Genomic DNA, 70926 nt, shown 5'->3' on the forward strand with positions numbered 1-70926 from the left:
TTAGAGGCCCCACAACGTAAATCAATATATTTATAGTGAAAAACCTATAACAGGGTTCTATCTCTAATTTTAATATACTATCTATATTAAAATTATGCAAAGTCTGTCCCTTTCTCTGACTTTGGAGAACACATTTTGACGAACGTGTGTTGCTATAGCTCAGGGCCTCATATTAAACAGAAAAGGAAAAAATTATAAACTATTTTTTACTTCATATATACTCACACTCCAATAATTCAAATTTTTGGGATAAGTTCAGATACCCAAGCATTTGAATAATAGTTAAGAACCTTTCTTTGATTTTGATTTCTTATCCTTTTATTATGATAATCAATTTAAGTTACTTTAAGAACAATTTGCAGCATACCAAAAGAGTTAATAAGAATAATTTGTTGATAGAAATGGAGGATAATTTGTCGATGAATGTAAATGTAATCCCCACTTAATTTTGAAAAAACTCATTCTACCTTGCTTTTGTCTTGATGGGCTACAATATCAAATTAAAAAATAATTAATGTGAATTTACATGAGGTTTGGGAACAAGCATGTGTAGCTGAAGCCCACCATATCATATTAAAAACAAAGAAGGGGAGTACTCGTAGTTAATATGTACATATTAACGTTTTTAAAGCTAAGTTTATCTAAGATAAAATTATATATTGAAACGAATATTTCAGAATAAGTGTTTTGATACATAGTGACTTATAAGACGAATTTGACATATTAGTGGTCAAATATTATTTGAATTGAAATTTTATCCTTTTTTACTTTGTTCATGATATTAAGTATATTTTACAAATGAAAAAAGTCCTTATACTCTCAAGTCTAAGTAATTGAATATTTCCATTGAATTGGTTTCAAGTCATCAGATCTTTTTTAAGATTATTTCGAGTCCATAATTATAATATAGAATACATAGTGTTAAGGCTTATTTTTAGTTCAGTATACAATAGCTTTCGAGTGTAAGTTGAATCGCGAGTCTTGACTATCGAGTTCAAGTCAAGTTTCATGTCTTTAATAATAAAATCAAGTCGCAAGGCTTCCGAATATGAACTCAAGTCCAAGTCAAGTCGCAAGTGTAGATTCCAAGTGCCCACCTCGGCTCTTGTATATTTCAAGAAACATAGCATAATAAAAAAGTATTTTGAAGAGCCTTACTTTATATCTGGTGAAAAAATGGACAAGATTGTGAGGAAATTTGTTAAAAAAATTATCTCAAACCAAAATCAAGTCCTCAAAGTACGGTATTTGGTCCAAGTCCCCACCTCAGCAATATTGACATTCAACATTTTATAAATAATGTGTTACTAACTTATAACAAGAAATATTAGAGAACTAATCGTATTAAGTTTCATCCAGGGAATATCTTACTCACATATGTATATTTTTTGGATTATAAGATATCCTTAAAAATCGATAGTTCAACAATCAAAAACTAGTAGTTTCTAGCAATTAGAATATTAGGTGCTCATTTAAATGTATTTATAAACTATGAACACTATGCGTCCAAATTAATTACCATTTTGAAAGTCATAAGTAACATTATGTATAATTCTTCAAAAATGTTTAAAATTAATAATTCAATTAGTTCGGGATCAAAATTCAAAGTAAAACTTTAAAATGTCTAAAATAAAGTTGTGAAATAAAACATTTTTTTAAAATTAACTGTACATGGATATGTTTTTAGACTATTGTTAACCAAATAAAATGGACAAGGATAGACAACAAACCAAAAAGGAGGCTCTTATCGAAGAAACTAATCAAGCTAAAAGCAAAGTGAAAGGACTAATAAATCCAGCTTCCCAGAGTAACATTGAAGAGACATATACTTCTGAAAAAAGGGGTTGCTCAAATGTCGTCATTCCATTCGAACTCCCTATTGAAATTCCTCCTGGACTTCCAGTGGAGTATAATGTAGAAGGGCCAGAAAAAAATGATGATGGAAAATTTAGAACAATGGTTCATGTCCAAGTAAATCGTTCAAATCAACCTGAAAGTGGTACAACAAAGTATTCTGGTGTGGACACTTGGGCTGTTGGATACAATGATGTGTCTGATGTTTTTCAAGATATTACTACAGATTTGAAAATTCGAGATGCTAAGGCAAATAAACAACTAGAAGATCGTGGTGGACCATGCCAAAAAGCTTTTTCACAAAGTTCATTCAAAGAAAAAAGGGCTGTTTCAATGGCTCCAATTGATCCGTATAATATTTCTGAAGGCAATCTTATTTTCTCGGGTTCTGAAGAAACATTAGTTGGTCTTGCTTCAGCAAATAATGACTCAGACTGTGTTTTGAGTTGGGAGGGTAACCGTGGTAAAAAAAAAGATTCAAAAAAGGATACTTTTCATGCTTTGGAGTCGAATACAGTCGAGAAAGATGCTACAAACAAACTTCCAGTTAAAAAAACAAAAGAAAAAAGAAAACATCAGCGTACAATGAATGTGACTGGTTATTCCTTTGACATGGACAAAGCCCGAGGATTGATTTTGAAACATATTCCCGGAAAAGGAACGTGTGTTCTTACTGCTGAATGTCCTACAGGAATGAAAATCGTTGAGGCAAGAGAACGAGCCGGAATAGTGATTAAAATAAGTCCAGATAAACCCTTACGTTTAAGAGTCGTCAGAAAATAGTTATTCATATATGTAAAATTTATTTTTTCTTTGATACTAACATAAATTATATATAATGTGTCTACCTACTGTAATTAATAAGGCTAAAAATATATTTGCCTTTTTAATTGAGCTATGAAGAGTGTTTTCTTTTTTGCATCCAAATACCACGAATATATACATATTCAGGATATACAGCTCGTTATGATTCTGAATATACATAATAGGTTGATTTTTGCTGGAGTCTCGGGGTCTATAAATATTTATCCATTAATGAATTTATTATTTAACATGATATCCAAATAATAATGAGGAAATACACTAATATCTATATTGAAAACAAACTATAGTTATAATTTATAATAAACTAATTTTAAAATTTGTCACTAAATTATGGAAGAGCTGAATATTTCATCATTGTTAGGAGATTTATGAACACAAAAGTATTAACTAATTATTTATTCAGGAGTCAAATCGAACATAAGGTTTCCAAATTAATGAATCCATCAAAAACATCAGTTTAAATAATCTATTCAATAGTTTTGAAAATTTACTTTAGAAGACCCTTTAAGAAAATCTACTTTGATTTTAAATTGTATACATCCAGTCAATCCATCATTTTTGCCTGAATAACTTTAAGGATTTCAAATATTAGACCAAAATTTAAAAATTGTTTAAAAACCCACGTGTTGTGCTTAAAAAATTGCGAATATGACAAATAATTATACCCTTATAATTGTACATGGGTTTAACAAGGGAATTTTTTATTAAAAATTATGTCTTTTATCACCACAGGTTGCGTGATTTGAGCTAGTACTCCTCCAGATACTATCATTCATATCATATTTTTACTTTTTATTTCAAAACGTTCAGAGCCCTAAAAGAGTTACGTCACGAGATTTCAGCGTGACAGATATCAAATGTCCCAAAAAGAACTTAATACAATAAATGAATACTAAAAAATAACTTTATTGAGCTTAATTATTATGAAAAAATGAAATAATTACTATCATAATCATTTCTTTAACTTACTTAATTTCGCATACACATTCTTCGTCTTCCGAGCTATTTTATTTTCTTTGATAATCACAGTTTGCATTCGTAAATGTATGTGCATTCTTATACTAACATACTTAGACACAATAAAAAATAAATTTTATGACATTTTGCGACATTTATAGACAACTTAATTAATGGAACCGCTACTTCAGTTATTGAGTTTACATTTTTTTTTCATTGTTTTGAATTGATTTGAATTGATTTACATAAGATTTGAATAAAGTCTCTATTTTTGCAAATTGATCCAAACAGTTCTTGGCACAATAGATTAAATGAACAACATATAGTTCCTCAACGAATCTTAACTGAAGTGAATTCTCAATTGTTTTATTAGACAGAGAGGCGGATTTTGGAATGTGAAGACTTGCAACTTAAAAATTTTATATGGTTTGAATTAAATACCGAAGAGAGGGGCATTTTTAAAGACTTAAACTTTGATTCTGCGTCCCAAATTTTGACATCTTTCTCCTTCAACATCTTCTTTAATTCCTTTATTTCTGCTTCATAGACTCCAAGTTGGATTTGTATGTTATTTCCTTTAGCTGTTTTACCTCAGGAGAAATATCTGTAATACAACATACAATTATTATTTTCTAATGATAAAGTAACTAATGCAAAAAAAAATATAAGAAGTTTCATCTTCTAGTGTTGATGAAATTAGATTCATGTCCACTAAGTCTATTTCTCTATTTTCAGAAGTAGGAGGTTCCAAATAAGGAGTAAAGTATGTATAATCCTGAAATTGTGCAATCTTTTTTTACCTGAAATTCGAAATAAAAAAGTTGCTTGAGATTTCCTTCATTATTAAATTTTCTTAGCATCAGCATTGTTCTCCCGAATGAAAATGGCTTTGTTGGAGTTTTTGGTGAGCCTTGGAACTTTAGGTTTTAGATGTTTAAACAATATTGGAATGGCTTGAGAGTTGGAATTCCTTATTTCTTCAAAATGTTTAGAACACAATCGATAATTATATTATGGTTTCCAAAGATTTCATTTCATTTATAGGACTCATTGCCTTCCAAGGAATTTGTCCCTTGAAATGAAAAAAGTGTCATCCCCTCAGCTCAAGAACGATTCCTGTAATCCAAGGCGCACGACAAGATGACATCCTTGGAGTATTTTAACAAAATTTACCGCCTTTGTAGAGTTCTTCACCTAAAAAATATTATTAAATTTTGAATGTTTGGGGCCATAACTCAAACACATGAGGAAGTCAACTATGGTCAAAGCAGATAGCCCGGTGATATAACTCTACCCATAGGGCTCTGAACACGGCGCTACTTCGCTAACACAAAAATACCCTATGTATTTTGTTGTCACCTGTCGACTCCCTCTTCTCCATTGATACGTAATTGATTGGTAAAATGGCCAATATATATATTATATAAACGACGAGCGATCAACAAGATATTGTATTCCTACTCTTTTGGAAACAAAGTAATAACTAATAAGTTATTCTATACTGATGCTCCTTTTCCAAAGAGCAAGAATCCAATTTCTTGTTGATCTTTCGTCGTTTATATAGTATATATATTGGCCATTTTATTACTTCTATAATGAAATTTTGACTCTTTTTTCATAGAAATAATATAATAACTAATCATAACCAAGGTTAATAGAAATACAAGGTTATAACCAAGGGTAGCTATAGTCTGGGATAACCACCAATTTTTTACCTGTTCAAGCATAGTACAAAAAACAAAAAAGATTAATAAATTCAATAGAGCTGAAATATCATCAAAAAATTATGAATAACCAAATACGATATATTTGAGCAGTATTTTTTTATATATTCCCTTAAACTGAAACCTTTTAATACAACGTGAGGTATAATTCTGCATTATCAATTATATAACTAATGAATAACAAAAATTACTCTTAATCAAAGTGTGGAATATATTTTTAGGATTTAAAAGGGGTTATCAAAAATATTCAAATAAAGTTTATTTTTGGAAGACACAGAGGATAATTTAGCAGCTTTTCTTCGTTGATATGATGTTAATTATTTTATCCGTTTCAGACTTGAACGAATTTCATCATTTCTTGACCTTACAAAGTTCCTGATAGTGACATTGAGTACTTTGCATGAAATCTTGCACAATAAATCCTGGTACTAGTAACCAGATTCATATTTTTTATCTAAAAGTGAGAATGCACTTTCATTCCCATTAATTTTTTGGTTCATCACACAATTGAAAATATTAGTAGCAGAGGAAGCGTTAAACTTTTTTATTAAATCTCGGCTCATCGACTTCTTAGGAAGTTGTTTATGTAGCAAATTGACAAAGAGGCACATTCGAAGGGTTAATAAGTCCTCCTCTAATCAACTAAGTTAAAATGTTTTATCAGCATCTTCTTCAGTGGTAGCTTGAATATTATTGACATCGAAGGAACTGTCTTTGATTAAAAGATCCTTGGAGCTGGAACAAGAATTTTTTTTTAGAGACCGATTTTGCAATGAACACACCGATGCAGTAAAGAGTAGCATTGAGATCGGTATTTTCATTGGTAAACCCAATTTCGGTGTTACAGATATTAAATACCAAATCTAAGTCTCCTTCACATTCTAATTCAATGGTGTCTTCAAATATTCCGGACAACTCGGTTATTGGAACTTTAGAATATTTTCAAAGAGCTCTAAAGCGAAGTGTTTTTTTCTGCTTGAAGAAGTTGTCTAATTGAGATGAAATAGTTTTCCCCTGCCATCCAAAAGAACGGTACCTTTGCTTTTTCTTTTAAGTTATTAAATGCATCTTTAATAAGAAATTCTTCTTTTTCTAGTTCAATGTTTTTTAAAAGAGACAAAATGTTTAGAATTTGCTAAGTATCTGTAAGCATTACATATTTCTTAACTAAGTGCTTAAGACGATGAATATGTACAATGGAACCTTGGAGAAAAGCTTTGAAGCTCAGATTTTCTTTCTATAATGATTTCTTTTTCTATCACAGGGAGTCCATTTTCACCCTCACAAAATTGGAGAATATCTATATTTTTGGGTTTGATTTGAAGAATTTGAAATCCGCTGGGTTGAGAAATGTTCCCTTCTGAAATGAAGGAAAAGAAACCGTGACTTTCAACTAGACCGTTCTTGAATCAATAAGTGATTCTAAACAAAAAACAGAGATGGTACCCAGATTCATGAATTAACTTTCAATGAGGAGCTGACAGTTTCAAATGGAAGGATTTTTTCAGCTTTGAAAAAATCTTTAGACGCTGAATCTATCCTTTCTTATTCTTTCTCAAAGAGAGAAGCAGAAGTGGCCGTAGATGATCTTCTTGATGTTGAAGGAGTGGATAGATAAATGGGTAAGTTGGGCTATATGAAAGGAACTGCATCTTCTTATAAGTGAGACTTCGACGCTTTCCCATCAGGGGTTTCCTTTTTCTTTCTACTGAGATTCCTATCCCAAGACTAATAAGTGAAATCATCGGGTCGAAAATGAAGCGAACATACAACTATAACCTTTTTTAATCTTTTCGATAATCTGATGGCATGAATCCACTTTTGTCTTCGAATGGGATTCGCCGGGAGCCGGAGGGTTGAAACATGAGGCGGGATTTTCTTCCCCGGTTGACACGCAACACAACCAGGTACAACATAGGTGTTTGTCATGGTTAATAAATCACCTTAATAATTAACTAAAGTATCTTTCGAAGAATTCAAATGGATGCCGCTGGAATTAAAATAGTACTCACGTTATAGTCAACTTTTGAAGAGAAGAAGAAGGAATATTTCCTATACTCGTACTACACCGGAAGAGTAGAGGAAAAAAGGAAAAATTGGGACTATTCCAGTTATATCGCCTTCCTTAGTTGTAACATTACGCGTATGCGACTGATGTGAGACTTCCACCACGCTTTCTAATATTGACGTCATAGTGTATGAGTGGTTTTGTGTTTTTGTCAAAATCTGTCTTTCTTGCCCAGCAGTCAGTAAGATACATCAAATTGAAAATTCTAGCAATAGTAACGTCATAGCCTATGATTGGCTGCGTGTTTTGTCAAAATATGCCCAGCAGACGTTATAATACATCAGATTAAAAATTCTAGCAAGCCCGATTACATGATGGAATACCTTATATTTCTATTAACATTGATCATAATTAAGGTTGATAATTTTGGTAAAGATACAAAAGCGTGCGATGGGAAGGGAAGAAATACTTATGGTATCATTGTCCATTGACTAAAATAATAAACATCTTCCTCTATCAAGAACGTTATCAATTCCCGCCTTTATTATTCAATATTAATATAATATTAGATGCTGATAGTCGATAGAGAACTGAATAAATTGCCTAAAATAACGTCTCCTTCGGTCTGGATTTCTGAAAATGGAGACCCAGGAATTTGGAAATACTTACCGAACGAGAAACAGATGGCTTGTCGGATTTGTTGATATAAATGTGCCTTCAGTCCCCTGTCTAGAATTAAACGCCACTCAATTTCCTCATCTCATATCAAGAGCATGGATATTCATCTATAAAATCAAGTTAATGATAAATACACCAAGTCAGACTTACTCTGATCTCACAAAGATGCTTATTGCATGTAATTTACCCTCATAAAAAAAACAAATACAGGAGCTAATGTTACGGTGTTTTCGAAATCATACATAAAGACACTGAAAGTAAAAACAATGGAAAAGTTGGTACCAGCAAGAGATCCAAATGGGAATCTAATAGAAATGGAAGGCGGATCGTGGATTGAGTTTGAATGTGGAGAAAGAAAACTAAAGGGAAGAGTAATTTTTGGAAATGTAAAGAGACCCCTACTGGGATATAGCAAAATTATGGGTTTAAAGTTAATTAAAAAAAGCAATTGATAATTTGGAATTTCCGAGCATTCCGGGAGAATATAAAGTAGAACTAAGGAAAGAAGCAATCCCATGGGGCGAATCGGTAGCAAGGAAAGTTCCAATACCTGTGTATGATTTAGTAAAAGAGGAAATAAAAAAATTAGAAAATTATGGTATCATTGAAAAAGTTATTCACACAACGGATTGGTGTTCACCTATTGTAGTTGTAAAGAAGGTTGTGGGAATACGTTTATGTGTGGATTATCAAAAACTGAATAAATATATTCGGATTCCTAGGTATCCAATAGGTTCGTGTCACAGCATAATAGCTCGAATAAAAGGAGGTTATTTTTCAAAGTTGGATACAGTTATGGGATTCCATCATATTCGTTTAGAGGAAAAGAGTAGTCTCCTCAATACATTTATCACTCCCATAGGGAGCTATAAATTCAAACGTCTCCCGTTCGGAATTTCCAGTGGACCAGAGGCTTTCCAGGCGAAACTGTGCCAATTATTAGATTCTGTTGAAGGCGTGCATGTACATATCGATGAAATTTTGATCACTGGGATTGATAAGGAGTCCCACGATAACAGGCTAAAGAAAGTACAAGATATTCTAAAGAGATATATAGTCCAGCTGAATGAGGATAAGTGTATCTTAGGAGTTACTGAAGTAAGATTTTTGGGTTACGTGATATCAGCAGATGGAATCAAGGTTGATCCTGGAAGAATAAGAGCAACTCAAGAGGCAAGAGCACCGACAAAAGTGGGAGAGTTGAGATCATATTTGGGAATGGTAAATCAAATTCCAAAGTTTGTTCCTAATATAACGGAATTGACGACACCACTTCGCGCTTTCTTTAAAAAAAAAGTTCATTATGTATGGGACAAGCCGCATGAAGAATGCTTCAAGAAAATTCAAAGTGAACTTTCGAAAAAAGACTAGCTGGGAAGATACGACAGAAAGGAAGAGCATCGTTTGAATACAGATGCGTTTGCACATGGTTAAGGTGCAGTGCTGTACCAGAACAAAGGAGAAGGATGGATCCCCATTTCGTATGCAAGTCGGACTCTGACAGAAGCTGAGAAGAGGTATGCTCCTGTAGAAAAGGAAGCTCTGGCAGTGGTTTGGGCTTGCGAATCTTTTGCCGAATTTATTTGAGGGAAGAAATTTCAAATTGAGACGGATCATTAGCCATTAGAGTGTCTTTTGGGAAGTAGACCATTACCTGATTTGCCTCTAAGAATGTATACAGAGGCACTATTATGATATTAGGTACATCCCGGGAGAAACGCAACATATAGCGGATTTTTTTTAGTGAAAGAGGGAAGAATGCTTTAAAGGATAGTCATCCGTCGTCAGACAAAAGGATTGAAGCTGATATTACTTATATTACCTTAGGAATAATCGATGGCATACCAGCATCTAACAAGCGTTTAATTGAAATAGCATGGTTGACTATGGAAGATCCGGTGCTGCGGAAAGTTGTAGAATATGTAGAGAAAGGGTGGCTTGAAAATATTAGCTAAATTCCAGAGGAAATTAGACCGTTTTATCAATATCATGATAACATTTTTGGTTGGGGTAATTTCGTTGTTTACGGAGAGAGAATATTAATACCTTTGGAATTACGGTGGGATATACTACATCACTTGTATGAAGGTCATTTGGGCATAAGTAAAACAAAGTTACGGGTGAAGGAGTCCGTACTCTGGCTGGGGTTGAATCGACAAATAGAACAGACGATATATTCATGTGGAAAGTGCCCGAAGTTTGAAAGCAAGAGAAAGATACATTTGATACGTAGTGAGTGGCAATCAGGACCATGGGAACTTGTTGCTTGTGATTTATTTGTTTCAAAGAAAAGACTAATAGTACTGGACTATTACAGTAGATACATCGAAATGGAAGAGCTTAAGAGTCAAAGGTCCACATCAATAGTAGGAGTACTGAAGTCATTATTTGCTAGACATGGTATTCCTGAGACATTGGTTTCAAACAATGGGCCATGTTTTACGAGTCGGGAGTTTTCGGATTTTGCAAAGGAAGGGGGGAGGGCTTAATCAGATTTTCTCATGTCCAAAACAGCCACACCAGAATGGGTTAGCTGAAAGGGGCGTGCAAACCGTAAAGAACTTCTTGAAAAAAAATCAAGATCTAGAAGACGCATTACTGGCATACATTGCAAAATGGAAAATCACCTGCTCAGCTCCTCATTAATAGGGAGCTCAGAACAAAGGTGAAAAGGATGATAAGGAATCCGGATGATGAGGAACTGAGAAAAATTGAGGAACAGCAACGAAAGGCTAATGAAAATTATTATAATGAACATCATTGAGTGGTTCAAAAAATAAGCTTGGAGAGAGGGGACATCGTAAAGGTACCAGACCTAAACAGAGAGGGATACATCGAAAAGAGGAATGGGAGAAGGTTGAGCGTAAGAATAGGTAATTAACAATTGGGTGATAATTTTGGTAAGAATACAAAATGCGAGGAGAAAAGAAGAATTACTTATGGCATCATTGATTAAATAATATACATCTTCTTCTAATCTTCACGATTGAACGTTATCATTCCTGCCTTTATTATTAATATAATAATATTAGATGGGGATAGTCGATAGAGAACTGAATAAAATGCCTAAAATAAGTCTGGATTTCTGAAAATGGAGGCCTATCCTGTGAATTTGGAAAATACTTACCGGATGAGAAACAGATGGTTTGTCGGATTTGTCGATATAAATGTGCCTTTATGTTAGAATTACACGCCACTCATTATCCTCATCTCATAACTAGAGTATGGATATTCATCTATAAAATCAATTTAACGATGAATACATCAAGTCAACTTTAACTCTGATTTCACAAGGATGCTTAATGTAATATTTTTATCCATTGCTAATCATCTACGTTCAAAAAATTTATGGAGAAATACAAGGGTAAAATATCCCTTTGAGGAACCATCATTAAATAATGGAGGATGTTGTTACTGATGTCATTTATAGAAATACATATAAAATGTTTTGAGTCATCCACCCAAATGACGATCAAGTTATCAGTAAAAAGTATTTACGAATATCGAAATGGAACTCTGAATTTTGTACTATCTCACAGTAAGTATTCGTTTTTTTTAAATCTAACCATAAAATATGATTCTATTTTAGCTAAACATATCAAGAATTATGATACACAACTCAGTAAAGGGCAAAAACAACTGCTTAAATGGTCACAACAACGGGGGTAGTAGCTTTGGATGGTTTGCAACAAGTTTGTCTGAGACTACTTACTTCGTTTTAAGACTTGGGTATGATAATTAGGTTTTCCAATATTACATAGTCATTAAATATTACTTTTTATCACTTAAAGGCTTAGCTATGGTTGATGGGCTCCAAGAAATGGTGTTCAGAAAACTCATAAAAGGCAAAAACAACTGTTTAAATGGTCACAACAACGAGGGTAGTTACATTGGGTGTTGCATTATAATTAACAATTGTGTATATCCTTCATGATAATAGTATGTTGTTATATAAGCATACCTAAATAACGGGGGGAAATATTTTTTGATGCTCTTAATAAGGAGTAATATCGCCGGACATTACTACATAATTAGCTTTTGCTCTAAATCTTTAAGATGAATTTATTTCTAACATTTTTTTATTAATATATTTATTGTCTAATTTTATGATTTTGACATTTACTTTATTATGAATAATTAGTTAGATCTCATCGGTAGAGATATATCTATCCTGTGCACAATTGTATATAGCAACTTCCACATGAAGAAGAGGGGTGATTATCTTTTTGATTAAACTCTACGTCTCGCTTGTGTATTGCAACCTAAAGTTATGACATATTTAACTGAATTCCGATGTTAGAACAAGAAAAAATTATCTGGATCAATCTATTATTTCAATATTCTTTATTTATAATTTATTATTATTAATAGTTATATGATTTTAATTGTTTAATTTTGTATATTTAACTTAAATGTTTAATGGTTTATTTTTTAGTATGTAGATTATAATTAAAGCCTTCTTTTTAAACTTTGAGCTTCAAATATATTTCAAATACTCTACTTTGTCGTTTCATTAGCTATTATTCTGAGAATAAGGTTCATAATGAATTACAATTTCATGGAGTGTGACGTTTTCAAATCTACTGTAACGGATAAAAACGTCGAAGTCAATTATACGTAGTATATCTTCATTAAACATTTTGCTAATAAATACATTCGTTATACCCTCAAAAATCATAATAAAGCAGGCAGATGATAATCACATCAGTATTTTAAACAATGATACCATATGTCTTTTTTCCCCCTCCTCCTCGCACGTTTTTCTCTACAATATTATCAACTATAAGAATAGGAAAGCAAGCCTACGTCAAAACTCTGGCACAAGTACGAAAGGTGGAGTTTTGAAGGAAGAAAGGATGAATTGTTTATATTTGTATTACAAAAAAAATGAAATTATGAAATTAACAGCCAAAATCATTCTGTTAGAAAAAGAAAGAATTTATCAGAAAAAAGTAAGTCTGCTAAATGAATTAATAAGATTCGATCATTAAATTCATAAATTTTGATAGAATTCCAATTTATAAATTAATAAATATGCCAAGTGAAGTTGTAAAAAATCTATTTTATTCCTCTAATTTTTTCTACAAGTTTTATATAAATCATACAATTTCATTGATTGATTTGTTGATTATTGAAATATTCAGAAGTTGATGATTGGATCACATCCATATTTAATTAATCTCTTGGGTTCTAAAATTGAAACAGTTTTTATAAGATTAATTTAGTGTAATACTAAAAGTAGTACTATACTACATTCCTTGATATCGTCATGGAGGCACCTCATAATCTGGAGGCAGCTCAAACATGATCCAATGGCCTTTGAAAGTTAAACATTATTGCGTTGACGTTAATCCGTCTCTGTTAAGTATTATAAATAATAAGCATTTATAAATTATGATAATAATTGAAAAACAACCTACGGAAGAGAATTGATGGCTTGCCGATTTTGTATGTTTCCTCGCTGTCAATAAAAAGAACGCTTTATAATTTTAATGGTAGGTTTATTTTAACAGTGAGGGACATTTGATTATATGAACAAAACAAAAGTGTTTTGAGGGGAAAAAATCCCCTTCGTCAAGCATTGGGGTGGAAACATTATTTTTTTGGGTGTGTTTCTCTGCGAAGGGGAGATGACAACTTTATCACATCGACTGGAGGATGAACCATCCTCGGGAAAATCATGGGAGACAACCTGTTTACCTCAGGGCAGGGAACTGAAAATGGATCTTCTAGCACGGCAATGTGAATAACCCAAAACTTACGACCATGGCAACAAAGCAGTGACTAAAAAAGAAGAAACACATTAAGGTTGCATTAGTTGCCATTCTCAGTCTCCAGACATCAATCTCATCGAAAATCTTTATAAGCGGGCAAACTTGCAAAATCGACAAGAGATCAAATATTTATTTTTCTAAACAGTAGATTTATATATTATTTATTAATATTCATTGGGAATACGACCTATTCTATTCAACCATAGAATGCTTAGAATGGAGTCTTTCTTACCAGTTATAACCCAAAATGATTATCGTTGAAAGTAATATTCTATTTATTTTAGATTTTTTGCCAAAATTTTATTAACTAACAATAAATTAAGAATTATTCTCACTCAAATAAAATAGTCATTACACTTACTAAAAAAGTGTAACACAACTTCTTGAATATTAGGGCGTGTAAAATATAATGCAGACTCCAATACTAAAGTACTCCCTAGTTAGGTCAAGGACTATTTCTTCTAGGAATCCTTGGTTAGGTATGTTAAAAACATAGACGGCGCTTCAAATACTTTTATTGTCATAAATGTTTATTCTAAAAATGATAATTTATTACAATAATTATATGAATTTAGAGATGTCAATAGGTTAATAAAGTCTTTTGAAACAAATTATTTAATGAAGTATATTAACATTTTATTCCAATTTTTAAATTTAAATATAATTTTATTTAGCCTTTCAAAATACTAATGATGGATTTAGGAGTTTATTTTGATTATACTTCAATTCTAGAATCAATTATTAGTTATTCTTAAATTAAATAAGGTTCGCGAGTATGCTTCGAATGTTGGCTCCTTGAATTATCTCACTTTCACGTTTTCCCAAATGATAAATTTTATGCCTGCATAAAATTTTGAAATAAATTTAATTACTCTGAATAGACGGTTGGATTCAGAAGATGAATTAAATACTTTATCATTAATAAATTGAAAGGTCTATTTTTTTCTTTAAAATAAAACCTACATTTTTTACAATGGCTATCATCACAGCTGTATGTAGCTGATCTAATTAAACGTTTTGAAATCTAAGCTCCTCTCGTTCCAAACATTCTTCAAATTGTCAGGCTTAATATGTTGATTTGCGGTTTCTTTTTTTACCATGCTCAAAATGCTTCCTATTAGCATCTCTGACAATGCTTTCTCCCTTCACTTATCTATAGAGTTGTATTAAACGTGTCCAAGAAAGCGGGAGGGTTTTTTTAGTTTTTAATCACTGATCTATACATAATTTTAAAGTTGTTGTCATTATTATTTAATTTCTGAATTCTTGCTCATGAAAGACGAGAAGTAACAATGATGCTTTGCTTAGGAGTTATAAGTGTCAGTCTTTGATGGACTAGGAGTAGAATTGAGGATCGACATCGGAGTAATTCCAGTCTATGTATCGCCAGATATCGTCTTTTTCTTTTATTTTACATACCTGTAGGGTATGTTTTAATACATCATTGCTTCTCTACCAGCACCATTCCCATGGGAGTTTGTACTCTCGGAGCCACGCTGATGAACGGTGAAAAAGACTGGATCGATTATATAAAAGACAGAAAGGGGAAGAAAAATGAGTGATTAATTTGGAATGCAGTACTTGGAATAATCCAACACTACTATTTATCATTGATAGTGATGAAAATCGTGTGTATAGTAGGCATGTCTAAAAAAAGAAGGAAAACGAAAATGAACATGGTAACCATGATAATTTGAAGAATGTTTGGGAGGAGATCAGCTACAATCAGCTGTGACAAGGGAGAAGGGGGAGAACAAAATAAACAATGAATTACTCCAATGTCGATCCTCAAAGCTACTCTGAGTCCAATACGGACTTACAATTACAACTCTGCAATAAATCCTCAAGGTTACTCTCGTCTTTTATGAACAGACACGAATGTTCAATTAAGTTTTGAATCTACTTAGGGAAGGAAGTTCACTACACAGGAATTAAATAATAATGACAACTGCTATGAAAAAGAAAATTCATTTTTCAGATTACCAATTAAAAAAAAACGTGCCATCTAAAAAATACACACTATTTACATCACTGATCATTGACATCAAGTAGTATTAAATGCAAGTATTTATTAAGTCTTTTTTATTTTTTTAAATTTCAAACTTTGATGCCCCCAGATGGTATTGCTTTCAACTATGATGCACTTTATAAATACATTTTATAGTGCGTTTTCCCTCGCGTAATAAATTGAATCATAATTGAAGGAGACACTATTTTTGGGGATCAAAGTTGATATTTTTACTAAATAAAATGAACAAATTTCCAATAAATCTTCATTAAACTTCATCACAGGGCTCTATGAATAAAAAATGAGTTAACAACTGCATTTAGTGATGGACTGTTCTAAAAAGACTCCAGTTCTATAAGTCCGGTCCTTATAAATATTTCAGTCCTGGGAAGGGTCCTTATTGGTCTTTTAAGGTAACTACAATAGCTAAAATGACGTAGTTACTCACTGGGATCTAGGAAAACTCGCCCTTTGAAAATTTTCCGTGAGATTACTAGCCCTGATAAATCTCGCCGGGCGGAAAAATTGCCTTCCTTTATTTAACATTAGTAATAATCTCATTACTGTAATGGCTAAAGTTGATAATCATGTAGAGAAAAACGCGAGCAAGGAGAAGGGGGGGGGGGGAAGACTTATGGTATCATTGTTTAAAATACTATGTGATTATCAGCTGCCCGTTTTATTATGATTTTTGAGGGTATAACGAAAGTATTTATTAGGAAAATGTTTTATGAAGATATACTACGATAATTGACTTAGACGTTTTTTATCCGTTACAGTAGATTTGAAAACGTCACACTCCATGAAATTGTAATTCATTATGAACCATATTCTCAGAATAATAACTAATGAAACGACAAAGTACAGTATTTCGAAATATATTTGAAGTTCCAAGTTTAAAAAAGAAGGCTTTAAATAAATATAATCTACATAATAAAAAATAAACCATCATACATTTATGTTAAATATACAGAATTAAACAATTTGAATCATGTAACTAATAATAACAATAAATTATAAATACAGAATATTGAAATAATAGATTGACAAAAATAATATTTTGTTGTTCTGACATCGGAGTTCAGTTAAATATGTTATAACTTTAAGCTGCTAAATACAAGCCCAACGTGGAGTTCAATCAAAAAGATAATCATCACCCCTTTTTCTTCATGTCGAAGTTGCTTTATACAATTGTGCACGCAGGATAGATATATCTCTACCGATGAGATCTAAATAATTATTAATAATAATGTAAATGTCAAAATCATAAAATTAGACAATAAATATACTAATAAAAATAAATGTTAGAATTAAATCCATCGTCAAGATTTAGAGCAAAAACTATTTATGTAGTAATGTCAGGCAATATTACTCCTTATTAAGCATCAAAAAAAAAAAATCCCCGTTATTTATGCTTATATAACAACATATCATGAAGGATACACACAATTACTAATTATAATGCTACACCCAATGCAACTATCCCCGTTGTTGTGACCATTTAGCAGTTGTTTTTGCCTTTTTATGAGCTTTTTGAACACCATTTCTTGGAGCTTATCAACCATAGCTAATCCTGAAGTGATAAAAAAGTAATATATATTGACTATATAATATTGGAAAACCTAATGATCATATCAAAGTCCTTAATTGAAGAAACTAGTGTCAGACAAACTAGTTGCGAACCATCCAAGCTACTACCCCATTTGTTGTGACCATTTAAGCAGTTGTTTTTGCCATTTAATGAGTTTTGTATCATAATTCTTGGTATTTTTAGCTAAAATAGAATAATATTTTATGGTTAGATTTAAAAAAAAATATGAATACTTACTGTTAGATGGTACAAAATTCAGAGTTCCATTTCAAAATTAATAAATATTTTATACTTTTTACTGATAACTTTGATCTTATGTAAAAGTGTTTTTTATGATTAGAAAGTGTTTCTATTGATTCTGTATCTTTTTCTAAACTCGATATACTTCTATTTTTAGGCTGAAAATTATGAAAACCGAAACTTTTCCTTAGACCCTTATAACTTTTTCATAATACCTTGTAATGAGAAGTATCATAGCTTATATTATAGAAAAACATTTAATTTATAATTTAAAAAAAATATCTATTTAAAAAATATACAACTCCAAGGATTTTTGTTCCATTTTGTATTTTTTAAGTAATCCCATTACAAGCAAATAGTAAACATTATCATCATATATTTTCTGATTTCAATACCAATTTTATGACGTCATGCTCCGCAAAAAGAAGATCGAGACAATCGAAGGAAGATACTTCTCACTTGATCATCCATCTCAAGAGATGTTCGAATTCCGATTCCACGATGGACAACGGGAAGAAATTTCATACGAGGAAAATTATCAATCCTCATACAGGAGTAAAGTAGGTGTGGGTGTGTTAACATCTCCCTCTAAAAGAAGAATTGTTGCTTATTTTAAGTGTAAATTGATTTAAAAATGCATAGTAAAATAAAAAGGAATATATATGAATTTAAATACAATTATAATATTTTCCCCAACACTAATTATATTTAAGTATAGATGTTCTCCTCTTTATAACAGTAATTCATTTTCTCCCTCCCCGAAATCATATAACAGGCAGCTGATATTAACAACGGTCTGAATTCAGTATTATCATATTTCTCGCTTCCACCTTCTCCTCGCGCTCTAACAAAAATCCCACCTCTTGTCATTACTAATGTTGATAATTTTGGTAAGGATACAAAAAGCGTGCGAGGAGAAAGGAATAAATTAAATCCTACTTTTAATTTGGGCAATTTTTTAAGGGTAAAAATGACTTTGAACAATAATAGTCCCGAACTAATTTAATCTCAGATATTTCGGAATTCAGATGACTGAAGAAAAATTGAGATCAGTTTTGGGTTCTGCGCTCAAAAAAAAATCCCTTTTTTGGCTAAAATTCATTTGTTATAAATGAGTGTTCCTCTGTATAATCTGGTCAACAATCATTATCAAGTTGGTTAAATCAAAAGCTGACAGTCGGTTTTTTATTTGATATAGCCTTTTCAAATTGGAGAAAATCAGACACTAAGAGAAAACACTCAAAGTTTAGACACAACTAACATAATTATTGCATTAAAAACCCCTCCAGTAAATGTGAGAATATCATAGATATAGTTAAAGAATAAAAAAGATAGTCCGAAAATGCAGGAGTTATTTTTCATCAAAGTAAGATTCCTAGTGTATCTAAGACACCGAGAGAATTTGAAAATTGAGATAAAGAAGAGGAAAACTTGGATTTATTTCAAAATGAAATTATTGAGTTTGCTGATGAAATGTCAGAAAAGTTCAGATTTTTTTTTTGTTGCTTTTACAACATTCCCGACAGAACTGGAAAGTTTTTTTCGTGCATTAAATATATTTTTATTCGGTTAAATCTAACGCTGGAGAAGCTACTGTTTTGATAGAGCCAGCAACATGTCAAAGGAGTGTATGCATTATTTAAGAAAACATGACCTCACTCTGTATTTATCCACTGTGCAAATCACTCTTTGGATTTAGCCTTACAAGAAATGACAAAAAAGGTGTGCCTTGTTGCTTAGGGTACATTAATTAAAATTCCTTCGAGTAGCTATTAATGATTCAGGTGAGAAAAACCAGATATGGTTAATATAACAGTCATTTTTGGATGTGGAGAAGCGATAAATCTTCTTACTCTGTACCCAACTGGGTGATGCCGGATGTGTAAGAGTTTCTCTCTCAGCCCTACCAACAAAATCATTTTGAAATAACCAAGCTACAGAAAATGTGTACCTTTTTTTTTTTTTTTTTTGGTCAAAGTGGACTGTATTATCAAATACGAAGAACTTTATTTAATAAAACTATAATTTCTAATCGTTACAGAAATAAAAATACATATATAAGAGCAATATTAACGATCTCATAGTTAATATTGTTGACTATTGAGCCAATGTAGTCAAAAGATAGATCATCGGATCACTTTTAACCTTACAGGTTTACCAGGTGCTATTTTGATTAAGATTGCAGCACATTCCCTTGGATCAAGAATTTTTAGTGGATTTTTCTGATCAGCAGTTAGAATACAAGACCCTTTCTCTGGAGCATATTTTAATATGAAGCCTCGGGATCTCTCCATATCGAGAGAATAGCATGTTATATCCTTATATTTGTATTTTTTCTTTTTAGGTTTCAGCTTTGAAATATGTTTCGGAGATTTTGATTCTATGGGTACAGGAAACTCGTCCTTTGGATCAGGATAAAATGTTGGATAAGGGGTTGATTCTGTCGGAAAGTTCGAGATTTGATCTTCGGGCGGTTCAACGTCTTCTTTTTTTGCATCATCACAATTTGTTTCCTGTTGCGAGAAAGAGTTGTATTTCTTTCGTTCGTCTTTCATTCTTCTTCGAACCCTTCTTTTCCTATCGTGCTCCCAATCTATATCACAAATAGAGTTGCCTTCACTCGAGCTAACACTAGGAAAACATTTATCCGGATCTCCCTCCTTTTTAATGGGTTTAGAAATACTCTTTTGAACAACATTATCAGATGGACAAGGTTTTTGAAGATGCTCAACAACTTTATCATCGTGAATCTTGAGCTCATTAACTACATCACCAAATGCAGAAGGTATATCGCTATATCCCTCCATCCATGTTTCAACATTGGAATATCTACGGGCTCCTTGTCTGTCACCAATGCGGTTTACTTCTACATGAACCGTAGTTTTACTTTGGCCTTCTTCTGCACAATCATTGCTTTCAACTTTATTATATTTCACTTGTAGTTGAGATGGTACTTCGGGAGGAAGTTCAAAGGGAATTTCAACGGGAGTACATTCACTTTCATCGGAATTAATAATAGAATCTTGTGTCATGAATTGTTGATTAGACTCTTGATTAATAAGAGTTGACGTAGAAGAGGGTCTACTATTTGTATCCTTAATTTGGTTTTCCATTTTTTTCACTAATAAATTTAATCTAGCTCTACCTTTCAATGAGTGTTTAAATATTTTTCATCATTTAACAATTTTGTAAATAGTTTGGAACACTATTATAAAAATGGAAATACTTTAAAATTATGAGTAATTTATATTGAGAATAATGATTTCAATTTGTATTCTACGTTTCAATAGGATTTTATTTATGATATTCTGACAGAATACCTCTTCAAAATGATGCTAATAATACCATAGTACATATGAAAAAGTTTTTAATTTAAAGATAATAGCAAAAGTTTGTATCATAAAAAAATCCTAATTGTTTGTTGTTGAATATTTATGATTTATAACTTCTCTGAAGTAATTGTAAAGCAAAGTCTTCGTCTTCAGCTAAAGATGATTTATATAATTTATCAGCAGATTTGAGTTTTTTACTACTTTTCTCCTTTATCTTTTTTGGCGGTTTCCACTTTCTTTTCGTTCTATAAATAATAAAATAATTATTAGTCAAATAATTATAAATCAAAAATCACGTAATCACGCTAAAATTTGTATCAAACATACCCAATCTCATTATCCCTTGCCTCATACTCAGATTCTATTGATTCATCCTCATCGTCTAGGGCATTGTCCTCTTGGCCATATATTTTATCTGGATCAGGTAGCCAGTCTAAAGAATGATTAGAATCCTCTTCATCAAATTCATCTCCTTCTTCAGTTTCCTTCATTTGTTTCTTGCGTTTATTTTTTAGATCTTTCAGTCTTTGTTTTTCTTCTTTGTGTTTTTCCTTAATTTTCACCCGTTCAAGTTTTTTATCAAACTTATCTTCAGCTTTAAGAACTTCTCTCGCCAAAATTAAATCAATTCCACTACCTTCGCATGTTTTCTCATATTCTTGACCAATTGCAGACATTTTTGACGTTGCTGAATTCTGCACAACATCGCCCTCTTCATTAAATTGTACAACATTATTAAGAGATAGATTTTTCTTAATGACTTTTTTTGCTAATGATGCCTTGGTAATTACTTTTTGTTTTCTTTGTATCTCAGGAATTACAGATTCATTATCCTCTTCTCCACTGGGTAGATCATCTCTTTCTAGATCATGATCTTTCCGTTTAATTGTCAGAACATCTTCCTCATTGTCTTCATCCTCACTCTCTGAAATAGTGATTGTATCCTTTTCTTGTACTTCTTTCTGTTTCAACTTTCTTTTAAGGAAACGTACTTTAGGAGTCACGACCAATCCCAGAGATCGAGCATATGTATCGGTTTCAATCTGAAATACATCAAAGATAGCTTTGTTTTTCATCAAATATATGGATTTGATATAAGATTGAAAAGCTCTTTGTGCCATTTCCTTCAAATTATTATCACCAGCCAGATTTGCCTCTATTTTCATTTGACAAGTAGTTAGTTTTTTGGGATTCACTTCTATTCGCTCGATTGGAACTCTGTGAATAGATAGTTGCTTCAGCATTCCCTCCTCTTCGGAAGGAGTGAGTAACATCAGACTCTTACCAATTGAGGCGTGTCTTGCAGTTCTACCCACACGATGCAAATACGTTTTGCCATCTTCTGGACAATCTAATTGAAATACCCAATCCACTTTAGGAAAATCGAGACCCCGAGCAGCTATGTCAGTAGCAAAAAGCACCATCGAATTTTCTTCTTGGCAAAACTCTTCATAAATACTCATCCGACGTAATTGGTGTAGCGTCCCATATAGCCCAAGTACAGAGACTCCTACTCGAATCTTTTTTAAGAGTTCTTGAAAATATCTCGCCTGTTTACAACTCTGAACAAACACTAGAGTCTTTGACTTCCGATGACTTTTGATAAATGACAATAGCATGTCCATTTTTTTATCTAATTCGCATACCATATAGTTTTGCGTTAATTTTTCAGGAGTAGAGAATTTAGAATGTTCATGAATGGATACATATACAGGATTCTTAAGACTGAGGCGGCCCAAGTCTTTAATGGACCTTGTTTGAGTTGCTGAAAATAAGAGAGTTTGTCTTTCCTTTGGAAGATTACCCAGAATAGCATTCATCGTTTCAGCAAACCCAAGATCCAAACAACGATCTGCCTCATCTAATACAAGGATTTGAAGCGTAATTGGATCAAATTGGGGATTCTCATCCATGTGTTGCAGAAGTCGACCAGGAGTACAAATGACAATGTTACAAGTAGAAAGTCTTTTGGTTTCATACTGAAGGTCTTTTCCTCCAATAACAAGTCCAGCAGAGAATTCATGATGCTTCCCTACTTTACGAAGCGTTTCAAAGATTTGATATGCCAATTCCCGAGTGGGTGTGATAACTAAAGCACCAAGACCATCGAGTTTAGTCCATTTTTCCCGGTGAAGAAGTTCAAGGATAGGAATTACAAAGGCAAGCGTTTTACCACAACCTGTTTTAGCAGCACCAAGCACATCTGAGCCACGGAAACAGAGGCCAATGCTCTCTTTCTGAATTTGGGTAGGTTCATCGTAGTTATTTTCTTTCAACCCTTTTAGAGTATATGCCGAAAGTGGCATGTCCCTAAAGTGTTTTATACTCTTGGGATCGTACTGAAATAAAGTATAAATTGAATAATTATTAATGGTCCGTCAGGGAGAGATGAGATTTCGAATATTTTGAGGCTTACTTTTGCATAATGTGTCTTGAGATCACTCACTTCCTCTTCTTCCTTCTGAGTTCGTGTTTTCTTCTTTTTCATTACTTTCGTATGAGAAGGAGGCTTTTTATGTTGTTTCTTTTTCATTTTTGTGGTGTACGGGATCCTTGAGTCAATTCCGTCAAAACAAATGAATGAATTGAAGCCCACGTGTGTAACTTTTGCTATGAAAGTTGAGTTATGATGGGGGAAAAACAATAACAAGGCAAACTCCAAAAATAATAAGCGCGCGCAGTATTCGAGAAGCGCTCGCTCGCTGTAGAGTTATTATTTCGTTCTGCATCTTGTTCGGTCTAATTAAAGCTCTCGCAGCCGCAGCTGCGTAAATAATAAACTTGGCTGAAATTAGTAGTAATATATCTCTGAATACTACAAGTAAGTGGAACGCAAACGACATCCCCAGAATGAACGCCTTCACTGTGGATGAAGTCTTCTCCAAAAGGATAGATCTGGAGGATGATCCACGGAAAAAGGTATGGCCATCTCCATTCTTCCTCGACACTGCTCAAGAAGACGCCATGGAGTCCCGTTTTCAGTCCCTGAAAGACTCTTTAAACCTTACGAAGAGCTCATTAAATCATTTGAATCTCAAGGCATGGCATCAGCACACCTGTAGTTTCAATTCTGCGTCTTCTGTGATGCAGCGCATCAAGCATCATATTAAGCCGGAACTGTTTACACAGGCATGGGTTAAAATGATTGAGATTCTCAATGTTTATTTCCCCTCATATCCTGGTTTGTTTTCGATTTTTGTTATAAAATGTGTCAAAATAATAATATCTACATTTTATGCACTATTTATTTGTAGAGTCCATGAAAACGTTGCATATCTGCGAATCTCCTGGAGCATTCATCTCCGCAACGAATCATCATTTTCAAAGAATCGTATTTTCAATCACTTCTATATTTAATATTAATATTTCTTTTATCATTCAAATGAGTCCTCCCTTTTTATTTATCTATAATAATATTGATGATTGAAAATACGATTTTATTTACGTTACAGAAGTGGTCCTGGAAGGCACTATCCCTCAACCCATACTATGAAGGTAACACGTATCCTGACTTAAACAACGATGATCGTCATTCTCGTTGTAACTTGTCGAATTGGGATTATGGTACAAAGAACACTGGCTCTGTCATTGAAGATATAGAAGGATATTTTGATATTCTGAGAGGTTATGGTGCAGATTTAGTTACGGCTGATGGAAGCATCAATTGTCTTAAGACTCCAAATGAACAAGAGAATATGGTTCTACGACTAAAAACTGCAGAAATTATACTAGCTTTAAACAGTTTGAAAATTGGTGGGTCCTTTGTTATCAAGTTATTCACTTTTTTTGAACCTCCGACCATTAAGCTGCTCTATATACTTAATCTTTGTTTTGATAAAATGTCCATCTTTAAACCTATTGCAAGCAAAGAAGGGAATTCAGAAGTGTATATTATATCAAAAGGGTACAATGGAAAAGTTATGTCTTACTTAAGTGATTGGCTACAAAATTATGTCCTCAAAAATAGTCAAAATACAATGTTTAGTTACGAGTCCATACCAAAGTCATTTAAAGACTGGATATATAACTCTGCTGTTTACTTCAGTTCGTGGCAAAAGAAAGTAATTGAACGGAACTTAATTTCCTATAACATTGGAGCCACTGAACCGAAAGAGTTCAAGCACTTAGTTTTAAAAGAATTCTTTTATCGGTACCCATTGAAAAGGAGCACAAAAAAAATTAAGGGCTGCAAAATTAAGTGATTTTGAAGTAAAAATAACTCGAGAATCTAAAATCAATGATGGTGATTATGAATTTCGTACTCAAACCATTTCTCTTAAAAGCATAAAAAACGAAATTTTGAAGTACATAGAGAGACTCCATGATCAAGATTATCAGAGTTTATTGAAACTCTCCCGGAGGAAACCTTTCAAAGAAATTACTCTTGAACCCTTGTTCGGAAAACCGTTTTCTTATCTAAATAATTCAAAGTTTTGTTGTTTAAGCCTTATATATATGTACCAAAAAACTTTAGAAAAGTGTAGCTCTAAAGAAGAATCTCATTCTCTTCCCCAAACTTCGACAAATATTGGAACTCTAAATGAAGAACTAATTGAAAGGCTTTCATCTAGACAGATAAGCGGTAGTGTAAAAACTTTAAACATTTCGTGTGATCATTTACTAAACCGAGAATCAAGTTCAGCATTGAAGAAGTCGATTACAGATGGACTTATAACAATTTTAAAGTGAGCTTAGATGTGGTGAAAATGTAGTTCTTGTGGGTTTTCCATCATATTCTCGATTCTACGCTGGACTTCTATTTATTCTTTCACACATCTTTGAAGAATTAGTCTTCCTTCCTCCGGAAAAAGAAGACAAAACTACATTCATTGTCTTACAAGGATTTCATAATTCATTTCACTCGGTCTCTCTTGAAGAGATATATGGAATGTTGTCCCAAGAAAATTCTAGTTTATCTCTTTTGTCAATTGTATCCATTGATCATATTCTTTTTGATAGACAATTTTTTGAAGCTATTCTCTGTTTCAATTATCTCAACCTAGTCCATCGCATAACATCTCTTGTAGAATCAATTACCTAATTATGTTGCTGATCTTTCTATTTTATTTGGCCTCACCTTTCCCACAATAAATTATAATTGAAAGATACTAAGAAAAGTCCCAGTTAAAACAGATTTACTATTAATTTATTTGCAGGATGAAAGTGAATCCTAATTGTAAAATTGTCCTTGTTTTATCTGGAAAAGGAGGTGTTGGAAAGTCTACTGTGAGCACCCAGCTTGCCCTGGGATGGAAAAAAAAGGGTCTCAAAGTTGGTTTGCTCGATGCTGACCTTTGTGGGCCCAGTATACCTCATATGTTGGGAATAAGTGATCATGATATATACCAAAATGAGTCTGGATGGGATCCGGTATATACTGATGATACAAAAGGTTTAGGTGTTATGTCCATTGGGTTCCTCTTATCTCGTTCAAATGAGTCAGTTGTATGGAGAGGTCCAAAGAAAAATTCAATGATAAAAAAATTTGTTCAAGATGTTACCTGGGGTGATCGGGAGATAATCATAATAGATACACCTCCTGGTACTTCAGATGAACACATTAGTTTACTTGAATGCTTAAGATCATCTAATTTAATTGGAAATACTGTAGGCGTTCTCGTTACAACTCCTCAAATTGTATCCGTTAATGATGTAATTAGGGAATATGACTTCTGCTTAAAAACAAAACTGAAAGTTGCTGGTATAATTGAAAACATGAGTGGCTATGTGTGTCCTAATTGCTCAGAATGTACTAATATATTCTCAAAGGGTGGAGGGCAGGAACTAGCATCAAAAACGTATTGTCCATTCCTAGGTGCTATACCTATTGAGCCTAAATTGGCTAGTGCCGCTGATTCTGGTGATAATTTTATTCAAAAATTTGAAGACTCCGAAGTTGCTTCCATTCTTGAGAGTATTATAAGTAAAATTGAATTTTGATTGTATTTTTAATCTATTAAAGAAGTTAAATATTTAAATAAAGTTTATATTCTTTAATAATTTATTTTGTGCGTGATTGAAGTCATTTGTAATGTAATTGTTAAATATAAATAATAGATTTGACATAGAAACAGTCATATGATGTTTAAACTTGAAATTGATTGCTAACATGACAACCTAAAAATTGAACCTATCTTCATCAAAGTATTTATTTTCTTCTTCGTTTAAATGAAATGTTTCAGTAAGGAAACATAATATTTTAATTTCTATGTTGCTATCTATAAGTTAAGCAGAATGCATTTCAACCAAATATCTATGTTTACAAATAGTTATGCTCGGGGTTCAAAGATGACAATAAATCACCTATTTTATGCTAATCCTCTCAAGTAATAATATAAACACGCTTCATATGTAAGGAATACATTTTTATCAAAATCTATGGCTACGCTATATATATCCTTAACATTGAACTTGTTGCATTAATTATTTACTTTTCCCCATTTTATATGAGAAAGGTGTGTAGATGATGTAAAAATGCCTGTCAGATCAATCAAAAATATTTAGTCAACTGTCCAGAAATTTATTGACTATTAGCTGAAAAGTATAGCAAAAGTATAATAGTTTACTGCATGGGTGCACAAATTTATGTATTGATACCCTTGAAAAATCTTAACTGCGTCCTGGTTTTGTGGGACAGTATTGATGAAAAACTACATGAACCAAATTAGAGAGATTGGAGTAAATAAAAAATAGAAGTGTCGAGTATGGTGCATTTGAGCAGGGAATACTGAATATTATTCCCTGATATTTGGGTTAGTACAGAAACTCTTAAGAAAATAGAAATAAATTTCGTTTAGTCCATATACGAAGAGGTATCACTTATCATTTAGTAGCAACAAAACTAAATATATTTATGCAAATATACACTGCTGCATTATAAACATTTATTTTAAAAAAAAGTCTAAATATTTTTTTTTTTAATTTTAGCTTCTTCAAAAAATCTTCCCTTTGCCCCTATGACTGCTTACCAGACTTTTGGTATTCTTGCTGTTAGTTTTTCAAGAAAGGTAGGTGTGATATCACTCCAAGTATTCTTCAAAATGTTGCATAACTCATTCTGACTTGTGGAACACTTTTTACGAACTTTTCTGTCAAGGTGTCCCACAATGGTTCTATTGGGTTCAAATCAGGAGATTGAGCTAGCCATTGGATAATAGATAAGATGTGAGAGGCTTCTTTCTTTTCCAATAAGTTTTTGCAGAGCTTGGATGTATGTTTTGGGTTGCTATCTTGATGGGAAAAAAAAACTTCCTTCCAATTAATCTTTGTCCAGAAGGAATGGCTTGCTTCTTCAGGATAGAATGATAACCATGATGACGTAAAAGTATTTTTTTCTAAACTTTTTCTTGCCGGTGTAGGTAATTTAAAATAGTATAGAAGTACGTGTATTAATTATTTGAGATTATCACTTTTAATATCAAACTTGGTCAACCCAACACATGTCTTTTAACTTAATGGTCTCTTTAAAAAAAACCTTTCCCGCATAATGAAGCACATAATTGCAAAAATTTGTCATACCGTTTGGTTTTGATCAATAAATATTGATTAAAAAAACATATTATTATTGAGAACATAGATTTATTTGAAATATATTATATCATGTAATTTTATTAGCTTATTATAAGTAAAATACAATCATGTAATAGATATGTGCCGACTATTTCATTCATTCGCCTTAGAGGACTCCCCCCGGCAACTTTGAGAGACTTGGGGATCGTGCTTGGGCCAGTACAGGAGTAGACGAAAGATTTGCAGCAGTAGAATTACCACCAGAAGTAGCTGAGCCGCCAGAGTTTCCCGAGACTGACATGGCATCCAAATTTTTTAACAATTGAGCCAACCAGTGTTTAGTAGACTTGTCTTCTTTTAAGCAGTCAACAAAAGTTTCGTCTTTAAGTTGATCTGGTAGACATTGACACAAGGCCTCACAAGCTCTTTGGTTGTCCGATAATCTGAGATAGCAACGTACAACATGCTTTAACAAGCGCGTGGAGGGTTCTTTTGCCAGAGCAATGACCATTTTGCCTAATATCATAGCAACATGGGAGAATCTGTCATAGGTCTGACATATATAAAAGAGGCCAGTATCATCTAGTAGAATCTTTTGAAGGATGAAAGTAGCCACAGTTTTGGAAAGTTCAGATCCAGACTCCATGATCCGTAGACATAAGGGAATAATTTCCGTGGTTAACAAGAAGTTAATGACTTCTTGCTCATCAGTCTTAACGAGAGCTCCGATGACTCCCAGACTCGTGAGCCTCAAGTACTCGAAAGGACGTGTCTTGGAGACGGTGTGCAAGAAGGGATAGAGGTAGAGTGGAATGTGCGCGAGTAAGAATGCGGAGCGCGTGTCGGGGTGACTCGCCACACACTGCAACAGAGCTAGTGCATTACAGACACGATTGGACTGATGAGCGGAGAGAACCGGGGGGTTGATGGCCGGGTAAATGTTAATGATTTCCTGCAGAAGCGCCGCAATCGTTCCAAAGGAATTCCAAAGCATGGGAGCCAGGTCAGGGACCACTTCCCGCTTCTTACTCAACTCCAGAAGAGCAGTCTCACGCGTCTCGCAGCAACTCAACTCATTGATCCACACAAATATCTTCTCCCTATCCACATTACTGTAGGAATTGGAAGGAGTCACACCTACAGTGCTCGAAGAACTAGAGACTACGGCAACGGAACAAGGCACGGACAAAGAACCCCCGGAACTTGCAACCAGAAGCGAAGAGCTCGTCGTCACAGTCATCTCTTTTCAAATCCAATCCAATCCCAATCGGCAAGCACAGAGCCGATCTCTTTTCTTTTCTCCCTTAGTCAGTAAACTTCACTTGATATTCTACTAATTCAACTTGAAGGGGATGCAGTAGGGAGTACTGCCCTCAAAACACTTATTCTATCAACTAAATTCTCAATATATCCTTCTAGACAACCTTTTCCGTCTACCCTAGGAATTTAAAGAGTAAATACTCACATTACAAACATACTTTCTTTATACCTCGCAACCTCCCCCTAAATAACGATAAACACAAGCAGCCTAGCCAATGACGCCACTCTTGCTTCTCTACTAATGGTCCGACTACATAGCTGTACGTGTTCATTAAATATTTAATGGTAGATCAGGATTATTCTATTTACTTCCCTATTTCATAAAAGGCCAAACAACAACATAAATGGAAGTCCAGGGCCAACCTCATATTTATTTTTGAGAAATAATTACATATTTTCATTCATCCACGAGCTTTACATCCAGGAAGCTACTCGCGAGTAGGGGGATTATTTCCAGATCAGCAAGATCATTTGTGTTCTCGACTCTGACTAAATCAGAATGAAAGGGAAGAAACAGCTGACCTAAAAATCCCTAGTAATTCTTGACGTGCATATAAATACGTATCTACGTAGATTCCCAATTTCCATTATGAAATAGCTAGCAAGAGAAAAGTCAAATCTTAGTCTCTATGCATAAGTTAGTTATATTGATGATAATTGATTAAAGTTAACACTCTCCTTTAACAAAAAAAAACTCACATTTTCTATAGCTAACCCATTTCAAAATGATTTTTGATGGTAGGGTTGAGTAAGAAACTCGAGACGCATTAATTGATAAATACAAATAAATAAAGATTTAGACCATGAACAAATTTTTCTCATGTAATACAATAGTATGAGGTTGTGTGAGATATGTATGTAGCTGTGAAAGAAGCTACAAGAAGAAGAAAGGCCTAGTCTAATTTTGATGTATGTCTAGAAGACGTGCTGGTAGTTCAGTTAACTACTTACGAATTATTAATTGACGTAATTGCCATATCTATTTCCATATACTCATAGAGTAGAGATGATGAGTGGATCCAGTAGGGTCCGCTTAGAGTCCACCCGGATTTCCTTGGAAGAAAAATGTAGCGCACAGGAGAAGAGGATCGAAGAACTAGAGAAAGAGAATGCTTCTCTCGTCCATAGTCGGAGAGAGGTTTATGAAGAAGTCAAGGATCTTCATGCAGGGAACATTGCTCTTCGAGAAAGGAATTTGAAGCTGGGTCGAGAATTGGCAAGACTTTCTAAAGAGAACATTCGACTCGAAAAGGATCTTGGCTCTCTGGAATCGGGAGAGGACTGGAATGCCATCAAAGAGGAACTCCTATTACAAAGACGCCTCCTCTATAATCGATTCCTCCCTTTCATTAAAAATTCACTTCCTCATCTTGACAGGACTTGTCCTATGTGTGAATACAACTTCTCACCTAGTACTACTTCGCAAATGGAGTTTGAGGCCCATGTCATACAACATTTTCCATACGAAAATGAAGAGGTCTTCTATGACACTGGCCATTCCTTTTCTTCTTGATCCGATTGAGATATAAAAACCATATACATAATTCATCAAGTTTGTCAGACATTTTTTAATTCATCCGTATTGCCACTACTTAGTCAAGACACAAGCTATTAATTATATATATATATATATATATATTATTTTTTTTATGTAACAGAGAGTAAGTTACATTCATTTGCTAAAGTCATAATTGCATATTTCGTTTTGATTTCCTGCATGTGAATCTCTGTATCATTCATTATTCTCAAATAATAAATATATTATTAAACTCAAGCCAGCTCATTCATTTTATCTATAGTCAGCCGTTAATTTATTTTCTGTACTTTGTGAGTTATAGATATTCAATATGAAATTGACTTCTATAGTTAAGTAAAATAAATAGATTAAAAATTCAAAACTAAAAATCAAATGATTTACGTAAAACCCTAACCTTCTCATATATTATTCATATCCTTTTTATAGAGTAATTCAATCATGCATAAACAAATTATATTACTTCTGAAGCATCTCATTCCCATCTAGAGAAAGAAACATTTTAGCTATTTTCCTACTTGCCTCGATTCCAATTTTAATAGAACCCCCAGTCATTAAGTCAGCTCCTCTTCTAACTTGTATATCAGCTAATAACTTTTCGGGATACTCCGCCCTAGATAGAGCTTTTATAAGAGCGGAAGGTGATGGATATATATTAGTAATGGCTTTTGCCCGATCAATTCCTACGAAATGAGATATTTGCATTAGCCAATTTTGCCACAAGTTTAAACATCCTATTCCATTAGAGTTCACGGCTATGTTACCCTTAGCACTTGGAGCATAGAAACCATAATCATCACTCGATATCCTCTTCCGCTCTTTTTCTTCGCACTCAGAGATGGCTCGAGTATAATGATACACAACATCTCCAATCTTATCATAGTCTGTATTAAAAATTATATAGTTGATCCCATGCTTCAATTGAGCATCACATAATGCCTTTTGAGCATGCAAATGAGTTACGATAGGTCCTTGATTTGACGCCAGAGTCTCACCTCGTACACGTGCCGTCTTTTTCTTTTGAGCAAATCGCTCTACTTGACCGAAATAAGATTGATATTGATACACTACGACGGTCACGTTCTTTGAGCAGTTGAGGTGTGATAACCAAGTATCAAAGCCATTTCGAAAAATGAGCTCTCCAAGTTCCGATCCTTTGAGTATAATTAAATGTTGAGGAGACAAACTCCACTCCAAATCTTTTTTATTCTCTAAAATAATTTGGTCCAATATGTATGGAAATAGATGATGAGTTTTTAGTTTATACGTACTTTTAAAAACCCATGAAATTGAGGAGTAAATTTCCAATGGTTGAACTCTGTAAGTAAAGGTTTTTCTTTTTGTTGATATGAGTGGATTATCTTCAGAGGAGGACAGGCTTCTCAAAATGAATGGCCCAGGAACAGAATTAACAACTGAGGGATCAATTAGTACGATAATCCCTGGCTGGGCCATTATTCCATCGATTAAAAGCTAGCTAAAGTTTTTCCCGGGTTTTTTTTTACTTCTCCTTTATTTGTTGTGAGCTGAGAAAGAGAAAAAAATTACTTTACATTTTGATTTTATTCAGACCAAACGTTGATATTATTTATTACTAGGTACGTATGTGCTACAGTGTAAACTACCCTTAGTTCGGTCATATTTTTAATTATCTTCAGGTTAGCTACCCTATATATTTTTCTCCATAAAATATAGTGTACGAAATAATAAAGTTATATTAATAATAGTAGTTGCAGTGAGAACCCTTTATTGCTCCTAAAATGAAGAATAGGTTTACTGTTTGTGTAGAAGGGAACATAGCCTCTGGAAAGACAACGTTTTTAAAACTCTTTAATTCAAATTTACAATTTGACAAAGAACTTCCTCAAGTTTCCTGCAAAGTCATTGAAGAGCCTGTCCCCTCATGGCAAAATCTTTGTGGCCATAACATCCTTGAGATGATGTATAAGGATCCCCATCGATGGGGACATTTATTTCAGTCCTATGTCACTCTTACAATGACACAGGCTCATACTCTTCAAATTAAGGAATCCATCAAACTCATGGAGCGATCCCTTCTAACGGCAGAACGATGCTTTGCTGCTAATTTGTATTGCTCTGGAATCATGAGCAAACCTGAATATCTAGTTCTCAAAGAATGGTACGCGTATTTAAACTCACACCCTAAGATAAATGTATCTGCAGATCTGATAGTGTACCTTCGTACAACTCCAGAGACTTGCTTCAAAAGAACAATCTCTAGATCAAGAACAGAGGAATCCGCTATTTCCATCTCGTATCTGAAGGATCTTCATAAACTTCATGAAGAATGTTTGATAGAAGACAAGTCTCTTACCGCGCCTGTTATCGTAGTGGATGCTGAACAGGACTTTCACGAGTTTCCTCATCTTTTAAAATCAATTCAAAGGAACATCCTCAACTATTATGAACAATTTCGACAAAATGATAAAGAAAATGGCTCATTTTCTTAATATGACGTTAATTCTATTTAATTTCTTGCGAATAATTAATTAATCATGAATATACAGCCTATCACGAATTAATATGTAATTAATGCATTTCGATTATTTCATTTACTAGATATAGTGTCTTGACTGCTGCCTCTTTGATGGTATATTCAAAACTAGGGCTACTTTCAAACTGTAAGCAAAAGATTGATTCCTTCAATGCTGAACGAATTGACTTTAAAACATCCAAGTTATGGGTTCCTCCATACAGTTTTAAAGAGCTCTCAGCCCATTCATAAAGGACTTTTCCTCTATTTTTGCTTAATCCTGGTTCAATCTGATCTAAAGAACGGAGGTAGTCATTACAAAGTTGAATTTTTGTCTTGAACATTTCAAACGTTGGATTAACATCAGGATTTGAGGCCAATGGACGACAATATAAAGGTATGATCCATCTACGCAATGAATTTAAGAAGTAGTGATTCTCGGTCAAAATATTCGTGCTCTGGATATAGAATTTTAAATAGGTGTTGATATCATTTCGATCTATTTCAGATTTTTTTCTTTCCAGTTTGTTCATCAAATGTTCGACAAAATTTAAATCATTTTTGTTATCACACTTGTTACACTTGTACATATTATTTTCACATGGATTAAGCTGACCTTTTCTACATGAGTCACACTTAACTCCGTCAGGGTTGAGTTCGAATTCAGACTCATCTTTGCACCTCTTGCAAGAACACACAAAATACCAATTATCCTTCAATGTTTTTTTGTCTTATTCGGGTGGGTTTTTGAGTATGAACGTAGTTTATTGTGACCATTTCTCCAGCATGAATGTCTCTCGTAGCCATCATAATAGTTTTGAATGGTGATTTATGACTTATGATAGGTCTGGCGTTGGGGACACAATCATGTGATAGAAGAGACGTCAAACAATATAATCCTCTAAATCCTGCGCTTCCTGTGGAGTTGTAAATTTCGTAGTTATTGACTTCTACAATTCCCATAGCTTGGAGTATGTGTTTCTCATTCATTTTTAATGATTTTTTTGAGGGGAACCAATATAGGGATACGAATCCCATTCTTATACTCTGTATCTTCCATTCTTTCTTTTGCATGATCCATTAAATGAATTAAGCAATTGTAGACTTCAGGATTCGTTTCTTTTGACAGTAATAACTTTAGGACTAAAATGGAATGTAGAATAGAAGATCTACATATTTCGTTGATGGATAAGTCTTCTATGCCAAAACGACAGAGATATGGACAAATAGTCTGATGATCAGAACATGAATCCTGACAAATAGGAAATCGACAAGCAGAACAGGCATTTTTTGGACTCACCTATAACAAGGTAATATATATTTATATTCGGAAATAATAAATTATTTTTCACATTCCTACTTTTGTATAACAGGCGATGCATATTGGTGTCTCTACTATTGGGTTTGGTCCTACCAATCCTGGAGTTTCCTCGAATATTATATTACCCTTTGGAATGTGATTTGTTGCAATTAAAAATCTTCAAAAGAGTATTGATTAGTCTCAATATTTGCTACTCGGTTATCACCCACCTTCCGACTTCAATCGATTCACAAATTTTATATGGAAAGCAGTTGTCGTCATTGCAGTGAAGTAATTTATGAGCCTTTGAACAGAAGTAGACAACATCCTCTCCGTGTTTTTCGCAACTTGTAAGAGGGGAATTTATCTTGATGATATTTGTTCAATTGCTAAGTAATAGATCTTACCGAAGAGTTGATGGCTGGTAACAAATGAAGCAACTCTGTCCGTTCATCCTGATAGACTCACTATCTTACTCAATATGATTATTGATTGTAGAATGCTTGGACAAGAGCCAGTTTGTCAGTGAATTAAGTAAGTACTGATATTATTATGTTTATTTTTAAGTTCATATACATAAGAAGGTAAGGTCTTATATTTTCTAATTAACCATTTTTAAGTAATATATTATGTTAATATCTTTCCTTATTTTATGCGAAACATTAGTCGAATCCTTGAAATTGCACATTGATATTTACCTTTTCTTTAAAAGAACTAAAGTATATCAGTTCACAAAATAGCCTCAGGAAATAGACGGAAAGGTGAAAATAAACCCTTTATAATTAATTATTATTAAGCGTATTTTTGACCTTTATTTATATTATCAATAACAGAAAATTCATATTTAGCTAGACTACTGTATAGCTTAAGCTCTAAAAAAATTAACTTATTGTGAGACGAATCCAACAAAGATACGTGTTAGTAATTAATTTTCTATGTCATTCGTCCATCCAAATCAAGCGTGTGTAATCAACAATAATAATTATTAAGATACACAGTCACCAAAGATAATTAAAAAAAAAACATACACTAGCTATCAAACTTCACATATATTATCGTTAACTATGTATACAACTTTAGTGCTAAAAGAAATGAATAATTAGTCATGATAGCCAAAAAATTATTAATTAATTATTTAAGTAGTATATCTAACAAAAATAGTATGTTTTTTTTTTTTTGTAATTTCTTTTGTCCTGATAAACTCTGAATTTTTTTTAAAATATAAAAAGACCATAAATAAATTAATGTATAAACACAAATTTCAGCCTTAAAAAGAAAATTTCATTAGTCACATAATTTAATAATATTCCTTATTGTATATGAGGGTGTGTTAAAGATTAATACAAGAAGAATTACAATATGTTTAAGTGGAATAAGTAATAAGCAAAAAAAATTGTGGAATCATTTTAAAGATTTTTTTTGATATGTGAAATAAAAAAGAGAATAAAATTACCAGGTACATATAATATATAAGAAGAGCCATTTTCCCCACATATTTTTGAATAATACATAAAAAATACAGAGAATTACGCAAAAAACGATAATTTTTAAGGTAGAATTAATAAAAAATGTATAATAGGAGTAGAATAAGCAGTAAAAACATATCTTTACTAAAGTTAACTTTTATCTGCTTAAAAAAATAACATAAGCAAGTATTGTTCTAAATCCCCTACTAATGACGACAATAAAAAGTAAAACCAAGTATAACTCATTACTCTTTTAAATATTTGACATAAACAAAATTAATTTTGTATACTACTGCTGCTCCTCGAAAAGATTGATGAAAATAAATGAACTGAGAAAAGGATCCCAAAATATCTTACTTAAGAGAGTAAAGGCTATTAGCGTTGAAGGGCTACTATTTATAGCTCAATGAATTATTATTAGTAGTGTAAAAAAATTTCAAAAGAGAACGAAAATAGACATAATTATTAAATGAAATAAAAGGCTACTTCGCTAATCATACATTTTCTTGGAGAAAGAATGTTCACTGAAAAATTACAATTACATCCAATATATATATAGTAATTATTTTTTTTCTTTATAATGAATACTAAGTAAGTTAGGGATACACTTCATACAGATTGAATTATGTTGTTTCATTTTGTCTTAAGATTGCGAGGTGAAGATTACGGTAAGAGTTTATTTATATTTAATCTAATCATCGTCCGAAGAATCTTCAGAACTAGAATCCGAGGAGGAATCTTCCTCTGAATCTGACGATGACTCACTTTCGTTCTCTGATTGTTTTATTTCTTCTTCTTTTTTTACAACGTTTTCAGAAACAACAGGTGGTGGTTTAGATGCCGAACTTTCCGCCGGTAGACTGTTTATATAATCTTTTATATCACTTAACGACTTGGACGAAGCCTCCTCAATATCTAAAACGACATATCCCTCCTCATCCTCTGTGATTTTTTCACCGTTTTTATGCATTAAAGACAAAATGGGTTGTTGATGATGCTCGTCTAGTTGCCCAATACGTGTTTGAAGATCAATAATTTCCTCCCGAGTCCATTTTGCTGGCTCAGGATGAGATTGCTCGACCTTCACTTTCTTCTTAGGAGGTGAGTTCCTTTCTTGAAGGGGTCTCTTGAAGGATTTTTTGGAATTGGATTTATTTTTCCCAATGGGTTTTTTCTTTTTATTACTATGACCCTTCGACATGTAGAATGTCGTAAAAAGATGCTGCAAATTACTCTGAATGGATAACATTGTGTCTTGAGCTGATAGTAGAGTCTGAGTGAAAATCGTGGAATTGGTGAGATCGAGTTTTGTAGGAACTTCCAAACACACTCGTCTAGCAAACATGACCTCGAACTTATGTTGTAACTGACTAGCTAATTGTACACTCTGTGACATTTCATCCTTAGAATGCCTGTACGCTCGTGCTATGATGGATCGAAAATCATCGGCAACTTGAAGGGGATGCACATACACTCCTTTCCTGAGACGATTTCGTAATTTAATCAAGTCTAATTTCCCTCTCGGAAGTTTTTTGAAGGGTGCAGCGTAAGTAGAATGAATTTGCGAGTCTACCAGCTCCTCCAAAATTTCTCGACAAGCATCAATTGGTGGTTTTTGTAGGTTAATTTGACGATTCGTCGCAGGCGGGGTAGGTTGTGGTTGTTGTTGACGTTTTTCATTTGAAACTTTTTTTGGGTGGTTCGAGTGAATGCTACTGTTACTTTTGTTGATATTATTATTGTTGGATAAGCTGACTTTTCTATTGTTGTTGGTTGAGCTGACTTTTCTTCGTTTGTTAGAAGGTAAATCAGTGTATTTGCAATTTTGAAAGTCTATCTTCGATGCTTTTTCCTATATAAAACAACAGACATTAAATAATAAGTGGATAAATTGTTAATCTTTAAAGTTTTAAGGGGATTTATAAAATTAATGTATATCTCGCATTTGTATCTATTGACATCATGATTATGACCATATATGTCATGTTTACAATCTGCATTTTTACTAAATAAAAATATGAACAGATTCTAGTTAAGTCAAAATAACGTAGTTTGAGTCACATAATAATTCACAATAGAGATTAAACTCATGTCTTAAAGGTAAGTAGGAAAAATAGTCATAATTAAATATGAGCAGACAAGAGGAACTCTTGGAGATATTTTACACATGTTTACACACAGACAAGACAGGCACAGAATGAAAACGAGTATCACACACACACAAACATCCCTATGCTCTATGCTCATTTGGACCACCAAACGGCAAATGCTGTTGTACTAAAGACAGGTAAATAAAGGCAAGGGCAATGGGTTGGATTTGAATTTAGAAGAAATAAGAGATGAGACTTGCACACCTTTGTGAATTCTTCAAGTTCGATGGCAATTTTATGAATGAAATGATCCTGCGGATTAAATGTCTTGGCGTTTTTCCAGATAAGTTCAATGTCTTTAACACAATCCCGGTAATGAGCGTACTTGCGAGTTCTTATTTTCTCTTTGACAGTCCCCAGATCCATGGGTTTAGTGATAACATTAGGATAATCAGGGATCCCTAGGGCAATATGATCCACTGGTTTTCGAAAGGCTGGACTTTTCGGATGTCGAAGAAGAGGTTCCAAGAGGTAGATTTTTATACACTGAAGTTGTGAAGTAAGAAGCTTCTTCTCGTCTTTTGGAGGGAGCAACATGACCATAGAATCGCCTCCTCCAGACTCAACGTCCACTTCCTCTTCCTCTTCTTCCTCCTCTTCCCGCATTCGCCCACTGTAACCCAAAGGATCCAAAACCATACTCATTCAATTTCCCCCTTCCTTCTTATTTCCTTGCTCCTTCCCGGGCCACTCTTGGGAGACAACTGGCAGCTGATGTTTTCTGAAGCCGATTCTTCTCCTACTAGATACAGTGGTAACACTCGTTCACGCACTCCTTTCAACACGCTTCAAGGAATTACATCACTCCTTTTCAGTTGCTTACCCTGCTCAATAAATAAATAAAGAAAGAATCAGAAGGAAAGCGGAGGTAGAGCGCAGAGCAAGGCGTCCGGGCGTGCGCGATTTCCAAAACACAACAGAGCTCAAGAAAATTATTAGAAACAGAAAATCAACTATTCATGTATCAATAACAGCTGCATAGTTTGTCTCATTAATTTGAAAACTTTACTGACTTTTACTTCTCGCTTCCATTTCGTGATATTCATCCGCATTTTGTTTGTTTCACTCATCTTATTCTCGTAATCAATAACTCCATTAAAACCCTAATCCAGAACATATATCCCACACATAGGTCTCATCATCAGCCTCTTATTTTATGGTCGCGATGGCCCATGTTGGTAACCCTGTCTTTAGCACGTGAACTGAAATAATGAGCATCATAGGGCGTTTCTCTGTCGATAATCATAATGCTACCCATCTATCTGCAAGGGTCTTAGCTGTCGATGCGTAAACGTATCTCGCCTTCAAATAAGTGCAAAGGCCTTCTCGAGAAATAATTTAATTACTAAATATGATTTCATTGATAAGAATTATGGACTATTTGATTAATAATGATATCCTTTGCTCTTCCTATTATACCTGTTTCAGCTTTTTCACCTTAGTTTTAGACAAAGAAACTTGAACACTCTAGTAAAATGCCCCCTCTCTTTATTTCGCATGATCAAATTAGGAGTTTTATGTCCTTTGTTTGGAAGTATCCATTTAGAGGTTTTCAATGTCAAAACAAGTCACTAAGTCCTTCTGAGGTTATTGTATCATAAATAAATAATAATTTACTTTTAATTGACGAGGAAATTTAGGTTGAGGGAGGCCCAAAGAGAATGCCTTTTTCAATCCCTCCCAATGAGGAAATCCTTTATTAAATAGCATGATAAGATCTGTCAGTTTTATCAGCTATATCTTGACTACGCATATTTTACATAATGAGTACGAGACAAGGATGATCAAACGAAGACTAGAAGTAATTTTATTAAGAAATAAACAATGGCTAACAGTGCTTTCACGTATGTCAAAAATTGCATCTTAATTAAGAGATGCCATCTTGGGGGCTCAAAGTTGATATTTTTACAAAATAAAATGAACAAAATTCCATTAAATCTTGATTAAACTCCATCAGATGGTCTTATGAATAAAAAAAGACATAACACCTGCATTGAATATTGCGAGATGCCAATTATAAAAAGTAATATTTGAATTAAATCAAAGTAATCTGTATTGGAAATCCATATGAAAAGTTTGAACAAAAATTTTTTTGGCGTTGATTAAGGACGAAAAAAGTAGAATAATTAGAGAAAAATATATAATTATTTCAATTGTAATAGTTAAGTTTTATATACAATATGGAAATAAGATAGTGTGACAATGAATTATCATATTTTAGGGTCATATATATGAAGAGACTAGACATAAAAGAGATACATTCTTATAGACATTGAGGTTATTTTCTTTTATTTGTTGGTCCCATATAATAATTCACTGTTTTTCTTAATATTAATGAAATAATGTGGCTTTTTATGTTATAAAACTTGGTGGTTTAGGTCCCTTAAGTGGCCAACATCAACAAGGCTGATTCACATGAAAACAATATATGGAATTATAAATTTATCTACTTCTTATTGCTCAATCTAATTACTTATTAGTTTACATTCTCGGTATTGGACATTCTTCCTAGATTTAGTTGTTTATTTTTAATAAAACTATGACAAATTGTATTTCAAGTATTCAAAATAAAATATACTAAAATGGTAATTAATTAAAATCTGACGTCAAGCTTAAAAAAAACATTTCAAAATTTATTCCGTTCGTGATAGAATTAAAAAAAAACAAATAGACTTCCATGTAATCTATAGCCCTTTGTTGAACTCAAGTTGGTTAATATTCGTATCCTTGATTGATTTATATGCAGTTGGATCGTATTTCTCGAGAGTATTTTTTGAAATTGTGATTGTTTGTGGAAATAAGGCACATCCAAACGGCACCATTACGCATAAAATTAATCCTATTCCAAATCCCTGAAAATCAAAATATATAAGTATTTTAATTGACATTTTCCGAATTAACGTCGATGAATCTTTTATGAAGATTTTGTAATGAAACTTTTTAATTTAGCTAATTTGGATGCAAATAAGTGATAAAAATGTTTCCTCCCGAAAATCAAAGAACTTTTCTGCTATTAGTATAAAAAGGAAAATATATTCATTTTTGCCTAGTGCGCTCTTTCGAACACCGCAAACATATTTAAACAAGAAGTATCATTAAATATTCAACCAACGGAACTTTTTTATTTATTAAAGTACCACCATAGAAAAGTATTCCAAATGCATTTCAATTAATTTGGTCAAGATTTGTGAATAATTCAACTTAAATTTTAGAATAAGGCATTTTTTATTTTTTGGAAAAAAAAGAAGAAGATTAGGTAGGGAAGAATCGACATTGACTATGGAAGATATAAATATAAACTGATTATCATAGGAAAAAAAGGTAATATAATTAATTTAATGTGGCATTTATAGAGAACTGCAGTGTTTGTATGATCACGTAGGTGTTAATAGGTTAATTTTATGATTTTAATCATTATATAGAGGACTGTAATTAATACATAAATAAAGAATATTGAAAATTTAACTGTTAATCTTAATAATTAAAAAAACTTAGATTGATCAATAACATACCTGAAAGGGGATGTGTAAAAATTTTCTTTTTAAGAACCATTCCTTTTTTTCCATTCTCTCCATAACAAAAGGCAAAAATATCATTCCTGGAGCTGCAATTGTGATTCTACTCAAAACTACACAACTTATTCCCAATGCAGCAGCAGCTTTGGATTTACAAACATTGACTCCCGTTTCTGATTCCTTTAAATCAATTCCCTCCGTCAATTCAACAAATCTCATTAATGGGATATTGACAAAATTTGAAGATGCAACTGCAACAAAAGGTACTAATCTTTTGAAAATGGGAGAAGAGCGAGATCCAAAATGTTTATTGAGTCCTACTGCTGTGCCTAAAGCACAGGTTGTAGCCAAAATATAAGCAGTTACAAGTTGTTTAGGGGATACGTGAGAATTGGCATTCCTATTGGTATAGTTAACCTACGTAAATAACATAAAATTTAGGTTATCAAAAAAAGGTATGCTCTTATGATGAATCAAATTTTTACCAAAGCATTGAATGACTGGTTAAACCATTGCCAAAACATTACTTGTGGGACAGTCTTGTAAAAATGTAGCATAGCACTTGTAATTAACAAACCCCCTGGGACTTGAAAGCTCATTCTTCCAAACACATTTTGTAGTTCTCCAGAATCAGGATGAAAAGCAGATTTGTACAGTCTTAGAGAATGCAAAATTTGTTTTTTGTCAGTCCCAGGAGGTGTTTTATGTGCTTTATAATCTTCTATTAATTTTTTAGCCTTGTAAAAATCGTTAGGACTATGAAAACAGTTGACGGGGCTAGTAAGCCATACGAAATGTTTAAACCGTCCATAAAAAGATGATTGATCCCATAAGGGTTTGTCAACATTAATTCGTTCTGTAAGCATATCAACAATCTTGAGCTGAAAGAAAGAGATTTACTCGCAATAAAAATAGAGTGAAATAGATAAAAGCATCATTAGTTTCTAGAAATTTAATTCAAACAAGGTAAGTACAAAAACGTTGTATAATTAACTCAACCGTTATTTTCACATTATGAACTAGAAAATAAAAATATAGGAATATATATTAATTATCAGACTCCTTTCTTCAATATTATATATTTAGAATTAGATTTGTCATTGTCGTCTAGAGGTCTAAAGTCCTTTTTCAGAAGGTAATGCTTCGTTAAAACGGAGTAACGAGGAATAATTGAAAATTGCGAGGTGTTACTATCTTTAAGGGACTCCACCCATTCACTAACAACTTCTAGCATTAAATCCATACTTTTTGTAAAGAGCAATTGATTTTCTACGACCAAACCAATGATAGAACCATTATTTGGAAAATCAGAGAAAGCATTGTCACATTTTAAGCCTTCTTTAAAAGAATTAATTCGATTGGAGGCGAAAATGAGACCCATAGGACGCGAGTCAATCAATGCCCCATAGGTAAACACAGACTCCTTGCTATGAATGAGTGCGTCAATTAGAACTGAATCTAGAGATGAGAGAAAGTTGAGATTTTGCACAAATTTTTGTATATTTGACTGGATTATGGGCCTCAGTATCAGGGTTTTTTTCTCTAAAAATGCAGGCGCATAATAAACTGGAAATTCATTTTGAGACTGCACCGGGTATAATCTCATAAATTCTCCAGCAAGACCTCCAGGAAGACCAGATAATGTAGGACCCCTGTTAAGAGGCTTTGCACATTGGTCAAGTCCGACCCATTTTAAATATCTATTACAGGCCATTAATGCAATATGAACACTATTCAAGTAAGGATTGATATCAAAAAAGAAATCTCGATTGGGGATAAATGGCAACTTTTCAAAGAGACCACTGAAGGATCGACAGACGTCATTAAAAGTGTAAGCCCGAGCGATCCAGTCATCAATAAAAGATGTTTGGATATTCGTATCAACATCCTCATCCGTTTCATCCATTGATGCTCCTGCGTTTTTATGAACAAATGATCTAGCAATATGAGAATGATCCCTTAGATACTCAAATTCTTTCAAAAGCAATTCTATTTTTGGTCCGTGAGAATAAGGGAGCCAAAACGTTTGCATTAAAAGATCTGCATCTGCTTTTGTGATCATCATTCGTTCGTTTAAAGGCAGATTTGAGAGAGGCACGGGCCTATAAAGCTCCTTAATGACTTCTTCTTGACATTCTTCAGCTACCATGAAAGGATCATATTTATCTCCAAGAGAAGCCCATTTCGAAAGCGTATACAAAGCTGGTACATTTGAAGAATACTCACAGTTAGGATTAGTCAAAACTCCTCTGATATGGGGTATAATCTCAGGATCCCTTCCGTAATAAGGACCCATAAAAATCCTTTGTCCATCATAATCATTGGCATGAAGATTATCCCAGATAACTGGTTTCCTCCTTAACACTTCAGCAATACTTCTGATCTCATCCAAAGTAATGCACTCTGACACAACACAAGATCCGGTCCAGAAAACACCAATATCTGGATGAAGAAGTTCACCCAAAGTAAGTAGATAGTAAGAATTTGGTACATCAGGATCAGCTCTTGAAGAACAATATTCCATAGGACACATTAGAAATTCAACATCTTCTGATGAGACATGATTAAATATTTCGTTTGACACACAGGCATGAGCATGACCTTCAAAAAATCAAACACAATAAATAAAATTAAGTACATAATAACCTTTAAACTATTCGTAGAAGCTCTAACAATCAATACTATTCTTTAAAAAGATTTAAACGATTTTCTGGGCAGTTTCAACTGCGATTTAAAAAGCAAGAAATAAAAAAGATGGGACTGGCCAAGGAATAATAATAGATGAAATTACGCTTTTATTATCATTTTAAGAGTTATGCCAAAAAATGGGTTGCATCTAAAATTGCATTTCTGCCTCTTGAATAATGATTAAATACTTAGAGAGTCATTACTTTTTGATTTATTGACAACTAAATGAATGAATAATGAGTTAAAATTACCAATGGAGGAAAAGACTTCTTTGTCTTTCTCGGGTAAGTTAGTATCGATGTCATCCCACAAGAGCGCAAATCCATTGCATCCAATCTCCCGGAGTCGATCCAACTTGGCTTTTAGAACATCTAAATCCTCCTTTGAGGAATATACCACGTCTAATCCAGGAGAAAGACCGTAAAAGAACCGTACACCTTCTCTTCTGGCTGCGTCAAGAAGTGTTTGAAGTCCACTCAGATCTTCTGGATCTCTCCAATGAGTCCGGTGACGAGCATCATCCTTAGGCGCATAAAGATAAGCATTGCATCCGTAAGAAGATAGCTTTTTGAAGAGATCCACACGTTGATCTTCATTCCATGGACGGTTATAGAACCCCTCAACTACTCCTAACAACATCTTTAGCCTAAGAAATTTTTTTTTTTCCTCTACCAAATATTCGAGAACTCAACTTGGTCCATCTATTATATACCCTCAAAGGGAGTGTTTTGTGTGATCATCATTCCTTTTATATTTTAGCAACATTGAAAAATGACATGACGTCAGAGTCATTGATTAAACTGCCATCTATAAATAAGGAACCTTTCAATGAGTTTAATACTATTTGGAGGAGCACAAGCTCGAATCACGCAACCCGCTGTGGTGAAAAACATCATTTTTGAGGATAAATTTCACATGGGGAACTCATATTAACTTTGTACAATTATAAGGCTATAAAATTTGTCGTAGTTATAGTTTCATACCAACATCACGTGGTATTTTAAGCAACTCTTCCATTTTGTGATAATATTAAAAAATGAGCAAAAAATGACTTAGTGTATACAACTCAAAATCAAAGTAGATTTATGTAAAAGGGGTTTCTAACGTAAATGTTAAAAATATTATGTAACTAATTATATAAAATGATGAATTTGTCCTTCAAATATATATTATCAACTTCAGTTCGTGTTGGTACAAGATCATTATGTTGTAAGTTTCATTCAAATAATTAATTATTATGAAGCATTATTCTTTGATTAATTGTTAGATACTAATGTGAATAATCCATAAAGCTGGTCGAGTCGAGTGTATTTCGATAGTAAGTTAAATGGATTTGAAGTCGCATAATATAAATGGTTGGATTCAGAGCCAAGATCACAAAATATTATTCCAAACTATAAATTAAGAATAATTTATTTTTAGATTATTAGGCACTTAAAACAAGGGGCGTCGCTATAAAATTCGTGCCAAGGCAATAGTTTTAGATACAAAGAGGGCTGCAACTATCTTTTACGCAGAGTGTATTTTTCCATAAGTTCCAACAGGGGCCAACGATTCGTAGCTGACCTGGATCCATAATCTACCTTCCCTCTTTTATTTACACTGTCTGGTGCCTAAAACCACTTTTTTAGATCCAAAATAAGCCCTTAGCTATTTCGAACTCAGACACAACTGTATCGCACTGGCGACAAAAAAAAATCATTGGAAAACGCTGGGAATGCACAGAAAATAACCACAGAAAATTGACTTATGAATGATATATTATATCATCCACTAACCTTTAAATAATAATATAATTAATTAATAAAATGATTTTGTATTTATATACTAGTTGCAGAATAGAAAGAGATAGAAAACTTCATACAGACTCTTTAGATTACTCATATCCCCAATTCATGAATTTAGAAGGATCAAAATAATATAATTTGAAGTAATTACATTTAATTGAACCTGGAGTTTGTAAAGTCACATGTATTTACGCACAGAGTTGAATGGATTTGGAATTAGAATAAGTTTTATAAAAATAATAAGAAATATTAATGTTGCATTAATAATGGATTTGATTGGGATGAACAAGATTCTTATACTTGGTGCCAAAATAGAACCAATTGCAAACGTCAGTCAGACTTGATTTTCTATTCATGAGCTTAAAATCATCAAAATAATGTAAATTTTAGTAACTAGGTACATGTAATTCCTATAAAGTAAAAAATATACTGATGAGTGAGCCAGGAGTAAGCAGAGGCTCATGAATTTACTCATGGAGTCTGTTTGTAAAACAGATAATGTGTAGATTTATCTATGACATGGAGTTGCAAATTTAAAAATAGCTGCAGATTCGGAGCCAAGATCTCTTAATATTATAAATCCAACCTCAAGAAACTATTGGAATCATACTCTAGAAACTAAATTTTAATTCTCAGTTCTTAAAATAATAAATATAAATTAACAATTACAGTCCAAGGAGGTGCCCTTATTGGTTCAAACAGTTCTTGTTCTTGCATTGCTAGAACCAGAACCGATAAAGTCGAACCAAGACCGCAATATATTGATTATCAGTCTCGGCTCTTGTGCTTTTGTTACTATATAAAATATATAAAGAAAATACAATATATAATATAAAAAATAAATTAGCTTATAACTATCATATTAAGTAATCGAATGATACTTACTATATAATCTTGTACAAACAGTATCTGAAGTTGATAATTTATTTTTTAAGGGCAAATTCATCATTTTAAATGATTAGTTTAATAATGTTTTTAAAGTTTACTTTAGAAAATCCTTTGACATATATCTACTTTGATTTTGAGTTGTATTCATGAAGTCTATCATTTTTTGCTCAAAAACAATTTTTTTAGTATTACCAATATTATTCAAAAATGTACGAGTTGCATAGAGTACCACGTGATATTGATATCAAATTGCAACTAAAACAAATTTTATAGCCTTACAATAGTACAAAGTTAATATGAGTTCACCAAGTGGAATTTATAATCAAAAATGATGTTTTTCTCCACAACAAGTTGCGTGATTGGAGCTTGTGCTCCTCCAGATAGTATTAGAACTCATTCAACCTTTCCTCCCTTTTTATGAAAATATTACTACACCCGGGCGGGGTATTGATTATATAAATGTAATAAAATTATATATTATTTCATATTAAATCATAGAAGCATCACTAATAAGACGTACACTTTAGAAAAAACGAAACTTTGGAAATGCCAAACTAAGAGGTGTAATCTCGGGGGTTTCTCCCCAATGAAATTTTGAAAATACAGTTAATTATTGTGCAATTTCAATTCAATATGTTAATATATATATCCAATAAATGAATATATCTTAATAAGGAAAGATTTTTTAGATCATTTTCATTGTAGAGGGGATGACAGCCCCCCCCCCACACACACAATCGAGCACTGGTTATAACTTATAACGTATTTTGAACAGATAAATCTGATTTGTGTAGGCCTGGCACATGTAAAACGGTGGACTTAATACTGATATTTGCTGGCTAATGTTATGGGTGGAAATATATTACCATCACCTAGCGAATAGTAGAAAATAAGAATTAGCTCCGAAAGGAATTAAAAGTACTTATTGAATTATTATTGGACCAGAATTCAGTATTCAGAATTAATTGATAACAATAATTGCTACATTTTGTTCTCCAAAGTATAGATTAGGTCACTCCAGCAATCCATAGTCAAAGGCTACCTATGAAAAATGAAACTTTCATTCATAGTTGAATCAAGGCTATACCAAGATATCATTTAATTATATGATTTCTTAGCGATTACCTTTTACTTATTTCTCTTTCAATTATATTTATGTTAACCTTAAAAAATGAATCAATACTAAAAGTTTCTATTATTATACTTATAGGAAAGATTAGGAACGGAGTAAAAATGTACAAATATATAGCAAACATTGTAAAGACAAAGTGAATAAATAGAACCAACAGATTCTCTCGCGCCGTATCTTAAAGAAAGAATCAATTTCCCGGAACTACTGCTTTAACTTGGCTACTAGTATACGTTTAAAGGTTTTTTAAAGTAAATTTTAAAAACATTATCAAACTAATCATTTAAAATCATGAATTTGCCCTTCAAAAACAAAATGTCACCTTCAAATCCAGTTAGTACAAGATCATTATGTAGTAAGTTTTATTCAAATAATTAATTAATATGAAATAAATTATTATTCTATTGATCTTTGGATACTAATGTGATTGATTCATTAAGTCGGTGTAAAGTCGTGTGATGTTAAAAGAGAGAAAAAAAAATGGAAAAATTATTCAGAAAATGGCAGATATTTCATTCAAACATTAATTTTTATTATTCAAATTTATATATATGCAAACAAATCTCTGTATAAATTTCTAAAAACTTTAATCCATCTACAAATTCTATTAGAAATCCATTTTTTTGCAGCATAAAAAAACGAAAGTCCAATTTTCTCTTATTTTCTTTTTTTGCCTATAACTTTTTTGATTTTGAATAAATTTAGAAAACGTAGTGATTTGTATAGTTGTTTTTAGAATTTTTGTGCTTTGGGTATAGTATAATTATATCACCCCCCGCTAAATCGGAACCCCCGTCTTAGCTTGACCAGGTTAAAAAAACGCCCATGCCAAGTTTCAGTCTCCTAGACCCATCGGGGTGCCACCCATAAAGAACATACACACACAAAAACTATATTTTATAAATATACAGATGATATTAGATGAGTATTTCGCTGGTGTTGGGAAAAATCCATAAGCCTTGGGTATAAAAATTGGTTTAAGGTATTATTGGAAAGTACATTTTATTTTATACACCATAACTATGTACATGCCTCAGCCATTAGGATATATAATAGTATGAATAATTTATAATTGATAAGTTACAAGCAGATAAATTGTATTAATATCTCCAGTGAAATGTTGTTAATATATGTTATTGATTTCAAAGACTTTTTTGAATCGTAGCTAATTGTATTACCCACTTCAATTTATAGTAATTTGAAATTAAATATTAGAAAGATTGCAAAATATTATTTTAAAACTTCCAAAAAATATGCAAACATTGTAATCAATACTCATAAGATGATCATTTGAATTTAATCAAAAATTACTATTAAACAATCGTTTATGAAAGTCTATAAACTGTACTTTCCAATAATACCTTAAACCAATTTTTACACCCAGGGAGATTATCAACGTTTCAATAAAGGGATATATAATCCGTTTAGGTTGACCTTATTACTCAATACATGATTCTTAGACAATTTGTTACAAATAAAAATATAGTAACTAACTGATATATATTTTGATTCATATAAATCAATTATCATATTCTATCTTATAGCTAAAGACTAAAGACTTTGTAAAATCAGAAGGCGTTTTGAGAAATAAAACAAGTCCGAAGTTTTCTTTATAATTAACAGTGGATTTTGGGCAAGGTGACTATATGTATATATATTTTGGGTCAGTACATAGGTTGGGTGAATAATTGTTCCGTACCTTAAATACAGAAAACAAAATAGAATCTCATTGTGTTTTGGTTTTTAAAATGAATTAATTAATAACTCTTTATTACTTATCAAATAAAAGAATGAAATGTGAAACTAAACTCAGGTCATAGTTCAAAATATAATTTATTATATACATATAATATTAATATTAAATATAGTAATCACTTATAATGTTCAGGATCCACTGCCTTATCATCAGTGGCGTCGTTAAACCCCCTTTCTCAAAAGTTTCAGAATTCAAATCCCTCCTCATACACAGTAATGAACTCTTTCCATGCATAAGATCTGTTGTAAAGTAATATATCTGAATGAATAAATTCGTACAAAGTACACAGATAGTGAGACTTTGATACATCAGGATCAGCTCTTGAAGAAGAATATTCCATAGGAAACATAAAAAATAAACATCTTCTGGTGAGACATAATAATGATTAAATATTTTGTTTGTCATACAAGCATGAACGTGACCCTAAAAAAGCAAAGACAATAAATAAAATAAAGTTCTATTAACTAATAGTCAGAGCCCTATAAGTAGAGTTACGTCACCGGGGTATCCGGTTTGACGATAGCAGACTTCCTCATGTGTTTGAGTGACGGCCCAAAACATTCAAAATTTAATACTATATTTTAGGTGAAGAACTCTACAAAGGCAATATATTTTGTTAAAATACTCCAAGTATGCCCTCTTGTCGTTCGCTGTGAATTACAGGAATCGTTCTTGAGTTGAGGGGATGACACTTTTTTCATTTCCAAGGGACAAATTCCTTGGAAGGCAATGGGTTCTAAAAATGAAATGAAATCTTTGGAAAACATAATATAATTCTCGATTGTGCTCTAAACATTTTGGAGAAATAAGGAATTCCAACTCTCAAGCCATTCCAAAATTGTTTAAACATCTAAAACCTAAAGTTCCAAGGTTCACCAAAAACTACAATAAACCCATTTTCATTAGGGAGAACAATGCTGATGCTAAGAAAATTTAATAATTAAGGAAATCTCAAGCAACTTTTTTATTTTGAATTTCAGGTAACAAAAGATCTCCACAATTTCAGGATCATACATACTTTACTCCTTATTTGGAACCTCTGACTTCCGAAAATAGAGAAATATACTTAGTGGAAATCAATCTAATTTAATCAACAATAGAAGATATATGTATATATATATATTTTTTTGATTAGTTACTTTATCCTTAGAAAATAATAATTGTATGTATTAGAGATATTTCTAATGCAAATAAATACCAACATACAATTCCAACTTGGAGTTTATGAAGCAGAAATAAAGAAATTAAAGATGAAGTTGAAGGAGAAATATGACAAAATTTGGGACGCAAAATCAAAGTTTAAGTCTTTAAAAATGCACCTCTCTTCGGTATTTAATTCTAACCATATAAAATTTTTAAGTTGTAAGTCTTCACATTCCAAAAATTGGTCTAATAAAACCATCGATAATTCACTTCAGTTAAGATTTGTTGAGTAACTATATATTGTCTAATTAATCTATTGCGACTTTGTACTGTTTGGATCAATTCGCTAAAATAGAGGCTTTATTCAAATCTTATGTAAATCAATTAAAAAAAATGAAAGAAATTGTAAGCTCAATAACTGAAGTAGCGGTTCCATTAATTAAGTAGTCTATAAATGTTACCAAATTTTATAAAATTTTATTTTTTACTATGTCTGAGTATGTTAGTATAAGAATGCACATACATTTACGAATGCAAACTGCGATTATCAAAGAAAATAAAATAGCTTCTTCTACTTTCGGAAGACGAAGAATGTGTATGCGAAATTAATTAAGTTAAATAAATTATTATTAAAGTAATTATTCCATTTTTTCATAATAATTAAGCTCAATAAAATTATTTTTTTAAGTATTCATTTATTGTATTAAGTTCTTTTTGGGCCATTTAATATATGTCACAAGGGGGCGCTGAAATCTCGTGACTTCTTATAGGGCTTTGACAAAACGTAATTATTGATTTAACTTAATGACGTAAGTATTAGTGATGTTTTGGACTTCTCTTGACCTGATCACATGTTACCCAGATCCCTATAATAAGAGTTGCGACAATAGACTTGTGTCAACCTTATGTAACTACAATTGAGGCCTTAAACAACTTAAACTCATTACATTGAAAGTAGATAAAACCTAATAAAATCATTATTAAATGACAACATTATTTTTTTTAAAACATAAAAGGTTCATTTTAGTTTAAACAACTAATTCAAATTACATAACATAACGAGTACGACATAAGATTATACGACATTTTATATTATACATATGCTCAATAAATATGAAAACTAACATTTCCAGAATATATTTCCTTGCAATTATAAATGACCAAAAATATAAATTAAATAAAGGTGTTATGTCAATACGGAATCACCTTTTTCATTAAATATTTATTCTTATGGACTTCCAATTTTCAATTAGATTCGACAATTATTTTATGCAATATTTTTAAATTTATATTACTTTATAAACTTTTTGTTCTAAATTTAATTTTAATCATTGATTAGAAATCTTACATTTTCACAACATATCTAGATATTTAGAAGTATATAATTGTAATAGGTGTAAATCACAGAAAATCAATCAATTATCAAATAAGACTTAACAATTAAGACAAAATAAAAATATAAACTTAAATCTATGCTTACATAAGATCTAGAGCGACGGATGTGTATTTGAACCAAAGGTTGATCAATCAAGTAACACGTTAAAGAACTTCTCCAGAATGAATGATATTTCCATTAATTAGATGCCATCCTCCAACTCAGGCGGAATAATCTTTTCTAAAGAGATGAGATCACTGAACATCATGGATATCCCAATGTTATAAATACATATGAATCCAAAGTAATTATGAGTGGATTCAGATCCATATATCCCGATGATCAGTCAAAAGATACATTCAAACCATTCTTATTGTATTAGAAGTAATTAATTTAATATATTCTGACTAAAGATGATCCCATGAACTGTTTTTACAAAAAGATGCTAAATCATTTTATTTATTCTTCCTTCATCCCATTTGAATGTAGGAAGTTACGTGAGGCTTCTAATTCTCTCTTACTTAGATATTATTGATGTATTAAATATTATCATTCTATAAAGAAAAAGAACAACAACCAAATTTATAAGTTTGAGTGTCAAATTCAGAAATGGTTGTAAATTTAAAACGAAATATTTAAACATAAATATTTACTTCCATTAGACAAGAAATCACAGGTATCTATTAACATAGTATTAAGATTTTTATCAAATGTTTGAAGTTACATGTACTATAGATGTTACCGTTACCTTGATTTGAGCGCTATAAAGTAATTATTTCTTAATAGAAGTTATATTGACTTTCGTCTAATCCAATCCTCATTCAAAACCCTAAGAGCTTTTCACTTTCTTTATGAGTCGTTCATTGGTCACTACGAAACCTATTCCGAGGTTTTAACTTTTTTACATTACCATCAAGTGAAAATGAAGAGAGCCAGTCGAAACTCATCTTGGAACTCTTTCGGAAGAGACCAATTGAAAAAGGAGAGGTTTGGTCAAGAGGTCCTAAAAAAGCAGCTATTGTAGTAAAGATGGACTGATGGATAATAATAATAAAAAATAAGAAGAAATGTGAGCTAAATTTTTGTGTTTCACTGAATCCACCTTTAGTCCGCTCAATAAATTCTGAGCATGCTCCCGCTCAGTTACAAATTTTTTGAAGGCCCCCTTACTTGTTTTATAAAGCAATTGAACAGGCTCATTTTTTTTGCTTCTATAGGTGTATTTGAATTTGACATTGTCATTTTCACAATATCAGAACACCGTTGTCAAATAGATAATAGTTTGTCTGAATTTTGTCAAAAAAAAAAAAAAATAATACAACATCCAATCTCCTTTATTCACAAATATATCAATATAACCTTATTTTTGATATTGTAGAAATGCATGCATTTCTACAAAATCTTAATCTATAAATTTTGTAGTTCCTTTTTTTCTTTCAATCAAGGAGGTGTTGGGATGTTCATTGAACAAAGTCTAAAAACCATGAGGGAAAACGGTGATATGAATTAGCTTTTATGCTAACATCAGTTTTCTAAAATATTTTCTAACCTTAAAACGATAATAAATAACTTGAGTTATTATCTATTATTCGGACGAATGTATGTGTAAATTAGAGGGGAATGTCCGTGTTCGATTAGATGTAGCGTTAGTTCTCCCAAATATATGTAATTGATGGAATTCACATTACTACATCCAAATCAGACAAGATTAAGTGCTAATGAACAGTGATTCCAAAACGGTGTCTCTTGAGGCTAGTTCAAGTTTGTCGTACCATTTATAACAACCATACAATATTTGCAGTAACTTAAAATATTTCAAATAGTTGGTTAAATTACAAAAAGTGAGTCAAAAAAATGTATTTGTCTTTTGGTGTGCCTTGGGCACAAAAAGTTTGAGAAACTGTCTTAGGGGAGATGTGTTTACCAGGATTTGTAAACATAGGATTCTCAAGTTTTGAACTTATGTTTGCATGAGATTTTGAGATCTTATGTCAACTTACTACATAGAAATAATAGAAAATCTTATTTCAGTTGAAAACTTTGTTTACAAAAAATAAAGATTTCTCTTCCAACTATATCTCTACACAGAAAGGAGCTGGCGGTGTCTCTGAGGGAACCCACATTTGAGTCTTCTTAGAGTGAACAGCTACATGAGAGACAAACTCGTCAGCCGAAAACAGAAGAAAGTTATAGATACAGCATGAAAATAAATATTCTAGTTTATCTTGAGATATAATTTCAACTGCCTATTCTCGAAATCTTTCAAATTATTCTTTAACCTTTTAAATTTTTTGATGTTATCTCATAAGAAGTAGAAACAGAAAAAGTAATACAAACTAATATAACTGAGCGTAAATTCGAGCAATTTTATGTTCCCACTCCTGCTTGTTATTTGAAACAATGAGCGCGGTCCCTATTTTGAGTGTAGCTCAGTAATGCTTTGCCAATTTGTTCCTAAAATACATAGAGTTGTATAATAATATACTAATTTGAAGAATGAAAAAGTAGAATCTCAAGTAAAAGTAGCCTATTTGATTGTATCTTGAGATTTAAATCAAAATCAACTACCAACTATGACATAGACAAGATGGCCCAAAAAATCATTCTATTTTAATATGTTCTAGAAATAAGTTCAGAAATGAAACCCCAGAACTAAAAGAAAAACCATCTTATGAAAAAAGGTAATTTAAGAGGAAAATTGAAAATCATAACAAAGAATTATCAAAAATGGTTAAAATCATGGAAGAAACGATAGATTATTAATAATAGAAAAGACTCATAGATTAACGAGCAAGCTTAATATGTGGCAAGATCATAATTCTAATATTATTTCAAAGGAAAACAAACATGTTCAGGGGTACTGGAGGGGGATGTAATTTCTTTTCTAAAAAAATATCATTCTACTAAATTATACAGCAGAGCCAAAATTTTAAATTTTTAATCCAATAACCAACAAAAAGGAAAAAAAAGAAAAAAAATAGATATATATTTTATTTAATCTTGCAGACGCCCCTGAAACATTTCATCATTAAAAATATTGCGTATTTTGATTGAAATCAAAATATGCAATAATGACGTATAAACTTCATTTATTATTTTTGAAGGCACAATGTCCTGAGGCAAAATTACCTGGCACCATAATTTACAATCTCATGTTGATGATTCGATTTACTAGTATTATTGGAAAAAAATATTTTAATAATGATCTACATCAAAAAAATTAATCTTATTCATCTAAAATTAGACAAGTGAAATCCGTGGGTTCAAATTAGGTTTAACCCTTCTTTGGGATTGAAGAAGAAAGGAGGCATCACCTCACCCGTGCTGCAGATGACACTCAGGGTCATCACGGAGGCCGGGAACTTTGTCGTGAAGACCGCAGATACCTCTTCTCTCTCCTTGGCAAGCCACATGTCATTCTGGACGTTGTAGCTTCTGTCGACAGTCCAGTTCTTCTCGTCCGAGAAGAAGATGATTCTTCCTCCATGGCTCTTCAGGTCATTGAGGAGACGCTTACCGTTGGTGAGCCTGGTGGCCTTCATGGATACCATGAGGATGTGTTGTTTGGCCAATTTATCGTGGACACCCTGTAGATGGTTGATTAAGATTTAAAATTGTATGATTTGAGTTCAGTATATTATGGCATCAAAGAAGAAAAAGTATTTGTAGAAGATAAGTAAAACAGATTTAAAAAAATTACCATGAAGGTTTTTCTTTGTCTAAAATGTATGTGTATGTACTGAAAGCCATATATCTTACCTACTAAGTTTGTTGACCGAATCAAAGGGTCCAAAATAAAGATTAAATAGTTTCATTATTTAAATTCCTGAAGCATGATTATGTTATAGTGATAATGAAATAATTATGCTCATTTTATTTTCTTAATGAAATTTTATGGGCATTAAATTCAAATAATATCTACCTTTTCTAACTTAAAAAGAAAGAAAAAAATAACTGTAATAACCATTAGAATCCTCTTTATCCAATTTTGGAGGATTTATTGCTCAGAATATTGAGATGTGGTGTAATTATATAAGATGCCATTTTTAAACAATCTTTAGAGCTATGCTTAATTACTCTTAATTTTTAGTGATGGGACGATTAATCGGAATCGGAGAATTGGGTGTTTTTTCTGGAATCAGTATCGGGAAATAATGTTTAATTTACGATTCCGATGTTTATGTATTATTATTTATTACTTGGGATCCTTTGTTTTTCTTTTTCGAAAACCATTATAAATCTTCCAAGACTGACTTCCTTTCTCTGTGAAACTTAGAATTTATGTTCTCCACAGGCAACACTATATAGAAACTTGTTGACTTTTGTGCAATGGGTACTCTTAATCTCAGTTCGTTCGAAAAGTAATCTTTTTTAGAGTAGCGAGAGTAATCGATATCGCTTGGAATTACGCATTAGGCATAAGACAAACTTGTCTGCTACTAATTCATTTGGCATATCCTTTGAGATTTAAGCTTAAACATAATCCCCATTCCTTTAGCACTTGCAACATTTAAGTAATAAAGTACAATATTTATTAGTGTTGGGTTTCGCTCTGGAAATCCTAGACCGGTCTGAGACCGTTGTACTTTTTGTTGGACCGAACTAATTCGGTCCAACAAAAAATCTCGGTCTGGACCGGTCTCATAGAAAAGTTCGGTCTAGATCGCCCAAAGGAAAAACTCGGTCTAGTTCGGCCCCAAAAAAATAAAAATGGTTTATAACGATTTCATCATAGTACCGGTAAACCGAACAGCATTAATCTTTTTGCACAAAAGTGAGTCATTCAAATCACACAACAAATGACAAACAATTTGTTTTGACTGACTAATGGTTATATTTTGATATTGAAAAGGTGAGAACACTCCTTGACATATTAAATAAGAAGTTTTTTTTTGTCCTATCTGTTATAGCTGATGATATGCTTCTCATTAATTACATATATTATATGATTAGGTATTGCAGTCATCCATGACTTTAAAAAGTGTTTAAACAGACATCAATATATCGTGGTGAGTGCTAAATGGGTTTTAACTCAAATATTTACTTTACAGAATTAAACTTGGAAACTCCGGGGAGGTTATAAAAATTTGTTCTTTTGACTCAATTACTCGGAGACGGTTTGATTCAAAGACGCCAAAATTATATGTATGCTATAGATTGAATATATTTAAAGATTCTAACAGTTCAAAGTTTTTATAAAATTGCATTCGAATGCGACCCAATAAATGTTGCACCTACATTTGTAGCCGGCCCCAAACAAATTAACATAGTTTCTTTGAATTGTGAATACATGAAATAATAAACAATGTGAGGAAAACTGCAACAATTGTTGCTTAATTTGTATTTGGTGTATTGAAATAATTTTCCTCACTGAGTGAGTTTTGAACTTTGATAAAATTACATCAACTGATAGCAAAATAATGAATAACTCAAATGAGATAACACCCAACTAAGAAAAAATAATCAAAAACTGACTCCATTTATAAATAAATATTGTTTCGTCGAAAAGACAGATGTCACCCTCAAAATCAGTTTTTATACAAAATCTTGAAAAAACTGGAGAAAACCAAGGTTTTTAGAAATGCAAGGTAAGACCCTCATTGTATCGGGCTTGCTATAATTTTCTATTTGATGTACCGTACCAACTGCTGGGCAAGACAGGCAGATTTTGACATCATAGAGTATAACAGTATATAATACTAAAAATTATATGACTATTGGTGATAGTTTTATACTGTATTAAAAAGCGTGGTGGAAGTCAAGCATCAGTCGGAAAAGCGTTATGACATAACCTTGTATTTTTATGAACCTTGGTCGATACGATTAAATTTTTCTACAAATATCTGTATACAATTCTAATGTTAGTTTTATGGTATAAACCTTTTTCGATGTTTGAGAAAAAAAGACTGTTGTAATTGCCCCCAGTCTCCCCTCCCTACAATGTACTTATTGTATATGCGTGTTTGTACCTAGAACTAAAGTTAATTTATTTCAAATCATAACAAATAAGAAGGAAGCAAGTGTGAATATAAAAGTGTACACCTGATATTTGATGAAGGGTTTCATTATGAAATATGTGTAGAAAGGTGCACATGGATTTTTAAAAGTATGATCCAAGACCACATGTTCTGGTCCAATCTTTTCTCGTCTTCACTATATAGAATAGCCTCTTCATAACCTTATTATATTATAAAAAAAATGAAGTATTAACAACATAATATTCTTTCTTTCGTTTAAAAATACATTTTTTTTTTGTTCTTGAGTATTATTTTTCACACACCAGGTGGAATACTATTAATACTTTTATCAACTTCGATTTAAATAGTCAGTTACCTAGCGCGCTAAAATTGAGGTTTGTACATGTTCATCCATTTTTTTAAATAAATGACGACCATGTGCCTAAATTTAGTTGTCTGAGAAAAAACTTTTTACTCGCAATATGTCTATTTTTAAGTACCACAAATGACGTCACTTATATAATCTCTCCCCGCATAATTCAATGGAGGTTGTGCACTTAGTTATGGAGTAATTCATGATACCCTCAGTCCCCTCGCAGGGAAAAAAAAATCTCGTGACTAAGTAAACTTCAAAAAATTGATCAAGTGTTCGTCGGTTTGTCACTTGATTTCAGCTTTAAGTATTGGAGTAAAATATGTCCTTGGAGAGCTTGGAAATACTCCATTTGAATTGATTAACATTATTTTGTTGCAAAAACTTCAACTAGACATCAATTGTTCATTTAACCGATAAAGAATGTAAGTTTCTTGCTTAAGACCCTCCAGCGTTACAAACGTATTGCCTCATCAAAAATGCTAAAACCAGAAGTTTTTTAATGAAGTACCTAAATATAATTTTAGAGATGTTGTTTTAAGGATTTTTTTACATATTTATACATCAGCTGGAACAGTCAGCCTGTATCCTAGTTTGAATAAAAAATATTTCTTTTTTCAAAAGAAAAACTCAAAATCTTTATTTGAAAAAAATATATTCAAAGAAACAAACATTCTTGTATTTAGAAATGAACAAGGAATCTAATTTATTACAAATCAGAAAATTCTGACTATACACTAACTTAGTGGCCGTGTTAGGGTGAAGTTTAATTTTATTTGCTTATGAATAGACCAACAGATCCTAAATTGACTTTGAATTTATTTCTAGATACGTTAAAGATCTAATCTTGAATTTGATGAATTGCTATATGTGATCATTTCAAAGGTGTGAACTTCAGTACTTAATTTGATAACTTAATCAACTTAAGATATTAATGTTAAGTTTATTAATTTAAAAATACACCCCTCCACCACTAATTGTAAGACTGCAACTGATCTAGTGGAGAGATTTTATCGCGACTAGGATTGATTAAAAATTAAATAAAAAAGAACAATAGGAAAAACTGATTTCCTTCTCTAATCATAAGACTCTTATATTCTCCCCTTTTTGTCCATCCCTAATACTAGACATTAGTGCATGATTTTTTAGAGACCTAGGATAATCACGCATTTTATTCCCATATGAGGTAATATAAAAGGAGTGATTGGTAGAAAAAAAAGAAAAAAAATACCAACGACATTTTTTACTTAATTCCTTAAAAGGGGAAATAATGAAAAACAAGCTTTGTGTGATTATTCAATGTTTCTAAAATTTCATAATTAGGTACTGTGTGTTTTTAAAACAGGATTAGGTTTTAAAAAAATCTCCATTAATCTGTTTTTATTTATTAAATCTACATAGTCTCAGGATTCCAGATATAAAAAGTTATATACGCCCTATATCGAAAGAAGTTAGCCAAAAATAATGAACTTAGATTATCCAGCTCTTCCATCAAACAAAAGTTCAATCAGTCTAGTAATAATTTTTAATATTAGGTACTCAAAGACACCCTATAAGCCTAGTCGTTGGGTTTGAATCTGTCAAACGGCAGATATTTTCCATTCCTTTGTCATATGTCACGATTGCAAAAATACAAACTAGTTAAAATTTAAGTGATAGGCTAACGATTAAAATTAGTCATCTCAGGAGAGAAGGGTTTGGATTAAGCCGGCAAGAAATTGCACCTAATTTTGTTTCAGCCATGAAAGATAAAGGTAAATTAATTAATCTTTATTTCAACGTTAGAATATTTGAATTTGAAACCAAATATGCCGTTGGTGCAAAATTAACGAAAAGGCAAGTAGTAACTGCGACAATGTTGCTACATTCATCCAGTTTGTCAATCAATCAAGACATAATTCTAGTGATTAAATGGTTAAGCTAGTCTTAGATGGGGTGGTGGATTTCTGAAGGCCTACATCAATCTTGTAGAAAAAGCTGGACATTCCATCAATTCAACTTTCCGAAAGAATTTGGCAAATAATTTCAAAAAAGTGGAGTGAAAAAATTGATGATTATTGGGATTGTCAAAGACATGAAACCTATGATAACGTCAAAAAAATGAAGGAACTAATAGGCACAGAAAGAAATTGAATTTCTCTGTGCAACTGATATGAAGTGTGCCAATATTTGCAGAAGTATTAACTTCCGTGCCAGTAAATATAGCTGCTTGTATTGTGAGAGTTGTTCTCGAGTGAGGAGAGGTGTGCTGTAGGAGCTTTCAAGCATTCATAAATGAAGGAGGTTGTATGAATATAACGAAATATTTTTCAATTGTATTCATTCTCCTCTTCCACATGGAGATTTGGATACACAGTTTCTTATCCTCATTCCTCTTACACAGCTGCATTTGATGTTGCGAGCAGTTAATCAAACCTTTTATGGACTGAATCTTGCTTGGGGTCACAATGGAGCATATAAATGGGCTGCAAATCACATTATAATTAGGATTGGCTATCGGGGGGGGGGGAAGTATGGATGTAAAAAACTCTTGAACTGATTGAATAAATTTGCAGGAAGATACTCATTTTCAGTACTCATTTTCTCAGGCTTTTTATGCCTTCAATAAGGTCAGAAAATATTGCTTCCGTAAAGATTCCTCGTCTAGTACAGAGTTTGATATTGCAGAATTTCATTTTTTCATAATTTGGAACTAAAAATGACTCCATTGTATTTCCAAACATGTTGCAATGTTTTGTAAGAATGAAGGTTGTGGACATGGTCTATATTCAGAACAAGCAAGTGAGAGTGTAGATTTCTATTGGAAGCATTGCTGAAATCATTTTAAAGTAGATGACACAAACGAAAAATTTGGAGATTTTTTTTGGCTAGTGTAGTTAAATATAACTCACTTTATCTCTAAACATTTGGAAAATATATTTTATATAATATATATATGTTATACGTATATAGGCTTTTATCAAATTTGTAGACAAGATAGAAAATATTATCTACCTGAAATAAATACACTTTGAATATATATGCTTAGAAAGTTGATTTTTTAATGACTTATGAAACAAAAAAATGTTTAAATGACAAAAATGCCTATAATTCCTTCAGATATATGTAGTGTTTTGATTTTTTTTTAATTTGAAGCCCTTAAACTATGTAAATTTCATAAATATAAACAGATTTTATAGAAACTAATCCTGCTTAAAACATACCGTGTAGAGTTACCCAAGGTTAATATAAATACAAGGTTGGACTATCATGTAATCGGGCTTGATACAATTTTCAATTTGATGCATCGTACCAACTACTTGGCAAAACAGGCATATTTTGACAAAACACGAAACCAATCATAGTCTATGACGTGACTATTGCTAGAATTTCCAATTTGATGTATTGTACTGATGCTGAGCAAGAAAGACAGATTTTGCAAAAAAACAAAAACAAAAAAAACACACACACAACCACTCATACACTATGACGTCAATATTAAAAAGCGTCGTGGAAGTGAAACATCAGGCATACACCCGTTATGGTATAACCTTGTATTTCTATTAACCATGGGGTTACCATATTTTGATTTCTAATAAAACGGACACGGTATTATCTCAAGGACGTCTGGAGGGTGTGTGCCGTGGTCCTTCCCCCCCAAATCAACCAATTATTATTTGTATCACCCAAAAAAAATTTGTGAAAAATTATAGGTTCAAATTCAGGCCCTACCTAAAATTTTAACTTTAAAATTTAAAAAAATAAATAATGAGACCCCTCAATTTTTATCATATCTATCAAATTTTTCTCCAAAAAGAAACAAAATTCTGATGGACTGCCCAAAAATAAGTTAGTAGTATTGAGTAAATTCATCTTATCAACTATACAATTATTATTTAATATTTTTAATTTTCAAAAATCTACAACAGTTAACAAAAAATTAAATTTTTTAGTAAAAAATTTGAAAAATCTACAGCACTTTACAAAAAGTTTGAAAAATCTACTGCAGTTCATAAAAAATTTTTTATTTAAAATTTGAATTATCTAATTTTTCAGAGAAAAATATAAAAATCCATAGCTATTCACAAAAAATTAAATTTTTGAAAAAAGTTTCAAAAATCCACCGTTGTTCATACAAAATTTCAAAAGCCAATAGCTATTCACAAAAGATTAATTGTTTTGAAAAAAAAATTGAAAAATTACATTTTTTGAAAAATCAAATGTTAAATTTTCTAGTTAAGAGGAAAAATTCCTTAATTGGGGGTTACACCCCACTCCCTATGGGCGCCCCTGGATACTTGGGTAAGGGAATGACGCTGGGTTTAATATTTTGAAATTTAAAAAAACATATATTATTGTTTATTTTGTATTTTTTGTTAAAGAAAATATTTATTTTCTTTTTAAGTCAATTTTTAATAACTTGCTCCGTTAGTTCTTAATAAAATCGGATTTTTTTTGTATTGATAAGAAAGTCCCTGGACGCTGGGTCAGGATTTAAGAATATAACTACACATATCTTTGTGTTGATGTTACTAAAAGGTATAATTGGATTTTTTAAGGGAGTTATTATTCTGTCTGAATAATTTATTCATATGCAATAGTTGAAATCCATTTCAAATACGTACTTTTCGATGTATCTTGAAGGCATAAGAGAAATAAACCTTCATATTTCAATGAGGTGATAAAAGTAAGTGTCAAAATGACCCCAAATACTCTGTAATTATCATGCCCTTAAGTTTAAAATATCAGGTTCTAATTATACTTATTCAAAGGGGCTATTATTATGATCATCCAACAACTCTTATCTGTGGTGTTATTTTTTTAAATAAAATAAAATGAATAGTTATGTAAAGCAAATGGCTACTACATACATGTCAGGTTGGCACTCGTTCTAGAGTTCCTCATTATTGAAACACATCCTGACTATTTTTCTTCATTATTATTTTAATTGATAGATATACATAATTCCATCATGAAAATGGATCTGTGTTGCCTTCAGCAATACCATGGATTCGAATGACTTTCTGACTCTAATATAATGATTGTGATGTGTAACCACTATATATTTTTTTATCGAGCAACCTGTCCTAAAAATGTCTCAAAATCAATAGGTAGTAGTTATTTAATTCTTCTCAACTATGGAATTATTCGTAAGCGCGCTATTGGCAAAAACATTTTTGCAGAAGGTCAATTTGCCAAATGGCATTTAGCCGGATGATAATTTGCCGAACGAACATTTAGCCGAAGGTCAATTTGCTAAATGTACATTTTACCAAAGAAAAACTAGCCGAAAGGATATTTCGCCAAAGGTCTATTTGGTCGAAAAATGATATATAATGTATTGATATATACGATTGTACATATTAATTCAATTTACAATGATAGTATGATAAATAGGTGTTGTTCAAATAGAATATTTGCCAAATAAGGTAAATTGATAATTTTTCTTTTGCAGAAAAATATTTTATTTCTTAATTATATTAATTAATGATCATGATAAAACCACACAATTTACCGTTGTAGTACTTTAAATAAAAAGAAATACGACAGTGTTCGATTGGAAGAAGTAAGTGCTAATCACTTCTCTATTATCAATTAATTATCACTCGACATGATGAATTATTCATATTCAAAAATACTCTTGGATTGACGAAAAATCAAAATATCAGCCAATCCTTCTGCGAAAAGTTTGTACGGCAAATTGTCCATCGGTTAAATGCTATTTGGCAAACCTTCAACTGCATTATGTTTGGCTCCTGTCATAAAAAATCACGTTTTAGAGTATAATTTCGATTCAGAGCCATATTTCGAAAGAAAATAAATATAAAAATAAAAGTTAAAATCAACCAATGTAAGGTTGAATAAAAAAAGCTTCCTTATTATATAAAATTGCAATAAGTAATTTTTTTTTTGCAGAGATAAGGACATTCACCCTAATTTAAAAATGTTTCATATCCAATGTATTTGATTAGTATTTGTTACAGATTAAGTCATCTAATAAACTTATTTTTATTTAATTTTTGACAGAACCTTTTTATTGATTAAATATTCTATTATACAATTTAAAGTTATACTAAAAAATCAATCAAAATCGATATATTTTTGACGGCAAATTTTTAAAGTTGTCAAATTAGTTTTATTATTTAACTTTAGCTATAGTACATTGCAATTGATAAAAATATGCAACAAATATGAACTTCTAAATAAGACCCTTCATTTTACTTGATTTTTGTATGATTGGACACATTTTGTAGGATTTGTACTCTAGATAACTTAATAAATATTTTATCTTTCAAATACTAAAATGTTTTTCATCAATTATTATTACTTTTAAATTTTAGCTATATAGTTATTTCACGTCGAAATATATCTTTGAATCGTAGCTATACTCTAAAAACAGGACTTTGAAAAAAAAAAGCTTTAAATGTTGAAGGGTTTAATAGTCATTTTTGTAATTTACAGTTTAAATAAAGCCAATAAATGTGGGGTTTATATGGGTTGCGTTTCAAGATCTCAATTTTGTTGCATTGTGTCATTGAAAAAAGGAAAGGGGAAGGCCTAAACTTAATTAGTAGTTTGCCAATCATTCCTAAATTTTGAACTATTTTTATTTTTAAAGTGGGGACCTATAAATTGCAGTAGAATTTAACTACACTTTTATCCTCGTTAACTTTGATTACAATATTTCATTATGCAACCAAACGACTGCTGAAACAATATAAGCATATGGTTTTTTTTAATTCCATGTCTCTTAGTGTAAAAATGTCGGTGCAATAACAAAAATGCAAAGCGTTTACGATCTTCTTCGCGCTGGTATCAGTATGAAGATGGCTGCAGAGATCGTTGGCATCGCCATCCGAACTGCTTATAACATTAAGGAGTCCATTATAGGCCCATACAGCCAAGAAGAACCAAAACTTATGCAGCAACAATATGGTTGACTTCTGGGCAGTCTCTATGTGACCCTGCTCCAGCCCTAACTTCAACCCCTGGACTTTGCAGATTGAAGTGTCTAGGAGAAAAATGTCTGGCTCACTTCTCATCCAATTTTGGATTAGCTCCGAGCTGCCATCATGAAAGCGTGGTAGACTATGGAAACGGTCTACATCGTCAAGAGCTGCTAATCTGTTCGCTGGTGTGGCGAGGCTGTTATAGTTTGTGAAGGAAGACATATTGAATAAAAAATATAGCTAAAATTAGTATTTAAACATATCACATATTGGATTTTAGTTTTCTCTTTTTGGATCCATAAAAATCACATTTTTTGAAATTTAGTTATGCTACTGAGTGCTTTGGGTCCACACTAAGTACTTGTTGCGATTAATGTACAAGGTGTAACTTGTATAAACAGATTGTACAAGTTACAATTTCTACGTTTCATTACACTCTGTTTGATTTCAACATCAGTTATTTGATCTCGAAACCACTCATTGATGCTATCATATCACTTTCATCCATTATAATGGTTATTTGTACGACGTTTAAAATGGCCAGATGTGTCTTAAAATTTGCCATAGTCAGTTTTTGTATTATCTCCAGCATAAACGATATTTTTACAAAGAAAAAAATTTGAACCCAAAAAACAGGACAGTCTAATGTACATATCTGCTTTTTACACACAACCATTCTAATCCCAGTCATGAGATATAATTAAGGTTTATAAAGTACATGGCAAACACATACATTGTACATAAAAGTGTAAATCACATGCTGTATCCTCCATTCTACAAATTATTAATAATTTTTTTTTTGGCCTAGACAACAATATACTATATATATTTTTTCAAAGAATATTTGGATAAAAATTGAATGTCTCACGCACAAAATGTGTTGAAGAAGACTCATATAAATCAATTATTATGATTGTTTATAGAGATCCAAATATGGAGTAGAATTACTATGGCTTTGTGAAGTACATAATATAATGACGGGTTCTAATTTCTTCTTTTAGACGTTATATATATATTTCTATGGACCACAAAATATTTTGTAGTGTTATGTTATTTGGGTATCTTGTTCGATTTGGATGCTTTACTTTATTTGATACCTTAAATAAGTACCGCATGATAACAATAATTTAGGAGTTTAGACTCTTCCAATTTCTAAAAGTTGTTGAAGAAATATTATATATGTACTTGAACTTACAAGGACGACTATCCCTTCATTTTACCCCCGACCGAGAAACCCCCACAATATCACTCCTCAAGTCATATACTTTTCTGAACCCTTTACCCCCCTATCCATTTTATTATTAAGAAGTACAGCTAATAAACGATAGAAGATCAAAATCATAAATGAATGTTATGTTTTTTAGGATCGGTTGTTGAGTAATACTACTTTTGAGTTCGAATAAGAAACTAATGACTAATTAGGAAATGCAAAAATGTTTTCATGTTAAGGGGAAATCATTCGACTCCGGATTTGAGAGACCTCTTTCGTTATAGAGGCTTAGGCAAAATAAATAAAAGGACTTGAACCCAGCGGGGATCAATTTCTATTAAGGTATATCCAAAGATACGTAGTGAGTATTTATACTTAAGTAAATCATCAAGAGTTGAGGCAAAGAGGAACAATCAAATTTTTACTGTCTCTACACTTACCACTTATTTGTATACCACTTATTTATACAAAAAAGATATATAAATTGAGCTTACTTAATCTGAGTATAGTTGTCTGGATAGCATACACTCTGCTTATTACAGTTGTCTCCCCAGAGATGAGCTTTTCCATGCTTAAATAGATTACAACAGAGATAAAAAAATGATTTGAAAATAAAAAAGATATTGCTGTTAGCATGAATTGGATTAGAGACTTTCCAGATCTCAGATGCAATAATAAAAATGTTTATTCATTTACTCTAAATGGAGGTAAAAGATCGTGGGAGGGGTATAGGAGCCCTAGAACCAATGAAGCCATAGAACAAACTTTGTTTAAAGTTGTAATCATAGATATAATCCATTTGACCATCCATCAAAATGTTTATAAGAGTAATAAACATTTCAATAATGTACAAATTAATAACAATTGAAAACTATTCTCTTGCATGAAAGATACCTAAAGTTTTACTTTGGTAATTCAATGAGTAAACTAGTGTACTTTACTATATCATGAGATAAAAATCATGCCTTAAATATTTCAGCTATGACTAGATAAAAATACTTTTCAACAAAATGTTTTTTGCACGACGATTACAAGACGAAGACGAAACAAAACGATTTTTTTGAATGCTTTTTCTCCCTAAAAATTTTAATGTTATTCTTGAAGAAATACTTAAAAAGTATACAAAATGTGACGAAACAATCCGAATTTAAAACTCCACTGATATCCCATTTTTCCAACTGGGATATCCATGAACGGGTGTCACCCTATCCTCCTCCATAACATTAAGTTTACATAATGTGCTATGGATGTTATGCATAGTTATTCTATTAATAATTGCGACTAACAAGGTTTTTGAAATTATTGTTACGATACACGAAAGTAAAGAGATTTTAATAGCTACTTATGTACAATATGAAGTCTTTTTTTCTAAAAATATAGGATTCGTGACACGATATTCAAACAACAAATAAGAACATGTACATATATAATATAATAAGTATTAGAACCTGGAGTTCTTCCAAGTGAGTCCCTTCCCTATAATCAGACAAAATTATAAATTATTATTATTTATCAGCAATCAGGAGGACCTGGTATTGAAAAAAAAAAAAAAAAAAAACCTTCAATATGTTAAAACCATAGTGTTTTATCCACAAATAATAATTTTCAAATCAAGAGAATGTGTACAGAGTACACACACACACCTCAAATTATGGGTTACAATCAAAATACGTATTCTCTTGCATCGATATCTATATATAATCCATCTTTATCTCATGTGTATATACAATAATATTTTTATCTTAATATGTACCCATTTGTTTATCCTTTAGATGTCCTAAAAACTGCATTTTTGAAGTATTATTAAGACTGAATGAAATGACCTTTTAATTGCTTACAAGGAAAAAAAACCTAAAATAAATATAGTATTGATGTAGCAATATGTCATATTATAGGTATTGTAAATGCTATTTGCTTTGTAAGAAATAATAAGAAGGGATGACGAAACTGGATAATTGTTAGAGATGTCGTACCCCTAATATTTTAACTTCCTGTCCGGTCAGATGTCGTTACCTTTATTGTCTCTCTTAACCTTTAATCTGCAAATAAACAGAGAAAAAGTCCCAAAATCAATTGGTAGTTAGCCAAGCCCTCCACACTTTGGAATTATTATTCAATAATTGCTGGGAATTATTTACAGCTTAAGAAGAGCTCATTTTAATTCAACCAATCAATATTTAGAAGACTGATGAGGGGAAAAAGAAGAAATAAACCCCGATAGCTGAATACAAAATATAGTATACATTTTATGTATGTGTGAGGTAATGCTGTGAATAGTGTTGGATTGATCCCAGGACTTATTGCCAGTATGTCTCTTTTCAGTCAGTTCAACAGTTTTAGTTTTAATTTTAGTAGGACCGGACCAAGAGTACTGCAGTCTTTTTTTTAGACAAATCAAACCCTAGCCGTGATGTTACGTACATATTTGCTAAGTGACATCACCAAATATATACATATATTATTAGAAATTTATGTCATCACAAAAACTTTTTTGCCCATCTTGGAATTATTAGTACCAGATATGCCTTTCCTTGAGATTTATCCAAAGATCTTGGGATATTGACGTTACGTTAGGGATGATTTGAATCAAAATATTGAGATTTTAGGATTTTATACATAAAACAATAATTGATTACTTTGGTTTGATTATATTAATTATATCTTCAAACTTTGTTTATATAAAGATTAAGTGTTTCTTTATCGTTTAGTTGTTTTCATCTCGTTCAGAACTCCTTCTCGTTTCGTCTGATTTAAACTGCGGCTATACAATATACCAGAAAGAACGGTGGAACATGTTCAAACTGGTAGTCTCCGATAGCCTTAATGATAAAACTTGCGCAAGGGAATGTTCATTTACGATACAAAGATAGACTTAAAACGCATGCAGAAAATGATTTTATACACTTATCAGCAGATATTATTGAAGGTGAAGAAGAATATGAAAATTAACTGATTCAACGTGAGTGTCAAATTGTATTGGTATTCTGTAACCTATTATTATTTTCTGGAGATTTTAGTGTTGATCCTTAGTATTTTTAGAGGGTATTCTAGGGATATTATGAAATTCTGAGTGGCATTCATAATTAGCATCAAATGCAGAGATTATATAATATAGTTGGAGGGATAACAAACAAATTGTACTCTTTACAAGATATGATGATATATAATAAATAAATAAATAAGCTGCTCTATAAGTACATATTATAATTACTTACAGAAAAGGCTTGACAATACCATAAAGTATTGTTTTGGTGGCAATAGATTTAGTTTCAAACTTTAAAAAAATATATATATATGAATCATCAAAAGGCAAAAAATCATATATTTGAATCGAAAATTCCAGATTTGATTAATCATTTATCCCCAAGGGTGTACCCTTATCGGTCTAGCGGTTCTTGAACTCCTAGAACCA

The 70926-nt window shown here is 32.0% G+C and overlaps 10 protein-coding genes and 3 long non-coding RNA genes across 14 annotated transcripts; 5 read left to right on the plus strand and 8 right to left on the minus strand.

Annotated features, from left to right (window-relative positions):
• Window positions 1–3565: 3565 nt before the first annotated feature.
• LOC121113828 (uncharacterized) lies at window positions 3566–5164 on the minus strand. The gene is made up of 2 exons (XR_005863118.2): window positions 4437–5164; window positions 3566–4240 (listed from the first exon to the last, which is right to left on the minus strand). It is a non-coding gene; the product is annotated as an uncharacterized lncRNA (long non-coding RNA).
• A 6340-nt stretch (window positions 5165–11504) lies between these two features.
• On the plus strand, window positions 11505–12463 carry LOC139907672 (uncharacterized). The gene is made up of 3 exons (XR_011784402.1): window positions 11505–11584; window positions 11636–11775; window positions 11838–12463. It is a non-coding gene; the product is annotated as an uncharacterized lncRNA (long non-coding RNA).
• Window positions 12464–20936: 8473 nt separating this feature from the next.
• Window positions 20937–23544, minus strand: LOC121113818 (probable ATP-dependent RNA helicase DDX10). Its single transcript, XM_040707686.2, has 3 exons — window positions 23408–23544; window positions 21319–23330; window positions 20937–21236 (listed from the first exon to the last, which is right to left on the minus strand). The coding sequence occupies exons 1-3, from the start codon at window positions 23522–23524 to the stop codon at window positions 21092–21094; spliced, it is 2274 nt and encodes a 757-aa protein (XP_040563620.1). The 5' UTR covers window positions 23525–23544; the 3' UTR covers window positions 20937–21091.
• A 124-nt stretch (window positions 23545–23668) lies between these two features.
• Window positions 23669–26147, plus strand: aft (cap methyltransferase 2). The gene is made up of 3 exons (XM_071886805.1): window positions 23669–24172; window positions 24246–24322; window positions 24444–26147. The coding sequence occupies exons 1-3, from the start codon at window positions 23842–23844 to the stop codon at window positions 25191–25193; spliced, it is 1158 nt and encodes a 385-aa protein (XP_071742906.1). The 5' UTR covers window positions 23669–23841; the 3' UTR covers window positions 25194–26147.
• Nubp2 (NUBP iron-sulfur cluster assembly factor 2) lies at window positions 24450–26991 on the plus strand. Its single transcript, XM_040707694.2, has one exon. The coding sequence runs from the start codon at window positions 26149–26151 to the stop codon at window positions 26929–26931; it is 783 nt and encodes a 260-aa protein (XP_040563628.1). The 5' UTR covers window positions 24450–26148; the 3' UTR covers window positions 26932–26991.
• A 1561-nt stretch (window positions 26992–28552) lies between these two features.
• Window positions 28553–29740, minus strand: LOC121113822 (CCR4-NOT transcription complex subunit 9). Its single transcript, XM_040707691.2, has one exon. It carries the CDS (start codon window positions 29738–29740, stop codon window positions 28667–28669), a length of 1074 nt encoding a protein of 357 aa, XP_040563625.1. The 3' UTR covers window positions 28553–28666.
• A 1863-nt stretch (window positions 29741–31603) lies between these two features.
• Window positions 31604–32918, minus strand: LOC121113824 (crossover junction endonuclease EME1). The gene is made up of 2 exons (XM_040707693.2): window positions 32626–32918; window positions 31604–32565 (listed from the first exon to the last, which is right to left on the minus strand). The coding sequence occupies exons 1-2, from the start codon at window positions 32807–32809 to the stop codon at window positions 31814–31816; spliced, it is 936 nt and encodes a 311-aa protein (XP_040563627.1). The 5' UTR covers window positions 32810–32918; the 3' UTR covers window positions 31604–31813.
• LOC121113826 (thymidine kinase 2, mitochondrial) lies at window positions 32892–33904 on the plus strand. The gene is made up of 2 exons (XM_040707695.1): window positions 32892–33012; window positions 33082–33904. The coding sequence occupies exon 2, from the start codon at window positions 33115–33117 to the stop codon at window positions 33823–33825; it is 711 nt and encodes a 236-aa protein (XP_040563629.1). The 5' UTR covers window positions 32892–33012; window positions 33082–33114; the 3' UTR covers window positions 33826–33904.
• Window positions 33817–35642, minus strand: LOC121113821 (uncharacterized). Its single transcript, XM_040707689.2, is given in 6 exon segments — window positions 33817–34576; window positions 34578–34836; window positions 34838–35148; window positions 35209–35326; window positions 35379–35495; window positions 35556–35642. Coding segments are annotated over 6 exon segments (1524 nt in total). The 5' UTR covers window positions 35603–35642; the 3' UTR covers window positions 33817–33904.
• Window positions 34462–36432, plus strand: LOC139904817 (uncharacterized). Its single transcript, XR_011779045.1, has 2 exons — window positions 34462–35158; window positions 35222–36432. It is a non-coding gene; the product is annotated as an uncharacterized lncRNA (long non-coding RNA).
• Window positions 35935–39976, minus strand: LOC121113820 (uncharacterized). 2 transcript variants are annotated; one of them, XM_040707688.2, is made up of 3 exons: window positions 39778–39976; window positions 38969–39588; window positions 35935–38466 (listed from the first exon to the last, which is right to left on the minus strand). In XM_040707688.2, exons 2-3 carry the CDS (start codon window positions 39407–39409, stop codon window positions 37306–37308), a joined length of 1602 nt encoding a protein of 533 aa, XP_040563622.1. In that variant the 5' UTR covers window positions 39410–39588; window positions 39778–39976; the 3' UTR covers window positions 35935–37305. The 2 variants fall into 2 exon arrangements, 1 of the variants encoding a protein (XP_040563622.1); XR_011779044.1 differs by having other exon boundaries at window positions 36179–36230; window positions 37115–38466; window positions 38969–39938.
• Window positions 39977–40890: 914 nt separating this feature from the next.
• On the minus strand, window positions 40891–45058 carry Sfxn2 (sideroflexin 2). Its single transcript, XM_040707692.2, has 4 exons — window positions 44926–45058; window positions 42765–43160; window positions 42277–42696; window positions 40891–41616 (listed from the first exon to the last, which is right to left on the minus strand). Exons 2-4 carry the CDS (start codon window positions 43143–43145, stop codon window positions 41449–41451), a joined length of 969 nt encoding a protein of 322 aa, XP_040563626.1. The 5' UTR covers window positions 43146–43160; window positions 44926–45058; the 3' UTR covers window positions 40891–41448.
• Window positions 43161–45760, minus strand: Oga (O-GlcNAcase). The gene is made up of 2 exons (XM_040707687.2): window positions 45219–45760; window positions 43161–44880 (listed from the first exon to the last, which is right to left on the minus strand). The coding sequence occupies exons 1-2, from the start codon at window positions 45604–45606 to the stop codon at window positions 43334–43336; spliced, it is 1935 nt and encodes a 644-aa protein (XP_040563621.1). The 5' UTR covers window positions 45607–45760; the 3' UTR covers window positions 43161–43333.
• Window positions 45761–70926: the final 25166 nt, after the last annotated feature.

Source organism: Lepeophtheirus salmonis, chromosome 2 (genome assembly GCF_016086655.4).
Source record: "Lepeophtheirus salmonis chromosome 2, UVic_Lsal_1.4, whole genome shotgun sequence".
NCBI lineage: Eukaryota > Metazoa > Arthropoda > Copepoda > Siphonostomatoida > Caligidae > Lepeophtheirus > Lepeophtheirus salmonis.

Excerpts from the sequence above, each read along its gene's own strand:
- LOC121113826 (XM_040707695.1), top strand. The coding sequence starts at position 33,115 with ATGAAGAATAGGTTTACTGTTTGTGTAGAAGGGAACATAGCCTCTGGA.
- Nubp2 (XM_040707694.2), top strand. The coding sequence starts at position 26,149 with ATGAAAGTGAATCCTAATTGTAAAATTGTCCTTGTTTTATCTGGAAAA.
- LOC121113820 (XM_040707688.2), bottom strand. The coding sequence starts at position 39,409 with ATGAGTATGGTTTTGGATCCTTTGGGTTACAGTGGGCGAATGCGGGAA. Across the intron at positions 38,467-38,968 it reads AACTTGAAGAATTCACAAAG|GAAAAAGCATCGAAGATAGA; the intron begins GTGTGCAAGTCT and ends TGTTTTATATAG.
- Oga (XM_040707687.2), bottom strand. The coding sequence starts at position 45,606 with ATGTTGTTAGGAGTAGTTGAGGGGTTCTATAACCGTCCATGGAATGAA. Across the intron at positions 44,881-45,218 it reads AGAAGTCTTTTCCTCCATTG|GTCATGCTCATGCCTGTGTG; the intron begins GTAATTTTAACT and ends GATTTTTTGAAG.
- LOC121113818 (XM_040707686.2), bottom strand. The coding sequence starts at position 23,524 with ATGAAAAAGAAACAACATAAAAAGCCTCCTTCTCATACGAAAGTAATG. Across the intron at positions 23,331-23,407 it reads TCAAGACACATTATGCAAAA|TACGATCCCAAGAGTATAAA; the intron begins GTAAGCCTCAAA and ends ACTTTATTTCAG. Across the intron at positions 21,237-21,318 it reads GCAAGGGATAATGAGATTGG|AACGAAAAGAAAGTGGAAAC; the intron begins GTATGTTTGATA and ends TATTATTTATAG.
- LOC121113824 (XM_040707693.2), bottom strand. The coding sequence starts at position 32,809 with ATGGCCCAGCCAGGGATTATCGTACTAATTGATCCCTCAGTTGTTAAT. Across the intron at positions 32,566-32,625 it reads AATTTCATGGGTTTTTAAAA|AGAATAAAAAAGATTTGGAG; the intron begins GTACGTATAAAC and ends AAATTATTTTAG.
- Sfxn2 (XM_040707692.2), bottom strand. The coding sequence starts at position 43,145 with ATGCTTACAGAACGAATTAATGTTGACAAACCCTTATGGGATCAATCA. Across the intron at positions 42,697-42,764 it reads ACCAGTCATTCAATGCTTTG|GTTAACTATACCAATAGGAA; the intron begins GTAAAAATTTGA and ends TTATTTACGTAG. Across the intron at positions 41,617-42,276 it reads TTTTACACATCCCCTTTCAG|GGATTTGGAATAGGATTAAT; the intron begins GTATGTTATTGA and ends TTTGATTTTCAG.
- LOC121113822 (XM_040707691.2), bottom strand. The coding sequence starts at position 29,740 with ATGACTGTGACGACGAGCTCTTCGCTTCTGGTTGCAAGTTCCGGGGGT.
- aft (XM_071886805.1), top strand. The coding sequence starts at position 23,842 with ATGAACGCCTTCACTGTGGATGAAGTCTTCTCCAAAAGGATAGATCTG. Across the intron at positions 24,173-24,245 it reads TTATTTCCCCTCATATCCTG|AGTCCATGAAAACGTTGCAT; the intron begins GTTTGTTTTCGA and ends ATTTATTTGTAG. Across the intron at positions 24,323-24,443 it reads ATCATCATTTTCAAAGAATC|AAGTGGTCCTGGAAGGCACT; the intron begins GTATTTTCAATC and ends TTTACGTTACAG.